This window comes from Haliotis rubra, unplaced genomic scaffold (assembly GCF_003918875.1).
Source record: "Haliotis rubra isolate DU_JTF1 unplaced genomic scaffold, ASM391887v1 Scf636, whole genome shotgun sequence".
Classification (NCBI taxonomy): domain Eukaryota; kingdom Metazoa; phylum Mollusca; class Gastropoda; order Lepetellida; family Haliotidae; genus Haliotis; species Haliotis rubra.
The window spans coordinates 108,967-181,055 of NW_025767342.1; the positions used below are offsets into that span (position 1 = coordinate 108,967).

General features: G+C 42.3%; 4 protein-coding genes and 2 long non-coding RNA genes across 6 annotated transcripts in view; 4 read left to right on the top strand and 2 right to left on the bottom strand.

Moving 5' to 3' along the window:
• Positions 1 to 2,943, top strand: part of LOC124256712 — a 5,677-nt gene extending 2,734 nt beyond the window's left edge. The window contains 6 exon segments of the mRNA XM_046690678.1: positions 8 to 122; positions 438 to 597; positions 639 to 886; positions 1,117 to 1,164; positions 1,167 to 1,273; positions 2,791 to 2,943. Coding sequence (XP_046546634.1) covers positions 8 to 122; positions 438 to 597; positions 639 to 886; positions 1,117 to 1,164; positions 1,167 to 1,273; positions 2,791 to 2,943 — 831 coding nt within the window.
• A 762-nt stretch (positions 2,944 to 3,705) lies between these two features.
• LOC124256713 (ATP-dependent DNA helicase RecQ-like) lies at positions 3,706 to 6,920 on the bottom strand. The gene is made up of 4 exons (XM_046690679.1): positions 6,614 to 6,920; positions 5,463 to 5,748; positions 5,063 to 5,084; positions 3,706 to 4,785 (listed from the first exon to the last, which is right to left on the bottom strand). Exons 1-4 carry the CDS (start codon positions 6,918 to 6,920, stop codon positions 4,144 to 4,146), a joined length of 1,257 nt encoding a protein of 418 aa, XP_046546635.1. The 3' UTR covers positions 3,706 to 4,143.
• A 19,290-nt stretch (positions 6,921 to 26,210) lies between these two features.
• LOC124256701 lies at positions 26,211 to 41,639 on the top strand. The gene is made up of 5 exons (XR_006893047.1): positions 26,211 to 26,335; positions 26,507 to 26,522; positions 27,675 to 27,730; positions 30,025 to 30,069; positions 41,606 to 41,639. It is a non-coding gene; the product is annotated as an uncharacterized LOC124256701 (long non-coding RNA).
• Positions 41,640 to 47,394: 5,755 nt separating this feature from the next.
• LOC124256714 lies at positions 47,395 to 48,249 on the top strand. Its single transcript, XM_046690680.1, has one exon. It carries the CDS (start codon positions 47,395 to 47,397, stop codon positions 48,247 to 48,249), a length of 855 nt encoding a protein of 284 aa, XP_046546636.1.
• Positions 48,250 to 50,731: 2,482 nt separating this feature from the next.
• On the bottom strand, positions 50,732 to 51,895 carry LOC124256704. Its single transcript, XR_006893050.1, has 2 exons — positions 51,831 to 51,895; positions 50,732 to 51,517 (listed from the first exon to the last, which is right to left on the bottom strand). It is a non-coding gene; the product is annotated as an uncharacterized LOC124256704 (long non-coding RNA).
• Positions 51,896 to 59,960: 8,065 nt separating this feature from the next.
• LOC124256715 (cell adhesion molecule 4-like) lies at positions 59,961 to 67,368 on the top strand. Its single transcript, XM_046690681.1, has 8 exons — positions 59,961 to 60,033; positions 60,184 to 60,537; positions 63,413 to 63,712; positions 64,756 to 65,016; positions 65,509 to 65,622; positions 66,189 to 66,204; positions 66,604 to 66,714; positions 67,305 to 67,368. Exons 1-8 carry the CDS (start codon positions 59,991 to 59,993, stop codon positions 67,366 to 67,368), a joined length of 1,263 nt encoding a protein of 420 aa, XP_046546637.1. The 5' UTR covers positions 59,961 to 59,990.
• The last annotated feature ends 4,721 nt before the right edge of the window (positions 67,369 to 72,089 follow it).

Genomic DNA, 72,089 nt, shown 5'->3' on the forward strand with positions numbered 1-72,089 from the left:
ATTTCAGCTTCTCTCAGTTCTGAACAAGATCCATGTGACATTATCGGACAAGACCAAGGACCAGCTGCTGGACAGTTATGCAGCCCACTGTGAAGATAACATCATACAGGCAGTTTCTTCAGGTTATCTTGATATTGACAATTAATTTCAGTGGAGGTACTTGTAGAATCAAGCAGTAAGCCAGTAAATCCTTCCCAAAGGTCTAGATGCCATGGCATAAAGATTTTGTGAAACACATGTTCATGTTCAAATAATCTGTGTAATACAATATGTACATTGTGAATGTATAACTTCTAAGGTGACCAGTTGTGCAACAACTGTTATAAATATCTGTACTGTCATGCGTTATAGGATATAATAATAATCAGGAATGAAAAGTTTGGGTTTGCTTCAAGAAAAATTGTGTGTTTAAACTGATATGTAATTTACTTGTACAGGTTTGGATGGGAAGCTAAATGGTGACAATCTAGATCTGAGAGTAACAACGAACGATGTTCGAATGACAAACAAGAGTAAAGACTATCATTTCTTTGCTTCCGACTTTGTTGCGGACAGGATTGATACTTCACGCAAGCTCCTCAGAAGGAAATGGAATCAGTGGGTGCAGATGATTTCCTGCCAACTTGTGAAGAAATCAGAAACTATAAAGAAAATTTAAAGATCTAACTGGCAAGGAAATTGGTAGAGCATGTTAGTTCATTCAGCTGGATGAAAAGCCTCATTCCAACACATGTACCACATGGTAGACAAGTCGAGATGTCAAAGGCTTCATCCATTTTCTTGTTGCCAATTATTTTGAAAAATGAGGCATCATACTCGGACTGTATCGACATAATGGATGCCTACGTCAAACACATCAACCAGTGGTATGCCAAAGCAGGCAGAGGTCAATGTTTCACGTTTCTTAAAGATTTGGTAAATCATTGCATCTATGCATATATATATATATATATATATAGAACAGTAACATTTGTGGGATTATGTAAATCATTGTCAATACAGCTATGAAATATTACCTAATGTTTGTATTCATTATCATAAGCTTACATATAAGAGTTTGTCGTTGTTGCACGGTTTTCCTTTGATATGTATCTAAACAATAATAATTCATTTTAGGCTCAGATCTTGAAACACTTCGAATTCCGGTTGGTGGCGACCAACTGACCAAGGAGCAAAAGCCTTGAGGGAAGGGACACATACTGTGCAGTCAGGATTTGATCAGCTTGAGCCAGTCATTGTGGAAATGTTCCACACCCTTCAAGATTTCCTTGAGGTATGGCTGATATTGTCAAAAGTATGTAGCCCTTATTCTTAAGTAGCCAAAAGTTATGGGGGTTAGTGGGAATCAAATGCAAAAAAAACTTCCAGATACTTGTGAATTGAGCCTAGAAGGTTCTTGAATGTGCTTAAATTCTAAAGTAACATCTCGAACAATGTCGACTATGCCAAATGAGTGTAAGTGCCTTATATGTATCAAGCCAACTTTTCGATGACTTATGAATACACATTTACAAAGTGATTAAATGGATCATATATTTGGGATTGAATTTGCCTTGTAAAGTACAGATTCTGGTGCTTTTGTTGGCTGACTTTGTGTGCTGGCGATTAGGTGCCTTACTCTGAGGGTCCGGGTTCGAATCCCGGATGGCACTCAGCCACACATTAGTACTACAATCTGTACTTTATTACACAAAGTGTAATAGCAGATATAACATATGTTACAATGACTTTCATGAAAGTTTCTTTGGAAATATTTGCAGAAATTATGAAAGTTTCTCAAGCTGGACAAGGGAATGGACAAGGGCACGCTTGGACATTTGAAATTAGTCATTCAACGATCAAATGTTAATGGGAAAGTCAAAGTGCGGTTTAAAGGTCACATGCAACGTAAAACACAACTTTGCAGATTCTGATACCTTTCGGTATGGACATACCGAAACAAATCGTCAAAAATGCAAATTCAACTTATAAAGTTGAAAAATAACGCGATGAAAAAAACCCCGCGCAAATCGGAGTTCAAACGTTTCACTAATTTTCCCCAGACTTTTCTGGGGAAAACGGGTTTCAACAGCTGGGCTGCGCTCATAGCACGTGCGCAAGTAAATAGGTTCGCGCAGCTTGGAAGCGGGTTGTCGGGTGAATACTCGGTGAAGGCTTTGGTGTGAGCTATTTTCCTAATGTTTTGTTGATATCTCACAGGCGCGAGCTTTTTATATGTTATGACAGTAAATTAACTGTTTATATAATTTCATTTGTCTATTTCACCACACGTTCTCCTTACCGAGACACTTTCTCAGATCGATACTTAAAAGCAATGTCATTATTTAGCGTTGACAGAATTTCTAACTGTGATATAGATATGTCGTTGTCACAGACAAAACTCAATGTCTTGTTTTATTGACACCTGTGTGTCTGCCTGCCTGTCTGCTAATGACAGTATTCAATACACAGCTGCTATCACTGACCACATGCAATTTGAACTTAACACCAATCAGGCTATACACCATAAACAAAATGCATTGATTTATGGCCCGAGTTCCTACTGGCAGACAGGGCCACAACAAAGCAGCGGATATGCAAAAGGAAAATCAGGTCCTGGTGTTAAAAAGTCTGATAAAAGGTCTTGGTGCCAAAAAGACAGAGAGGTCAATTGTTAAGATATCTAAAGTTGCTCCAGTTGTTGAAAGCATCAATGATAACGTCTCAATGACAAAATCTGCTGACTATCACACAAGTCACAGACAGAGATCATCTTCGGATGACATCAAGGAGATACTGTCTGTCCTGCAGGCCAGTAACCCATGGAAAGTTACTCCTGGTAGGCAACTGAAAGGTTTCCAAGGAATTAGCCAGTCCCCATTTTCCTTCAACGTGCAACAGATGAGAAACAGCATCCAGACTAATGTGGACCATCTGAAAAGGGGGAGTTGTCTTTCTGCCTGATGATGATGAAGTGGAGGAAAACTGACTGTAAATAAGGGAATGAAACTTAGACACTATCACAGTTCCCACCATATTCTTAGATTCCCTGTGAACAGGTTTACTCAAACTTGTAGTTTGTGAAAGTAAAGCCACTTAATGATCCAAGTGACTGTGCCAGTGAAATCAAGCTTTACTTTATTTGTGTGTAACATTAGAACCTTAAATATTCTTTGTGCATACAGTTTTTAGTGATATACAGGGCAAGGACTGTACTGTGTTATCACATTGGTCAGGATTAAAGGACAGGTGACAATATTTGTATGATTAACGTTTTCAATGTTGTTATTTCAATGTAAATAGTTATGATAACAGAAAAGCATGACAACCATAATAAGTAACGATAATAAGTATAAAAATTTTAATTCTTGGACTTTGAGACAATCTCCATCATTCATTATGATCATGTGACATGTACATATGTTAAGAGAAAACAATTGATACTACTGTGGGTTGACATGTAATTTGTCATGAAAGTAATTGCAACCCCATATTTATATATATATATATCATAAAACCGGTAAAGTGTAAGGCACAAGATTAGCTTTTTTGCACAGTGTCCTTATATAACCTCACCTAAAAGGATCTTAGATTGGGAAAATTTTCAATGTGATATACAAATCTGGTTGCAATTACTTTCATGCAAAACTATAGTATTGAAATATTCATCGATCGTTTGACAGAGCATTTTGATGGAAATATATATTTTCTAGTCCCTGACATTTGTTGAAACACTTATTTGTAATATGATTGGTTCTGTATATAGTAAGTTTGATAAGCCTATACCACAAAATAATGACAATGATGGGCTGAAGATAACTATATTTAAGTTAGAACAAATTCAGCGATAGTTATTCATGCTGGGTCCTATGGACTTTAAGCCACCGAGTCCTCTATCTCAGATCCTGAGTCACTTCCCATTATGTCTAGGCAATTATTCAGTAAATAAGTGTTCCATTGGATGCCTGACGAAGTATAATAATGCACCCTTCTAAATTTAGTTGCGAACAATACTTGGAACTCACAGGTAGATTCATCACTGTCAGCATGGTTAGTGTAAGCAGCCCCTTTTTACAGAATCCGCAGGTACCTCTACATTACATTTCTGAGGCCATACCCGTTTTGTGTAGTAGAACACCCAGTCAAGTTATATAATAACAAATTTCACATTCCTGTCTTAGTTGTCCTGCAGTTAATGCAGCAATCAGCTGGGTTATCCGAAAACATGACTGAATCGAAACCAAAATATGAAACAAGCTGTAACCTCAAGCAAGTGGTCCTGTTTGTGCAGTACTTGATCATTGCCTCTGACATATCCTCACGATTCTTTGCAATGTCATTCTTGTTGTAAAATAGTAGGGCACTGGACTTTTTGCCGTCTCGTTCTGCCCGACCTATTTCCTGGAAATACTTTACAAGGGTTGTAGGGGGTTGAAAATGGATTACACGTCGTATGCTAGGTGCATTCAGACCCATGCCTAAGGCAACAGTGGCCAGCACCAAGCTAATTTTTGGTTTGTATTTCCTCAGTTCAGACACAATGTGTGTTTTCATTTCATCTGTGTATACCTTGTGGTACTGAGCAAAAATTCGGTTTTCTGGAATTGGTGATTCTTTAGGAATGTATGCCTTTTCCTTTAGATGTCTTGCTACGTACTGATAGCAATATCCCAGTTCCTCATCATTGTTGATGTAAACAACTGTAAAGGGGAACTCAGCCAGCCGATCGCACAGGTCTTCAGCAAGTGGTCGAATTAGGTTGTCTAATTTTTCTTGTTTCCTGATATTTGGCAGACGAGTTTGAATCTGAAAAAATAGGTTCAGATATAACAACTATCACAATCTTACTTGTAATAGTCTAAACTTTGTATAACTTATCTTTCACATAATACGTGGTTGCGAACATTCAGGTGAATCATGTTTCATCAAAGCAAGTAATGTTCAGATAAAAACTAATAATATGGTTGGATATTTCTTCCAAAACATACATTATGTTCATGCTTATATTAAAATGACATACAGAAATAATGCATGTCCTACATACATTGTATTAATGTTGGGACTGGTAAATTTCCTTCTATACATCAACCACTGCCAAGAATTCACTGCCAGTCAAAAGTGCTCATACTGATATAGAATGGATACAAAAGATGTTTAGATAATTCATTTGGAATAACGATGTAGTTAAATCAGTGAGTGAGTTTAATTTTATGCTATGTTTAGCACTATTTCAGCAAAATCACTGCAGGGACACCAGAAATTGGCTTCACACACTGTACCCATGTTGGGAATCGAACCTGGGTGTTCAGCATGAGTAGCGAATGCTTTAACACTAGGCTACCCCACCACCCCAATGTACTTTAGCATGTAAAATATTTTTTACATGCTAACTCAGTATCAAGTGATGGTTTGTATTTCGACCATGCTCAACATACAATTCTTCCTGATCGATACAAGCCTGAATTTTTCCTGTTCATGCTCACCATTCGGATATCATGTGCACTTCATCAACAACAACAGCACAGACTTTTTCTTGGAAAAGTGGAGATCTGAGTAGACGTCCAACTGTCTTGTTGTTAAGAAGAGTCTCTGGATGAGCATAGATGATGTTGAATTGTCCCTGCTGCAGTTCTTTCATCTTGACATAAGTTGGTGCATGAATGTCATTTTCAGTTGCATCAACTTCGTCTTGATCATTGTCCTCCTCTTCTTCTAGCGTCTCCACATCAATCTGGCGTGAGATCATCTTGTATGTCTTGCCAGCAGTATCTGTGAATACAGCATCATCATGTCAATACTTAGGAGTAAAATGGCTTGGTTACTTCATGTTATTACTTGTATATATGTTGAAGTATTTAGCAGACAAACACTAACTACGTACATACAGTTAAAAGCCAGATTTGACTCACATACATGTTATTTATACATTGCATGGTGATTCCAAATTCTTGCTTCATTCTTTTCCAAATTGATATGAAAGCAGCTTCAGTTTCCAGTTCAACAATATATTTTAGATAGTTTTCTAACAAATAAAATTCATTACTCTGAATAGCTGACAGTGCCAAAGTTGACACTGGAAAAGTACATGTTTAAGTATATGTGTTAGATCTTTTAACATGTTTAAGGTCATTCTCACCTTATAAATGCACAAAGAAGCTGATGTGCAAATAGTTCAGATTATTTCCCATATTGGTGCAAGTAATAGTACAAGTTGACTAAAGACTGAGATGATGAAAAGTTGTCATTTTATATTGACTTAACATGGGGTTCTCTTTTTACTAAACCTTTAAAGACATACTGTAGATCAATGTTAACTTAAATGTTAATAAGATTCTTAATGTGTCTAAATATTTGTAGCCATGGCTCATTGTCTTCTACCTCATCTTAAAGGGTAGGAGTACATAATTGTTTGAGAAACTCTAGTAAATTGCATATTACAGATATCATTTTTTTTGGTTTGAGGTCTTATTCATCTGAATTAACAAAACTTCCATGGTGCTAGAATAGATCTATACTCGGTATGGATGAGAAAGTGTTTATTATGAAAACATGCGAAGTCTATGCACAGTCATCAGGTGGAGGTAACAGTCTGAATTGTAATTTACCATCTAAATAAAATAAAAAAAACGCGTACCTTGTGAATTAAGGAAACAGGCTTTGATCCCTCGGTCACACAATGACATGACCTGGTCCTGCATCAAGGAATTAAGTGGACACACAACGATGACCATCCCTGGAACTGACAGGTCCTTTTGCAGCAGCCATGGTAAAAGTTGAAATACAGCACTTTTGCCATATCCCGTAGGCAAAACAGCTATACAGTCATTCCCTTCGTAAAGATGTCTCAATGTTGAAAGCTGCTGATCCTTTAGCTCAAAGTTAATGTTTAATTGGTGCTTTGCATTATTGAGCGAAGTCTCAAAGTTTGGCGGTGTAGCCATGCTTCGAATGCGTTAACAATGTCATACGCTAATTAATTTATATTACATCCCAAAAATCACTGTAAGTAGGTTTCTTATGCCGTTAACAAATATACGTCACTAAATAATTTTATAATCACTGAAATAATAATGAAAACCGATAAGCGCAAAGAAACTTTTTGACGCCTTTTCACATGTTACTACGCGCGATTTGATTGGTTTTCCACGATTCTTGGCAAACATGGCGTACGATAGGGGTACGAGCCTTCTTGTAGGTCACGGAAAGAGGCGAGTAGTTACGAATGGCAACCAGTTTGTGAGAACCCGTCGGACGCGAACCAGCGACCTTCGGATTGTTAGATCGACAGCTAACCGACTGAGCTACGTCCACACTGTTGCACAATGTGCAAATGTATCAAGTCATTCCTGTGACGTCACGGAAGTGAACGGAAAGAATCGAATAGGTCACGGACAATTACGAATGCCACGGGTAGACTTGGTGTCTCGTGATTTTATTCTCCGGACAATTGCCAAATGGATCCGATGCCATTTGGCACACTCGTCCCATTCCGTAATCTACAAATTAACGTGTGGCATGGAATGAGCCGATATGCCTCAAACTGAAAAGGGTTGTTGACGTCGGGCGTCAGACGTAGATTTCACGGTGCATGCTAGCCGAGAGCCGCGATGCGGTCCTATACAGTCAAGACATGACCCTGCATCACGGCCGAGAACACCACCTTCATAAATCCTATTCAGATTCTAGTGGCCGATTTCCCCTCGTATTTTCTTGAGATTTTTTAAATATATTTCCTGTGGGTTTTTGACTGAAAAGTCGATATCGATGTACTCCCAGATAATTTCCCTATACATACACGTAACTGTCATATTTTGGTGATCATACATTTAGATATTAATGGGCCTGAAACCCGTTGAGTTCTTGTTTCAACGATAGCGAGCTGACATTTTATCATGTTCTGCGCATGCGCCAAATTTCTATAGTCCGTATCGGAGGACGTTCTTCATTAGCGGTAGGCAATACTCTCTCTCGCCTCCCGTTTCGCGCGCTCGTGATTTGGGTGAATCACACTTAATGTATATTATATTTATCTGCTTTTTGTCATAATTTACAGATTTTCCTTGCAGAGAGGATTCCATTCATATCTCTACAAAAAGATATGTCCATGGGATCTAGCAGATTTATTAATGTACAACGTATCGCACAGGACACTTAAGGGGACACGATCTTGTCACTTTCACTCTCCGGGACCACGATTTTTCCAGTTCAACGCCTGGCCGAGAATTTCAAGTATTCTCAAAATTTTCGTTTCTGTGTTTTTAAAAAAACGATCCAAGCAGACTTTAGTTTAAGATTAGAATGTTATTAGTTATTACAGTCATAAATTACATTTCGCTGGACAATATGAATGTTTAAAGTTAATCTATTGTAAATTATTGTTAAACATGCGGGGTAGACATAGCTGTACAATATAGTATGGTTATGTAAAACAAGGTCACAAATTTGTCGTATTCACAGACTGTGTATGAGATATATTTTTCTGAATGAAATAGATTTCAGGAGGTGTGTTTTAGCTCGGTAGTATTATGGAGATAATGTTTTGAGTAGACGTAATGTTTGTTGCAAGGTATATCAAATTCAGACGCCATTACATTTTTCTTTAAATCCAAAAATGAGGAGATTCTATTCTACATTTAGTTTAGTACCGGATCTATTTTCTATCTATTTTACAAGGTTGTGGCTCAATAGTTTTACCTGTGTACATTCAAATAACAAATGAATGACATTTTCAGTTTCAGCATTGCAGAAAGAATACAGAGAATATGCTACAATTTTATATTGGAACATGTTTTTATCTGTTTCAGCATTCTATGAACAGTATGTTGTTGGAATTATCTTAACTTTGTCTTATACGTTGTTCTTGACGGTAAATTTCGATATTTCTGTATAAATATCATTTCCCCATTGTTATTGATTATGTTTTCCTTTAAGGCAATATCCTTTACACTGCAGAATAGATTAATCTGCATACTTTTCCCTCCATGTATAAAGTTCTGAGGTTACATGGATCGAATGGTTCTTCCAATATGCTATCCAATGGTACAAGATCTGTATGTTCTCAAAGAAAAATACTTTACAGGATATATTAGAACAACAGAATGTTTCACTTTAGGAAAGTTATTAATATATTTTTAAATGTATATACACAGATATTTATTAGGAATTATCCTGGTTATGAAATTTGTATTATATCTATTTATTGACAAAGGGGTTTAATGATTCACTAGGTGTACGTTTGTCACAAACGTTTAACGATATACTCGTTTTGTTCTTATCCCCGGCATATAATGTGGGGATATAGTCAACGCCGTATTCATTTTGTTTCCGGAGCATAACTCAAGAACCGTTCATTATTTTTCAACAAAACTTGGTAGATATATCAAACAGAACCTTAAGTGGTGCCTTTTGCTATTTGCAGAATTTTGTGATTTATTATTTTCTAGGTTTCTATGGAAACGATTCGTACTTCATTTCATTTCCGGAGCACAACTTGAAAAGCATTCAATATCTTTCAAAAGAACTTGGCAGATATATTAGGCAAATTTTGAAATGGTGCCTTTTGCCATTTACCCTTTTTGTCATTTATGTTACTCATGATTTCCAAGGAAACGATTTGGACTTAGTCTTAAAAAAAAATATAGCTGGACTTTAAGTAACTGTCTAATGATTTGTTCTTTCAAATATGTGGGGGCCGGGGGATATGTCATATTCTGATGACTCTTGCTTATAATATACACGACGTAATCACTATATATATATTGCCAATAATCCCATGACATGATATTAAACTGTTCACTTTATTTCTGCAAGAACTGTACCAAAAAAAACGTAAAAAATACCCATGACATGTCCTCCTTTTGACCAATCGCAAGCATCCCTCTGACAGTTCCGTACCAAAAGGGTATTTTTAAGTTCACCTTTCTTCGTATAATTATGAAGAAAATAGCCACATGATAATGAACAATCAGGAGCCAGATCCGGGCATAATATTCGAGCATAAATATTACATTTGATTTTCGCAAAACAGGTGCTCGCGTTGTACACAGTAAGATACATAGTAAACTATCCAATTGTTTATCTATCCAGGACATTATTCAAATGGTGAGCGAGTGAGTTGAGATTATAGTCACACCGGCAATATTTTAGCCATATCGTGACTAAAACAATTCATTTATCACTCCCTCCATTTCTGGTGTCCCTCGCCGCGATATTGCTGGAATATTGCTAAAAGTGGCGTAAAACAATACACACTCACTTCATCTCCATCAGATTACCTGGAACGGAAATTAGGTGAGATGTATACTAAACAACATACAGATGTCATCTTTCTCCGGCGTTGCCAAATATGTACAACATGCAACTAATGTGGTGTCGTATTTTCAGTAATTTCATTACATTTGAAAATAAGGCTCGATCTCTGTTAATAATGATGAAACGTTAGTCAAAATACATCTCCAAAATCAAGAGAGTTTGGGAATCTAAGAACTAATTTCTAGGTAGATAGCACCATCCATTTAGCTATTACCTCCTTTCTCATGAGCGATATCCTAATTCATTATAATTTGTGATACTACCAAAACGTATCCGGTTACAATGTGGATTTTGTATTGAAACAGATTGGCTCATCGTGTATATGTTTGTGTGTGTGTGCGCGTGCGTGCGCTCTCGTGCGTGCGTGCGTGCGTGTGTCCTCTCTGTTGTCGCTTGACGTCAGAGGAAAATCAACTTTCGTCAACAAGCCATTTTTCACATATAACGTAGAAAGTTATACATAAGCATACAAATCAATTTCATATATTGTTATGTCGTTCAGATATCACGAAGTATTTTATTCTCACAAAGTTTCATTAAAGATTCCAAATAAAGAAATCATTACGTTGTAAACGGAGACATTTACTGCTTTTCAACGCATAATAAAATTGCGGACAACCTTTAACAAAGTCTACTTTCCAAATCTCCTGTGTATTTGTGCTTCAAATTTACATCATCGAAATATCGGATAAGAAATTCAATACTCTACATATCTGTGTTATAGCCGTAGCTAGAAGCAGTGCATCACTAACGCAATTCTCGCTCAACGTTCATTTTTCAGAACTTCAGAGAAAATAAACCTCTGCTTCCAGGGGGTTAAGTCTTCTGTGCACTGCGTTGTATGTTAATAAATCTGCTAGATCCCATGGACATATCTTTTTGTAGAGATATGAATGGAATCCTCTCTGCAAGGAAAATCTGTAAATTATGACAAAAAGCAGATAAATATAATATACATTAAGTGTGATTCACCCAAATCACGAGCGCGCGAAACTGGAGGCGAGAGAGAGTATTGCCTACCGCTAATGAAGAACGTCCTCCGATACGGACTATAGAAATTTGGCGCATGCGCAGAACATGATAAAATGTCAGCTCGCTATCGTTGAAACAAGAACTCAGCGGGTTTCAGGCCCATTAATATCTAAATGTATGGTCACCAAAATATGACAGTTACGTGTATGTATAGGGAAATTATCTGGGAGTACATCGATATCGACTTTTCAGTCAAAAACCCACAGGAAATATATTTAAAAAATCTCAAGAAAATACGAGGGGAAATCGGCCACTAGAATCTGAATAGGATTTATGAAGGTGGTGTTCTCGGCCGTGATGCAGGGTCATGTCTTGACTGTATAGGACCGCATCGCGGCTCTCGGCTAGGTGCATGCATGAATGACGCGCTTTTATATAAATCGGTGATTTTGTGACAGAAAAGTGATGTAGGGAACACTGTAAGGATAATGTGGATCGCACTAAGGAACGAGGGAGACATGAGCATGTGTAGTGACAGCACTCGGGTGAATTAGCCTTCGAATCATACATTACAAAATATATGTTGCGTGTGAAAGAGGCTTGAGTGCAAATTCCAGACCAATTTCCATAAGCCCAAAATTTCTGCATTAACCCATTTCATAATGTACTTTCGACGTTTTTGGTTTCCCGTTTTTGTGTGAAAAAAGTATTAAAATGCAAAAAGGAAAACCAACAAATGGTAGATCTACTCACACCGGACATGTACCTGCTATATTGGATTAGGTCCCTAACCCTAACCCTAAACCCTAAACCCTAAACCCTCAGCCCTAACCCTAACCCCTTGAAATAATCCTAATAAATAGAATGCATTGACCGAACCACCGGACATGTACCTACTATATTGCATTAGGTCCCCAACCCTAACCCTAACCCTAGTCCTAGCCCTAGCCCTAACGTTAACCCTAACCCCAATCTCTTGAATTACTAGTAATCCTAATAAACAGAATGCATTGACCCAAGATTGACCGAACCGGCACAAACACGACTGACGTGTCTAGTGTAATGCATTATTGCCGCTTCGAAAAATAAAATACTAATAAAACACTTTTCTATGTAATGGTGCAAATTACCGACAAAAATATATATGTAAATTAAAAAAATACAAAATACAAAATAAACGAAACATAACACCTCAGCAGCCCGCCATACAAATAAATATGAGCGTATTAGTGAAAAAAGAAAAATATTTCAAACTGGTGCTTGCAAAATATTGCGCATCAGCCGGTATACAACTACTGGAAACTCTCAACATCGTTGGGCTTATGCAATGACATAGCTCGTAGAGATGAAACACCAGTGAGCGGAGCTTATACGCACTCGCTGAGCCAGACAACCGTGTTGCCATGCAGGCGTCATAGGGCATTGTTTCGAGAACGTGCTTTCGAACAAAATCACATTACATTACGAAAAAGGGTATTATGACGTATTTTTAATGTTTGTGGTGCTGTATTCTAAAGGTAGGCCTCAAAATCAATTAAACACACCCCCACCCCATAATTTTAAGCATAATCTTTTTTATGTACAAATTTGCTTACTCCCCTAGTACATGTGTACAAAATTGATGACCTCTACCTTTCCAGAACAAAATAGGTGACTCCCCTTAAATTCATCATCACCTCACACCCTACATCCCCCAAATATATTATGAACGGTCCCTTAGGCCATTATTCAACCCCCTAAATGTACAGTAAATTGGCATAATGACCCCACTCCAATCAGCACCATTTTTAAAGGCTGTCTCTTCTCAACACAAATAACCATTATCTAAATGACAGATCACATTTTGAAAACACAAAAATATTATTTGAAATTGTGTTTCAGGTGTTGTCAAATAATGTAACTAAGCATGGGTTAAATACTGAAATATTATAAACACATTGAACCATTACTGGAGGTCTGAACTATCTGATGCCAGGAGCAAGTGGGTATCGGGTTCATTGTCTTTAAAGGTGGGAGCCTTTTAAATTTGAATACAAATATTTCACATTTGTTATTCCAGCATGTGTGAAGGGTTTGCAAATTACATCAAGGCTCATCAATATTATAATGGACTCACAGTGTCACATAGTGTGTATTTGAAATACTGAAACAAAGAACAATTTAGCTTTTGAATGGTAGTCTAAATGGTAAAATTGAGATTCTACAATACATATGATTATTTTCATGTGTCAATAATCATCAGACAAAAATCATCAAAGTCTGGGTTGTCATTTCAGTTTTTATTGTTCAACATATTATATTCTGCATGTATGGACATTCATAAATATAGACATACATACAGTAAAAAAATGATGATCTCCTTTGAACAACCTTGATTAACACTTACACCCGATGCATGTTGATGTTTTCCACACTGACAATCATACTGTCAATATTGCTGAACAGATAATTTAGGTGACATGCATATGCACCAAAAATGGGAGTACAACAGTGAAGTCTGAATATTTTGACAGTCCTGTGTAAATGAAAATTGCTGCAGCACTTAGCATAATAGTTAGTACTGGAAGCACTGCATATTTGTCTCTCTGTGTTGACATACAGGTACTTTCATATTTGGCCTGTGCCCAGTCTAGAGAGAAAATGTTTGGCTCAATATTCTTGCCATCAAAATCATCATGGGTGATTGATTCCTCCCCAGCGACCTCAAGTCATGTCACATTTAACATCACAAGTATCCACCAGCATTAAGTGGGATACAGTCCAACATATGTTTCTCTCTGTTGCCTCAGAGGTGTTCATCCTGAAATACATCAGTGGAGTATTACTATCCAAACTGATCAAGGGTAATATTATCTCATGACTGCTAGTTATGAGAAAATGTATCATTATCAGATTTAAGTTACTATTGTGGAGAAAGACATGTCACATAATGAACATATTCATTCGGATAGGTCAAAGGTGGAAAACATTCTTAACAAATGTTTCAACTATGGAGAAGCATAATCTAAATATGCTGACATTTTTTCCTTCTCTGAGTGGGATTTAGAAGTTGGTGTGATGAACAACAAGGAGGGTTCTATGGACATACAACTTCTTTTTAATATAATAGAGCGGCATTTCGGTGTATCTACTAACACCGTTATCAAGCAAGTAACTCTCCTCGTTATTTTTTTTTCTGCAGGGAGATATGTCTGATACAAAAAAGTGTGTTCAACAAGTACACCAGACATTATTCAGACAAATTCATACCAAAAGTAAACAAACATTAACTTGTATCATGTGTATTCTGGAATCACCTGGGCCTCATCTTTGTGGACAACAGGCACCTATCATGGAATAATAATTCAAACAAAGTTCATTATTCATTATTACCACTACAAGCAATATATTAGGATTCAGATATTAGGAAAATATAAATACAGAATATTAGTAACAGCTTAGAGAAAGACTCCAGTCAAAAGTTGTAAAACTCATCTCACAGACATATTATTGAAAAAGGTATAAATTAAGGCTACACAATTTCACAGATATTCAAGATAAAATCCTAGCCTAAGGTATTGAGGACTCAAGCTGTTAGCAATCCTTTCAGTAATTCAGAGTTATGACCAGACGATGAAATGCATGTATTGTAATTCCAGCACCTGTAATTGACACATCAGATTAGGCTCGTTAAGATCTAGCCCAGGGTAAGCATCCAAGCATCCAGTAAAAGTGCCATCTAGATGAGTGCCAGTTAAAATAGGATTAACAGGATTAAGAGTAATTGCCCTGTCTGGTCATTGAGGGACACACCCCATTTTGTATATTCTGTATTTGATAGGCTAATGTAGGTTACACCCATTTTTTGTATCAGTCAACCAATCATAATCTCTTTATTGTTTAAATGTAGATAAAAAGTCTCTTACTACATTTGTCCATCAGTAGGGTTTAGACTCCCAACACAGGTCAGCTGTAGCCCTCAGCCGAGAGGGTTGTACCGACTCTCTTTGGCCACCCCATGTTACTCCGTTCTTGTAAATAAAATTGTGATTAGCTTCTTGTGACCTCGGACTCTTTTGCTGAGTTAGTTCCCCCAAGCAGACCAGCACGCCAGTTAGATAAGGTATTTCACCGGAACCATCACATGGACCCAAGACCCTTATCATAATACACCTGTAGGGAGATGTAATATAATGCATTAAAGGGGAAAAGTCAATTGTGTATTAGCATTCTAGGTAAACTTTAATTCCACAATGAACATAATGAAGGGAGCAAAGGTTTTATTGTCAAGCATAAACAACTGTGCAAACATGTATATAATTATGCTAACTTGCTTTTTAAAAGCAAGAACAAAAATAGTATTAATCAGACTTTTCAAAAGTACATCTACATCAATCTCTGGTGAAAGTTGTGATCGACAATTGACTGACAAATACTTTGGTCAAAGGGAGGTTTATATGTGCTGGTATACTAATGATTGTACAGGTGAAGACTTGTGAGGTGCCAACTGCTTTATTCAAAGGTAAAGAGGTTATACAAACATGGTTGTAAATTGTGTACACTTAAATCAAATTAAAAGGCCTAGAGAAGGTATTTCTTCCCAGCTGATGACAGGCGTGCCAAAGTTTCCCTTATGAAAAGAGATTTCCAAGTGTCAGCCTAAAACGACTACATTGTGTCCTTTTCTTATCAATTCATATGCAAATGTCTGTTCAGCGTTTAACCCATTCAACACCGCAGGCCGCTTAAGCCGCCACAACGTTACGAGTCCCCAGTGGGGACTCGTCTGGGGACCCCAGACACCGGAGGCCGATTATGCGGCCAGGCAGTAGTCACGTCAAAATGAGACATAATTTTAGGAACCTACCTGACTTATGATTCATATATTAAATCTATCACATTTCACAATGTCTGAAAACACTAATTAAATTTCAATTTATCATATGTTATCAGCAGAATTAAAATTATAAACTATTTTTCGCAATGTTATTGAAAACAACGATTCATCGGACACATGCTTCGGCAGCGGGTCTACACACAGGCCCCCACTGCGGGTCAGAAAATCGATAAACTAGGCCCCGGTTTAGTATCAACACCCCCTACTATATAAGACATAAAGGTTCATTACAGAAATACGGTGACATGATCGAAAACCGGACAATTACGCACATATCAATGTATATATCGTATTTTAAAGGTCTCACAAGTATCAAAAGCTTTTGTCCATATCTCCGATGTATGTAAGAGGCATATACATGGGCTTTCCATGGGGTGCATTTTTTGGTTTTTATTAAATCGCCAAAGACCGAGTTGCTGTGCCGGAAGTTTTCAATGCTTCATATAATATTAGATTATTGCTGTCACCTTCACAGTTCCACGGGTGTCTCTGTACTACTCCTGAATATTTGCCTACAAAACAGTTTACTAATTGAATTTAGGACTTAAATATTTAATGAGTTCACTAATTAATTAATTTCCACCATTGCGGCCTATGGAGGTGCTGCATAGCGTTCATGTCAGTGAACGCTATGTATCTTTGCTATAAATGCCTCTGGCTGACTGGTGTTGAAAGAGTTAAAGTATACATTTCCATGCATATGACATCTATAAATACCGTGAAAATTCAGCGTGGTGACATGAAGGTGAGATATACATGTAGTTGTACAACGAAAACGAATACTTACGTGGCTGAGTATATCCATGTTTGGCTAGAATGCACTTTACCGGGCGCAGCCCTCACTGCTCCCTTTACGATCCTTAGGGGGTGGGGTAGCCTAAGGGTTAAGGCTGTAAGGTGAATTCGTAGACCAGACTGCTTCGTAGACGTCGAAATCCGGTGGATTCGTAGACGGATTTAGCGGTAGATTCGTAGACGTTAGCAAAATGGGAAGAGTTCAACCTCAATGATGATGAAAATCGAACAGAAAAAAGTTTAGAAAGGTCATACATTATTTATTGACACATATAGCATGGACACATAATATCATCATAACGTTAATAAAATGGTAATGGCATGGTAATAGCCAAGCATGTAGCCAAGTTTACATGTAATGGCAATACATATAGTTCATAATTTACTTAATTAACACAAGTTCACGTAATTAACAAAAAATATATAATGGTAATTTACACAAGTTCATTCGTTCAAGGGGCGGTGGGGTAGCCTAGTGGTTAAAGCGTTGGCTCCTCACGCCGAAGACCCGGGTTCGATTCCCCACATGGGCACAATGTGTTAAGCCCATTTCTGGTGCCCCCCGCCGTGATATTGCTGTAATATTGCTAAAAGCGGCGTAAAACTATACTCAGTTAGTCAGTCAGTCATTCGTTCAATAACAATAACCATTTATTATACCACATCTATATTAAATTCCAAATCTCTATTACTCTTTCCTTATTTATTTTTTTTCCTTACTTTTTTAATTCGGCCTTCCATTTAAATCGGGGCAGTGGGGTAGCCCAGTGGTTAAAGCGTTCGCTCGTCACGCCGAAGGCCCGGGTTCGATTCCCCACATGGGTACAACTTGTGAAGCCCATTGCTGGTGTCCCCCGCCGTGATATTGCTGGAATATTGCTAAAACGGCGTAAAACCATACTCAGCCGTCAGTCCATTTAAATTTCCCTCAATACTCCGTTTCTATTTTGTTTTGGGGCAGTAACACCATTCTCTCAAAATTTATATTTTTTGTTCCCCTTCATTTCTTAATAAGTGTACTACGGTACCCCGTCGCCGAAATAACTTAGTTGTGCGTGCAACGCTAAATAAAGTAAATAACGAAGTAACCAACTGACCACTGTGAAGATCGAGTGACCCATCCACTGTCGCTCCATTTAGTCACAGAGATCAACCATCATCTACTTTACAATAAAAACGTTAGACTCCCATGTTTTAATTAGATTTGGATTAAAAACTTACAACAAGAAAAACAAACATCCCATGTTTTAATTAGATTTGGTTTAAAAACTTACTACAACAACAAACACAAACATCCCATACGGATTAGTCATGACACTGAGTCAGGACACTTCACAATGAAAACATTTGAGTCTCATGTTCAAATTCCATTTAAAAGATCAACAACAAACTAAACACTATTTTACTATGTAATTAAATATTTATTTTTCGGCCCTTTATTCGGCCTTTTTGACTTTTCATTTCGGCCCATTTGACTTTTAGCCTCGGCCCTTTTGACTTTTTTCCGGCCCTTTTGTCCTTCAGCCCTTTTGACTACAACCCTGGCTCTATGCGTTGTATGTGTGAAAGAAGTGCGTCATAGACAACATGCCATCCAGTGCGACAGCTGCGATCAGTGGCAGCATCGCCTTTGCGACACAGGAATCGACATCGCTACCTACCGCCTGATGACGAAAGGGCACCTACAGATGGACTTCACCTGTAAGAGATGCTCACTACACAACCTAAGTAAAAATCAAACTTAATATATACTATTATTCAATTATTAATACACGTCCACAAAATCACCGTCTACGAACCAGTCTGGGCTACGAATCCACCGCGTCTACGAACTGGTTCAGTCTACGAAATCACCGTCTCCCATGGTTAAAGCGTTGGCTCGTCACGCCGAAGACCAGGGTTCGAATCCCCACATGGGTACAACATGTGAAGCCTATTTCTGGTGTCCGCCGCCGTGATGTTGCTGGAATATTGCTAAAAGCGACGTAAAATCAAACTCAGTCAGTCAGTCCTTAGGGTTAGGGTTTACGGTAAGGGTATGCCACCCTTTACGATCCTTAGGTTTAGGGTAAGGGTTTAGGGTAAGGGTATGCCACCCTTTACGATCCTTAGGGTTTAGGGTAAGGGTATGCCACCCTTTGCGATCCTTGGGGTTAGGGTAAGGCACCCTTTACGATCCTTAGGGTTAGGGTTGGTGAAACCCAGCAGCGCTAATTAATCTGAAAAAGTGCGCCCGGTAAAGTGCAGTACTCCCGCCGGACACATAACAGTGAAAACTGAACAACTCACAGCGATACCCATCGATTTGGACTAGACTTATAAGATATGAAGGGAGACAACTGCTGTTTAAAAAGAAATCTACGTAAACTCTGCAAACGCCTTAGTCTGACTGAGATTTATACTACTTGTTTAACGACTGATTCGGTAGTAACCGGACGCTCTCGGCTTTATCCGGACAGTTGTGCGACAGTACCCGGACTGTCGGACACTCAACATTTTTAAAAAAACAAACATGCAATTTACACACAAAAGATCTAGCAATATATTCCAGTCAGTAGTAACTAACGCCAAACACTGTCCCCATCATTTCCTGCATTCTTTAAACTTTCAATAACATCTTGCAAGATACGCCTCTCCGGCAAAATACGAATTAAATAAAAACAATCAAGTTTTGGGCCAGTCTGATTGGGCCACCGTGTGACATTCTACCCATATAAAAGGGTGTTATACTTTATATTTTATTGTCCCTAAACAGTGGACCAAATACTGATGTCAACTGCTGTGGTACGCGCCCGACAAGGGCTCCAGCGATATTGCGTGCAAGCTGTCTATTTGGCCCTGGCCGAACCTCAGCATCTAAGAATATGCTTGGTATCTCATATGCTTCTGGTACAGTGATTTTTATATCATTCCTATCGAACCTGTTGTCAGGTTCGAGATCCATCTTCAAGGCCATAAATGGTTTCACATGAAATATGTGGTACCTATAATAAAGTAGGAGAAAAGTTACTTTTGTGTAGACATGATAAACACGTAACATACATACGTCTCCTTGCTACTAGTACGATATTTCATGTCTATAGCTTTTTTTTTGTCAATAGCTGTAAAATTTACATGTTTGTCTTAAGTGTTAACTATGTTTTGATTTTATATTGAGGATACACAGTGATATTAAACGTGTCATTGATAATGTTTTTCAAATCCAATTACCCGGTTATACATGAAAATACAGCAACTGGTTTTGTACTGATTGTGTATTCAAGGGCATTCGTATTTATTCCCATTCCCGGCGGCCCACTTTGGGCATGAACTTGATTGAACAGCACTTCGAACGGATAGTCCATCTGTTTAAACATAACAAATAATAATCAGTGTGTGTTTAAATGTCTTTCATGTCTCACAAGCTACTAACATTAAATTAGTGAGAACATATGAGTAACATTCAAACAGTGAACACTGTCTAACAACTGTGTTAGGAAATGTGTTAAACACATGTTATAGTCAGCACAATTGACATTTGAAGTCAAGATCGATGATCTGGTCTATGGTCAAGGTGTCAAGATCAATGCAGCTCTGGTGAAACCACCGTGGACAACCAGAGCACCCCACCCACTCATCACCATCAATGTCGCCAAACAAACACGCAGAACAAAGTCCTCATCATCCGCATACACATCACCATCCTCGTCCTCGTCGTCATCGTATGGAATTTCTGAATCAGACATGTCCTCGTCACTGTCTCTGTCAGTTGCATTACGTGTTTGTAGGCGTTCCATAAAACGTTCTGCTTTCTTCTGTTCAGAAATTCGTTTTTTTAATTCTCTTTTGAATCTTTTTCTCATCGCGACTTGCTTGGCGTGCAATTTTTTCAACCTCTCTCTGTTTCTTTTTCTCCTCCCTTTCTTTTTTTCCTTTTTTCTTTCATTTCATTTTCTGCAGTAAGTTTCCTTCGTTTCTCGAGTAGGATTTCTCGTATATCCTCCCCTGACGCAGATTTCGGTGGGACAGTCCTTCCTCTCTTGTTGGGTCGGTTTTGGACCTTTGGGAGAGTGAGATGTTTATCAAAATCAGTTGGGGGAGTGGTATTGCTCTGTGGAGTATCCTGGGGGTTGGGGGTTGTACCAGAGGGGTTGGGGGTTGTATGAGGAGAGACATGGGCTATTCTAGAATGTGAGGGTGAAGAAGCGGTTGTCTGAGTTTGCTCGTTAAAGACATTGCTTGGGGCCAGTTTCAAACTTGAAGTAACCTTCGATTTGTTAAAGGGAAAGAGGCCAGATTCATGAAAACCTTTTATTGCATTTTCGGCAGTTGCTGACAACTCCCACCTCTGAACACTCTCCCACCTCTGAACACTCTCGCACCTCTGAACACTCTCCCACCTCTGAACACTCTCGCACCTCTGAACACTCTCCCACCTCTGAACACTCTCCCACCTCTGAACACTCTCGCACCTCTGAACACTCTCGCACCTCTGAACCCGCTCGCACCTCTGAACACTCTCCCACCTCTGAACACTCTCGCACCTCTGAACACTCTCGCACCTCTGAACACTCTCGCACCTCTGAACCCGCTCGCACCTCTGAACACTCTCCCACCTCTGAACACTCTCCCACCTCTGAACACTCTCGCACCTCTGAACACTCTCGCACCTCTGAACGCTCTCGCACCTCTGAACACTCTCCCACCTCTGAACACTCTCGCACCTCTGAACACTCTCGCACCTCTGAACACTCTCGCAAAGACTGCTTTCGTAACAGTCTCACCAACATGCTCATCCTGATATTGCCTTACAGACTGACGCCATGTGCGCTTCAATGAGGAAAACAGAGACAGGTCTAAGGGCTGGATAACATGTGATGCATGTGAAGGGAGACAATATAAGATGATGTTATTATCTATTCATGAATTACATGCATCCAAAGTGAGGTGAGTGGAGTGACCATCGACAAAAAGAACCTCTGGCTTTTTGACTGCACAGCGATTGATATGTGGTATGAACACAGTGTGCAGCCAAGAAGCAAACAGCTCAGAGTCCATCCAACCACTCTCACTCCTGCCCAAGACGGCAGATTCAAATCCCTCTAGAGGATTATAATGAAACCTACTCCCGGGATATACTATCATAGGAGTAACGTACGTCCGAGCTGCACTAGCGCAGGCCAGAATCGTTACCTGAGATTTGTCTGAGGATGAGAAATTATACACATTTTGGCATCCTTTCTCTGCAAGAACTTTGCCACTTTTTGGACAAAGGGGAAACCCTGACTCATCAGCATTGAAAATGCGTGATGGTTCGCTTAGTAACTGCACATCTGCATTTTGATTTAAATACTCTGAAAGCGAGTCAAACCACTGGTCATTTTTTTCTTTTGTAACCATGGTCCTTTCCTTTGCCAACTGCATAGGTGTTTTGATCGACAAAGATGGGTTGCGTCTCAGAAAGGCAGAAAACCAGTCTTTTCCTGGTCTGTTATTTTTAAAGGGGTTGGGGCGATCAAAGAGCTGCTCCCTAGTCCGCCCGTACCCAATCTGGGACATCTGGATAGCCCAGAGAAAGTTTCTGCTCCTCCTCATGTGACAGGGGGAGGGTCAACTGGGACCTTGTTCATTAGTTTATCGTGAAGAGTACTCCTTTGGATACCATAACTTGTCGCAGCTTTCCTAACGGAAATCCCTCGGGTATTAATGGCTTCTATCGCCCTTCTCACGTTATCAACGCTGTAGGTTGGTTTATTAGCGTTCCTTCCCCTGTTCATTTTGTTGCAGAACCTAAAATCGTTAGAACATAAATAAGGAATAGTGCAAAAGATTTATGTAAAACATATTATTTTCTTCATATAAGATTATATAATGTTATTATGTTTAATGTTAAATTTTATTTTATTTATAAATTAGTTGGTTTGATGTAAATTTATTTGTTTATTGAAATGGGGATGAGATTGTTATTTCAAATGTGTCAGTTTAAATGTGTCCGAGTACTGCCTTCCCACTGTCATGCACTGAGGCAGTAGCCGGACAGGGCACAAAACGGGCCATTTTTAGAATTTGGCGCCATGGTACTTCGAAGCCGGCTGCATGCATTCACTAGAGTTCTTATGTCAGTTACATTTCATCTAAAACAAGTTGTAAGTAGTACATGATCTTAAAACCGGAAACGGTGTTGCTTAGCGGAAATGTAAGACTATCAGGGGGCGTGGCAGTCAAGTAGGAAGGCAGATATTGGACGCTTTGCACATGGGTGTTACCTCTAGCAGACGATTTTTTGTGACGCAGGGCGGAAGAGGAATATTTATGCGCGTATATGTTGCGCATTAACGCTTAACCTAATTAGCTATAAATATATGTTTAACGAGTGTCCGAGTACTGCCCGTGTCCGGACACTGCCGCTACCGCTCTATATTTTAACAATCTCATGTCCAACGGGAAGTAGTCAGTTGTTATAGTAAAATATTTTCGAGCGAAACTACAATTTTGACGCTTTAGAAACTAATAGTGAAGTAAGCTATGTGTCAGTATGCACCCAGCATGCTAGTCGTTATGTTTCTAGCTTACGTTGTGTTTTGGTGCTTATATGTGTGTGGTATGTACCTCTCAGGTGGAAATAACTTAGCAGTATATTGAGATATGCTTAAAGTATATTCTTGAATAATTCTGTCAAATATTAACCTTGTTTTAACGACGAATATTTGTTTTATGTGCAGGTCTTGCCTCCATGACAACTGGATACCCACACACTGTTACACGTGTTGGCGACGATGTTAACATAACCATGAACCCAGCGAATGTCAGCTTCCCATATTCCGTATGGGTGAATGGTTCGGTAGCTGTGAGACTGTTAGTGGTCATTCCTACGTTACACAGTGTAGTGGTACTCAATACCAGTCACACCGGTTACACGACCAGGATGAGATACACCGGGGAGGACTCACTATCGCAAACAGGACAGCTGAGGTTTACCATCGACAATGTTACTGTACAGGACGCTGGTACTTACTACTGTCAAGGGCAGAATAGACAGACAGTTACTGGATGTAGACAGGTCCTCGTTGTACCACGTGAGTACTGACTGGGGTTAAGAGAACAATATCATGTAAATATATGAATGCACCTAAACTAACATGTAATTCATCAAATATACTGAACCGCAAAAGAAACGCAAGTTTATTTAGAAATGTGAATATTTCTGAATCTGTGGAACAAACAATCTTAACACTACGAAAAAACAACAGACAAGTGATTGTTGAAGAAATGAGTCATGGTCTCTGGTGAAAACAAGAGAGAGAGAGAGAGAGAGAGAGAGAGAGAGAGAGAGAGAGAGAGAGAGAGAGAGAGAGAGAGAGAGAGAGAGAGAGAGAGAGAGAGAGAGAGAGAGAGAGAGAGAGAGAGAGAGAGAGAGAGAGAGAGAGAGAGAGAGAGAGAGAGAGAGAGAGAGAGAGAGAGAGAGAGAGAGAGAGTAGCCGCCAAAGACACCATTTGCAGTTTAAGATTGTAAGCCATGAACCCCACAGTTGACCCAGAGCGCCAGGTAGGATAACTGCAACTAGCATCTGTTAACGTCATTTGTTATGACGTACCGGGTCATCAATCTCCGATCCTGGCAAATACTCACTAGACCAAGCAGGCAGTAGTTATTGTGCTTTTTTTAGACAATCGTGCTTCAACTGCATCTTGGGATGTCTTTTGACGACTGATTTAGCAAAATCCTTGAACAATATTGAAAGGGAATACAATTTAAAAGATTTTCATTGGGTAAGTCAGTAACTTAAAATATGTTAGGGGTTGCTTAATTAGGTTCCATGTGTATATATATAGAACCCTTATGTCCTGAATGATTATTATGATAGTACACTGGTGGTTTGCCTCGAAATTAAAAACACTATTACCAAAAATTTGATGAATACTTTTATCTTCAAAGGTTTTACGCTTTTCAGACGTAACGTCGAAAATAAACGACTACAAAAGTGTCACGTCATTGAAGTTCACATGGATATGCTGTTATGCTTTTAAAATATTATCAAAGACAGGCACTGAACATTTTCTCCCCACAAAGGCGAGGAACACTTGATTCTAGCAATATTAAAACTCAACATGATAATAATTCATGGGAACGTTGTTTTCAGAGCGGAACAGGTTTAAGTAGCATTAGTTTTCCTATGATGATTTCATATACTGATAGCTTCCTGGAATACCAGGTGGAAAAGGTGTATATTTTGAGTATCACATGGTGGCTCAGGTGTTTTGATAACTTGTCTTTCTACAGAGGATTATAGTGACACGTTAATCTAGACAAAACATTCTCTCACTGACTTTTCATTTCCTTCTGAGGTTCCTAGGTAATCCATCATAATCCTCCAAAGACGAGACCACAATACGACCTGAAAGAAGCCTTGAACCGTCACTGAACATGAGACGCCAATGACACATACTGGACGCAATGACGCCATGACTTTTGTTTGACGCTTGCAGGGAACTTGGCGGCGCTCAGCGGACACCGACACAATACATTTCAACCTTCAGTTTATTACTCACCGTTAAAATATAGCTTTGGGGTTGTAAACCCAGCGTCGTTGAGTGATATTGATTTGGACGTAATTATTCAACGTTACTATCATGGCATAAGATGGGTTGGCTGTGGTGATCAGGGTCGAAATTGCCAACTGCTTATAACCTCAACATTGAATTTATTTGGTGTTCTTCAGCTAGGATCATGGACGCCAAATGATCACAGAAGTTACATGTGTTTCCCCTGTGAGATGTTCTGCTGACTGTAACCCTGCCTGTACTGTAACCTGGTGGGACATCTCCAGACAGACGGTGATTACAGGACAGGGGGAGGCTGTGTTGTCTATACCAGCTGTGAGATGTTCTGCTGACTGTAACCCTGCCTGTAAAATTTAAGGTTATATTTGGAAGAGACCTATAATGACTGATTAGATTTTTACTTACTTCAAATTTCTCGAAACACACATAGATTCTGAATAATTATTTATTCAAACTCGTAATATAGCTCAGGAGGTCAACCTTGACTCGATGTGACATCAAGCCAGTGTAATTCTTCACTATCAGATTCTCAAAAAACCCAGGTCTGAACTGAGGAGAACAAAACATTATATATTTACTGTATTATATCATTTATATAATTCGACCAAAAAAAACCAGTTCCAATAAATCCAAATAATTTTGGACACTTGCGACATATCAATGTGATCTTATTCCACATGTTGTATATATCTTGAATCCTAGGAAAGCTTCTATTTTATATAGTGAATGATGCAGCACGTGGGGTAACTGAACCTTCTGCCGTTTCCATCGTACCTGTGGCTGATGTCTGTTCTGTCCTCATTGTCGTCATGGCTTTTGCAATCGTCGTCGTCGTTGTCCACAGACACAGGATCAAGAAAGGTATTGTATTTGTAATGATAGAATCGAATACGAGTTGTGCTGCTATCTCAGACGTATTTCCTGTCAAGCATCTCGTCAATCTGTTACTACAATTACATCAAGTACAGCTGAATACATTCTTAATAATGGCTTTGTACGAGTAGTGATTCAATAATGCTTTATGTATTTCAGGAGGTAAAGTGTACAGGTGAGGGCTCTTCTCGATAGCAGATAACTGTTGACAGTAGATCATTTCAAGAATAGTGAGAAGAACTCAGCATTTATATGCACGTTAAATATTCCTGCATTCCCCTAAAAGGTAAGGTACATGATTACCCCTACAAGCTAAGGTACAGGGTTCTCTCTATAAGGTAAGGTACAGGGTTACCACTACAATCTAAGGTACAGGGTTACCCCTAAAATCCAAGGTACAGGGATGTCCCTACATGTTAAGGTACAGAGTTACCACTACAATCTAAGGTGCAGGGTTGTTCCTACAAGGTAAGGTACAGGGTTACTCTAAACATTAAGGTACAGGGTTACCCCTACAATCTAAGGTATAGGGTTGTCTCTATAAGGTAAGGTACAGGGTTACCTCTACAATCTAAGGTACAGGGTTACCTTACCTTCAAAGGTACAGGGTTATCCCTACAATCTAAGGTACAGGGTTACCCCTAAAAATCTAAGGTACAGGGTTGTCCCTACATGTTAAGGTACAGGGTTATCCCTACAATCTAAGGTGCAGGGTTGTCCCTACAAGGTAAGGTACAGGGTTACCCCTACAAGTTAAGGTACAGAGTTACCCCTACATGTTAGGTACAGGGTTACCCCTACATGTTAAGGTACAGGATTACCCCTACAATTTAAGGTACAGTGTTACCCCTACAATCTAAGGTACAGGGTTACCTTACCTTCAAAGGTACAGGGTGGTCCTTACAATCTAAGGTACAGGGTTACCCCTAAAATCTAAGGTACAGGGTTGTCCCTACAAGTTAAGGTACATGGTTACCCCTACAAAGTAAGGTGTATGGTTACCCTTGCAAGTTAAGGTACAGGTTACCCCTATATGACAGTCGTTCAGGGCTATCTCGAAAACATAAAGATACAGCATTAGCATTGACGTTTGCAGTTTCAAGATGAGCCAATTCCGGTTGTAGGTTTAGCTCTTCACGTTACAGTTACTAAGATAATGTCAGAAATTATTGTTACCGGGTATGCTCGGGTAGTTATTATAATAATATTATCATTGACAGCTAATTAAAGGTTGAAATTTTACTGTTTTATCTTTGCAATCTAATGTATGCCGAGTTATGGTATGGTTGCATAATCCTCCACTTCAGTTCAGAGTTGTGTCTTTCAGGGCTGGTGACCGCAGTATGGCTGACAACGAAGCACAATTTCAACAAGATCCCAGTGGTAAGTATCAGGGTACCTATCCACAAAGCGTTCGTAACCTGTCGGCGTATGCCATCAACAGACTTGTTCGTAATCCGTGCAAATTGTTTGTGTGTGATATACACCCTTCATAGTTCGCAGGGGCGGTGGGCTAGCCTAGTGGTTAAAGAGTTTGCTCGTCATGCCGAAGACCCCCAGATGGGTACAATCTGTTAAACCGATTTCAGGTGTCCCCCGTCGTGATATTGCTGGGATATTGCTAAAAGCGGCGTAAAACTAAAATCACTCACTCAAGGTTTAAGCCAATCAGCGTAATTGTATATAGTAGATACATGTCACTTTCATCATACACAGGGGGTAAGTACTAGACGTTAGAGGGATGTACGCTTAAAACACATTCACATCCAGTTTACGTAGATGTTCATGGTGTCAATCACTAGATTGTCTGGTCGAGATTAATATTTCCAGACCGTCGCAATACAGCTTGTATATTCTTAAGTGCAACATGTCACAACAAACAAAAGAATAATTGAAATCTGTGCTTGTGACATCGAGATATGGATATATCTAATAATAATACTTTCAATCGTCGCATATAGCGTGAAGAATGTAATATGTAATATAATATAAAGAATTGTATCGATAGCACACCCAAACTTTAATGTTCACCAAGACGGACAATAATAAGCAGGGGAAGGTGTTATATTTTTCAAAATCAATAGGTTAGGGTCACAGGTATTATGTAAAAGTTTTGTTCATCATTACTCAAGATCAAGTTGTTAAGATGTGTTCAGCAATACCCAGTGTTACCCACCCCACAAATACTCGAACTCCCTCCCAGCCCAGCCACCCCCACCCACCGCAGGCACGTCCTTGTATTTGTTTCAGATTCCTTGTTTCTAATCAATTGGTCATTTGAAAATCATTCATGGACTCTTTATAGCTTCCGGTTTGCCCGGAAAATAGGACCAGTGTTCAAGGAAGATGAATTATGTTCCAATACTAGAAACATGATGAACCCAGAGCATACATCACCTGACCTTGAACTATCTGTTAGGAAAAACACGCGTTCGCAAACAAGCAAGGTATTCAGACAAGACAGCTGACAAGCCGCTATATTTAACCATCCACACATGACCCGAGTAATAACAAGGTTCTTGTGTTGCTTTTCATATATGGCAAGGAGCGGTGGGGTTTCCAAGTTGTTAAAGCGTTCGCTCGTCACGCGAAAGACCGGTTTCGATTTCCACATGAGTACAATGTGTGAAGCCCATTTCTGGTGTCCCCCACCGTGATATTGCTGGAATATTGCTAAAAGCGGCATGAAACCAAATTTATTCATTCATTTATCTACGTCACACGAAATTATTGAAAGCAGGCCGTTTACTACAGAATAAACTATCAGTGGAGTAACATGAATGTAGGTCGGTCAAATGTTTCACAGGTCGAGAAAAAAGGCCGTGCGCAGTCGCATATTATCTGACAAGCCACTCCTTGTGCTAACTATTAAGCAAAATTCCACGTACATGCACACACAAATGCTCCAATGACGTGCAATGTAATACTGATTACAGAATTAACATTGCATTGCAGAATGCTATGGTGACAAGAAGTATTTAGGATTGGGGGTCTTGAATGTTAAGCTGTCACGTAATGGATACGATTTCAAGTAGATCAGGTGGTCACTACCTTAAGAGGTGAGGTGAGGTGAAATTGGGTTTAACGTCGTGCTTGAGAATATTTCGCTCATATGACGACGTGCATGCATGTGTATGTGTTTGTGCGGCTGCTTGTACTAGCCCAGACTTAAGCTGGTTTTATAGTGCTAGCTCACTGAGATACCACGCCACAGTGAAGCATGAATACCCCACTCAGACACAGTATACTGACTCCGAGCCGACCAGTCCTTGTTGTACCCATTAATGCCGAGCGCCAGGCAGGGACCAACAAGTACAATATTTTAACGTCTTTTGGTATGACGGGCGGACGCTCTAACCACTGCACCACGGAGGTGGTCACACTACCTTAAGAATCTACCAGTAATCTACCCCGTGAAAATCTAGATAAGAAATGTTCTTCACCAACCTATTATTGGCGACTAACGGGCGATCAGACTGACTGCTTCAGTTCATGTCCCAGTTGCGGAAATCGATGCTCATGATATTGACCACTGGTTGGTCTGGTCCAGACTCTATGTTAGAAACCGCTGCCATATAGCTGGAGTACTGCTGAGTGTGGTGTACACACGTACAAAACCATTGATATTGCTCCCCTTGTTGTGGTATTTGTTTCTGACTGAACACTTCTACCTACAGACCTGTATGCCAAGGTGAACAAAAAGAGGAGGCGCAGAAGAGAAGGTACAGCCCGTCTTTCTCTCCGTGTGGTCAGTGAGTCTCATTTGAGGTTAGGGGCGGTGGGGTAGCCTAGTGGTTAAAGCGTCTGCTCGTCACGCCGAAGACCCAGGTTCGAATCTCCACATGGGCACAATGTGTGAAGCCATTTCTGGTGTCCCCGCCGTGATATTGCTGGAATATTGCTAAATTTCTTGAGTGACATTTATAGCTGTTGGATATATCTATCAGTATGTAGATATAATTAATGAAACATGTTAAAACTCATTCTTATCAGATGACGAATATTATTCAGGTGATATGATTTGACTATTTAGAATGAAATTTAAATTTGGGGGAGGCGGGTATACGGGCGGAAGTCTTTCCTTTGTTTCTTTGTCAGCATGAGACCGAAAGTGTTTAAAACCTAAAAGCTGTAATTAGTGTCACATAACGCTGACACAACTCGCACAGTCACTCGCTGTTTTTTCTGTAATTATTTTGCCTCCCGTAGGACACATGACCTAACGTTCAAAGGATCGGGACCATCAGTGTTAGACGCTGTGCCAGGCGATTGATGTTGAAAGCGTAGACTGTGATCACTTCCTGGTCTCGGGTAAACATCCGTCTGCGCACGCATCACCGGAAGGTGACGTCAGCCACCTCAGATTATTGCTTTTCGCACGCCTCGCAAGATGTGTGGTTTGCCAGCTAGACTGTTTTGTATCCTATGAATTTGTGTTTATTGATAATAAACTGTCTTTTGGGTACTTTCCTTTGTTCTTCAGAGAGTGTAGGTATTACCTTTCCGTTTCGTTTTTCGTAGTACTGTTGTAGTGATGGTGTTTGTGATAACACGATAGTTTTCATCACTATTATCGGTCACTTCGCCATTCAGAACATGTGGCTTCGATGTATTCGAAGTGGCTTGTTCTTGACTCATGCTCATACTATCATCGTATATTATTATTAAGCCTTAATTCTGGTCTCCAGTTTATGTCAGTATTTTGTTCTCATTTATGCTGTTCTATCCCGTTACTATTATATTGTTTCACCGTGTGTTTCCCATTACTATTGTAATGTTTTTCACCGTGTGTTTGCTGGGGTTTTCTGCTATGTTGCAGTTTCTATAGGGCACACGCTGTATAGTTTGTAAGGCGGGGTATCTCATAAGTGCCCTCATTCACACTGTGTGAATTGCACTTTTCCGTGTTTCCCCCGTTTTTCACACAAGTAATGTGCTACTTAATTAATATAACACCTTTTTATTGAAGCGCCAGGTCCAACACCGACGTTGCCTGTGACTAGCATGTCCTCTAGCTCTGGCGCTTCTGGCGCTCCGTCTCCTTTCTCCAGGTTGTTGTTTCCAACGTGTCCTTGGCAGACGTCTTACTCCTGACGCCTCAGATGCATGCGCCGCGCGCTCAGCAGTCACTGGATGTTTCGATCTCCCATTTGACATGACCTAGTTAGCAGGGCAGTCTGGTACAACAGCGCATCTGCTGTTCATCACTGCAGCGCCTATACGGCTCTTCTACCACATCGACTACGACCTCGGCGTTCTGCAGTCGGTGTTAGCGCCTCAATCGCAACACCAACCTGTTCCAGCGTCGTTCCTGTCTACAGGGAATGTATGATGCATCTACCTGATCCAGCGCCTGTACGGAGCTTGTAAAGCCATACTTACTCCCTCCAGCGCCTATATGGCGTTTCTACCAGATTCAGCGCTTGTATGGCATTTATAACACCATACTCACTTGCTCACTCCAGCGTCTGTCCGGCGTTTTCTACCAGATCTAGCGCTTGTACGGCGCCTATCATACCATGCTTACTCACTCAAAAGCCTGTCAGGTTTTTATACCAGATACAGCGTTCTGCCAGATCCAGTGCCTGTACGGCGGCTCTACTTGATCTAGCGCCTATAACATCATAGTGAGTGGCCTATAAAATCATACTCACTCACTCCAGCGCCTATACCAGATTGAGTATCTATATGAAGTAACATACTGCGTCAGCGCCTCCACATGGAGGCTAATATGGTACCTATACCGGGCGTGGCGTCTACACACTCCCTTGTCTTGAATTCATCAATAGGGCAGCCCAGGTGGATGAGGAAATTGAGCGCGTGACAGTGTTTTTTCTTACAAGGCACGAGGTGCAAGGGATGACGGCCCTTGAATTGGAATCCCCACGGATGCTCCTTCCTATCTCAACTTAGCTTCGGCTATTAACATTGTCTCTCAGGATCGTCACCTTTCTTTTATATGCATGATGGCTTGGCAGTGGATTGTCCTCACTATCCTTGGCGAACACTTACAGGCAGTTCTCGGCAACGCAGGTGTTATTTGAGATGAATTATGTTCCAATACTAGAAACATGATGAACCCAGAGCATACATCACCTGACCTTGAACTATCTGTTAGGAAAAACACGCGTTCGCAAACAAGCAAGGTATTCAGACAAGACAGCTGACAAGCCGCTATATTTAACCATCCACACATGACCCGAGTAATAACAAGGTTCTTGTGTTGCTTTTCATATATGGCAAGGAGCGGTGGGGTTTCCAAGTTGTTAAAGCGTTCGCTCGTCACGCGAAAGACCGGTTTCGATTTCCACATGAGTACAATGTGTGAAGCCCATTTCTGGTGTCCCCCACCGTGATATTGCTGGAATATTGCTAAAAGCGGCATGAAACCAAATTTATTCATTCATTTATCTACGTCACACGAAATTATTGAAAGCAGGCCGTTTACTACAGAATAAACTATCAGTGGAGTAACATGAATGTAGGTCGGTCAAATGTTTCACAGGTCGAGAAAAAGGCCGTGCGCAGTCGCATATTATCTGACAAGCCACTCCTTGTGCTAACTATTAAGCAAAATTCCACGTACATGCACACACAAATGCTCCAATGACGTGCAATGTAATACTGATTACAGAATTAACATTGCATTGCAGAATGCTATGGTGACAAGAAGTATTTAGGATTGGGGGTCTTGAATGTTAAGCTGTCACGTAATGGATACGATTTCAAGTAGATCAGGTGGTCACTACCTTAAGAGGTGAGGTGAGGTGAAATTGGGTTTAACGTCGTGCTTGAGAATATTTCGCTCATATGACGACGTGCATGCATGTGTATGTGTTTGTGCGGCTGCTTGTACTAGCCCAGACTTAAGCTGGTTTTATAGTGCTAGCTCACTGAGATACCACGCCACAGTGAAGCATGAATACCCCACTCAGACACAGTATACTGACTCCGAGCCGACCAGTCCTTGTTGTACCCATTAATGCCGAGCGCCAGGCAGGGACCAACAAGTACAATATTTTAACGTCTTTTGGTATGACGGGCGGACGCTCTAACCACTGCACCACGGAGGTGGTCACACTACCTTAAGAATCTACCAGTAATCTACCCCGTGAAAATCTAGATAAGAAATGTTCTTCACCAACCTATTATTGGCGACTAACGGGCGATCAGACTGACTGCTTCAGTTCATGTCCCAGTTGCGGAAATCGATGCTCATGATATTGACCACTGGTTGGTCTGGTCCAGACTCTATGTTAGAAACCGCTGCCATATAGCTGGAGTACTGCTGAGTGTGGTGTACACACGTACAAAACCATTGATATTGCTCCCCTTGTTGTGGTATTTGTTTCTGACTGAACACTTCTACCTACAGACCTGTATGCCAAGGTGAACAAAAAGAGGAGGCGCAGAAGAGAAGGTACAGCCCGTCTTTCTCTCCGTGTGGTCAGTGAGTCTCATTTGAGGTTAGGGGCGGTGGGGTAGCCTAGTGGTTAAAGCGTCTGCTCGTCACGCCGAAGACCCAGGTTCGAATCTCCACATGGGCACAATGTGTGAAGCCCATTTCTGGTGTCCCCCGCCGTGATATTGCTGGAATATTGCTAAATTTCTTGAGTGACATTTATAGCTGTTGGATATATCTATCAGTATGTAGATATAATTAATGAAACATGTTAAAACTCATTCTTATCAGATGACGAATATTATTCAGGTGATATGATTTGACTATTTAGAATGAAATTTAAGGGGAGGAGGCGGGTATACGGGCGGAAGTCTTTCCTTTGTTTCTTTGTCAGCATGAGACCGAAAGTGTTTAAAACCTAAAAGCTGTAATTAGTGTCACATAACGCTGACACAACTCGCACAGTCACTCGCTGTTTTTTCTGTAATTATTTTGCCTCCCGTAGGACACATGACCTAACGTTCAAAGGATCGGGACCATCAGTGTTAGACGCTGTGCCAGGCGATTGATGTTGAAAGCGTAGACTGTGATCACTTCCTGGTCTCGGGTAAACATCCGTCTGCGCACGCATCACCGGAAGGTGACGTCAGCCACCTCAGATTATTGCTTTTCGCACGCCTCGCAAGATGTGTGGTTTGCCAGCTAGACTGTTTTGTATCCTATGAATTTGTGTTTATTGATAATAAACTGTCTTTTGGGTACTTTCCTTTGTTCTTCAGAGAGTGTAGGTATTACCTTCCGTTTCGTTTTTCGTAGTACTGTTGTAGTGATGGTGTTTGTGATAACACGATAGTTTTCATCACTATTATCGGTCACTTCGCCATTCAGAACATGTGGCTTCGATGTATTCGAAGTGGCTTGTTCTTGACTCATGCTCATACTATCATCGTATATTATTATTAAGCCTTAATTCTGGTCTCCAGTTTATGTCAGTATTTTGTTCTCATTTATGCTGTTCTATCCCGTTACTATTATATTGTTTCACCGTGTGTTTCCCATTACTATTGTAATGTTTTTCACCGTGTGTTTGCTGGGGTTTTCTGCTATGTTGCAGTTTCTATAGGGCACACGCTGTATAGTTTTTGTAAGGCGGGGTATCTCATAAGTGCCCTCATTCACACTGTGTGAATTGCACTTTTCCGTGTTTCCCCGTTTTCACACAAGTAATGTGCTACTTAATTAATATAACACCTTTTTATTGAAGCGCCAGGTCCAACACCGACGTTGCCTGTGACTAGCATGTCCTCTAGCTCTGGCGCTTCTGGCGCTCCGTCTCCTTTCTCCAGGTTGTTGTTTCCAACGTGTCCTTGGCAGACGTCTTACTCCTGACGCCTCAGATGCATGCGCCGCGCGCTCAGCAGTCACTGGATGTTTCGATCTCCCATTTGACATGACCTAGTTAGCAGGGCAGTCTGGTACAACAGCGCATCTGCTGTTCATCACTGCAGCGCCTATACGGCTCTTCTACCACATCGACTACGACCTCGGCGTTCTGCAGTCGGTGTTAGCGCCTCAATCGCAACACCAACCTGTTCCAGCGTCGTTCCTGTCTACAGGGAATGTATGATGCATCTACCTGATCCAGCGCCTGTACGGAGCTTGTAAAGCCATACTTACTCCCTCCAGCGCCTATATGGCGTTTCTACCAGATTCAGCGCTTGTATGGCATTTATAACACCATACTCACTTGCTCACTCCAGCGTCTGTCCGGCGTTTTCTACCAGATCTAGCGCTTGTACGGCGCCTATCATACCATGCTTACTCACTCAAAAGCCTGTCAGGTTTTTATACCAGATACAGCGTTCTGCCAGATCCAGTGCCTGTACGGCGGCTCTACTTGATCTAGCGCCTATAACATCATAGTGAGTGGCCTATAAAATCATACTCACTCACTCCAGCGCCTATACCAGATTGAGTATCTATATGAAGTAACATACTGCGTCAGCGCCTCCACATGGAGGCTAATATGGTACCTATACCGGGCGTGGCGTCTACACACTCCCTTGTCTTGAATTCATCAATAGGGCAGCCCAGGTGGATGAGGAAATTGAGCGCGTGACAGTGTTTTTTCTTACAAGGCACGAGGTGCAAGGGATGACGGCCCTTGAATTGGAATCCCCACGGATGCTCCTTCCTATCTCAACTTAGCTTCGGCTATTAACATTGTCTCTCAGGATCGTCACCTTTCTTTTATATGCATGATGGCTTGGCAGTGGATTGTCCTCACTATCCTTGGCGAACACTTACAGGCAGTTCTCGGCAACGCAGGTGTTATTTGAGGTCAAGGATTTTCCGGTTAGGATCTATTTCACCAATCCTACTGCCATCTTTAATAACGAGTTCAAGGACGTCTATCGAACAGTGTGTGACTTTACTCACAGGGAGATAGCGTTGACGGCCTTCAAGCAAGTCAAACATCCCTCATCACAAGAATCCATGCCAGTACCTTACTATAGCCTCAACGCCACACTGTTAGGTGGGCTTGGAATCAGGTGCCGGTGCGTGGTAGGAGACGTTGTGACAAGTCTCACATCAACAAGAGGATATGAACGTAGCTGCGTCCCCTTCAAGGGTGACGGAAGCTGTGGCAAAAAAAACAACAACAAAAGTTCAAGATCCACATGACTGGACACTCGCTCATCCACTAGGCCCTTGTATTATCCAAACACTTGTACATTGATGACGAGTGCGTTCTGACGTAATTGGTTATTTCTTGGGTGTCCATACGTCACAACATATGGACACATGGGTTCCGGCTCTTCATAGTTCTGCCTCAACGATGTGCCGGGTTCCAAGGATTACCTTCGACCGGGAGTACCTGTTTAGCGCAGCAACAGTGATAATTTACTGAGTTCACGTGGGCTGTCCGCCATATTGCGTACTTTGCATGTGTCCACCCAGGAATGACAGGCGGACGTTCGTCAACGTGTCGGCCTCCTGCCTCACTTACCTCAGTTTTTTTCTTCCTTTTAGTGGACTCGCCCTTAGATGTCATAGGTGGAGTCACCTTGACTGAGCGAGTTCCGAACTACATACGTTTTTTGTCGGCGCCTCCATGCAGAATAACCTGATAACCTCAGGTTTTCGGCCGTGAGATCAATAAGCAGTTTGGAGCTCAAGGCAGTGTTCCTCGCCATCCGTCACTGGGCGTTATAGCACACGGGCAACACGATTGTTGTGGAGCTTAACGAGAGTTTGACCGGGTTACTGTTTCCAGACGTTCCGTCTGTTTCCAGTAATAGCTGACACCCATATCCATCTGAGCACTCAGCATATTCCTGGGTGCGGGTACATCTTAGCGGACACTATATTGGGATCTGACAGAGTCGCTTTCATAGAATAAATGCTACACAAAGAGCTACCTGTTTATGTGTCTCCGTCTCCGAATGGTCAGCCTGGGCAGTGGGTGGCTTCAGTCTTTCCTGGGGGGCGCTATATAAAAATTCGTTTCCTCCGGCCTTGCTTCCAAATGTTTTAGTCACAATCAAGACTTAAAAACTTGACTTCGACTAAATTTAGCTGGTCCCAGATGACCAACCAGAGGTTGGTTTCAAGCCTCTTCAACTAGCCAGATGTGGAAACATCCCAGTGCATCCTCATCCCACGCCAGAACGGTTCAATTAACACACTGCATCTTCAGGCGGCATTCTGCGCCAATTGCTATTCAGCCAGAGCATTGTTACTGCTTCGCTAATGAACATTGGACTTCCATTAGGCACATGTATAACGAGGGGCAGTCGTTCGAGCAGTTGTGTTGCCGCGAAGCAGGATCCGCTGAATGTATCCCCCCTGTTTTAGCAGTCTCCCTGCTGTATTTGTACAGGGAAGGCGTTTCAAGAGGGGCATTGTTGCCACTTCTGTTAGTGGCAATTCCCTTCCTTTTGGCAGTCCCCATTGACAGGAGCTACCGTCCATGCTTCGCTTGTTTAACGCTTGTGTACCCAGGCTGCAGTTTTGACCTCCCGCCAGGAATCTCAACACGGTCTTGGACCGCCTACACGTTGTGTCCTGCAAGCCACTCACGAACACTTCCCTTGCAGACTTGCACAGCAATAGCGACAAGGGTCATGCGCTTGGTGTTAATTGGGTAAAGTTTGAACGACACCGTCATGGTTCTTTGCCTCTGGGTATTTGATTGGGATTACATCTCTATAACCCATGGCAGTTGCCAGCGCGAAATGATCGATAGTTCTCTCTTTCGCCTTTATCGTCTGTTGTCGGCGTTGACGACGTTCCTGTGTTACTTTTGTGTTCAGCTGATGTACTCAGTTTGTACATTAAGAGAACCCAAGCCATCAGAGACATGTAAGCAAAACCATGAGTGTTTTGTGGATACGGACTACCATTTATTCATGCGTATAATGTGGCTGGTCTGGTTTCCCCTCATCTACGCCATCCTAATGTACACTCTCTCAAAAAAGAAACGCAACCCCTATCTAAATATCTGACATCATTTCTAGAATAAAGATGGTGAATGTAAATTAGAATTTTCTTCAAAATACTGTTAATACGTTCCAATCTGATCAGTATAAGCTCCCAAACGGAACCATTTTCACACATGATGACCTTTGTATCCGTGTTATTTGAGAAAGTGCGAAATTGTCATGTACAAAATGCTAAAAGCCTGTTGCACGTGCAAATCGTTGAAAACACAGTTCATGTAGAGGGTTTTAAAAGCATGCGTAGTTTGTAATTTTTCTCTCATAATTTGCTCTGTAAATCAAGTTCGAAAATGCCCCGTTTGAGTACAGCAAATCGAAATATTGCCATTGGTCGCATTGAGGCCGGGGAAAGCTTTGGAACAGTTGCCCGTCATCTAAACGTACACAAAACAACAATCTCCCGACTTTGGAATCGTTACACACAGTTCCATGCAATTGAAGATCGTCCCAGGAGCGGTAGACCTAGGATCACCACACCGGCTCAGGATCGCTTTATTCGACTCAGCCACCTACGTAATCGGCATGCCACACCCACCATCACTGCAACACAGGTGCCAGGTTTGAGGAGAGTATCGGCCCAAACCATCAGGAACCGTTTACATGAGGCAAATTTACGTGCAAGAAGACCAGTTGTTGGGCCCGTCTTGAAACGCCAACATCGACGCCAACGTCTCAGGTGGTGTACTAACGTAAGGAGATGGACCCTAAGAAACTGGAGAAGAGTCTGGTTTAGTGACGAGTCTCGTTTTCTTCTTCAACGACGTGACGGTAGACAACGTGTCTATAGACGAGCAAATGAACGTTTTGCACCGAACTGCGTTCGACAGGTCGACAGATTTGGAGGAGGAAGCATCATGGTATGGGGAGCCATGTCTTACAACCAACGGTCAGACTTGGTCATCATTCGTGGCAATTTGACGGCACAACGGTACATTGATGACGTCTTACAGCCACATCTTCTGCCGATAATCGACCAACAGAGGGAGTCTTTTCAACATGACAATGCCCGCCCTCATACAGCTCGTGCAACAGTGGCATTCCTACAGAATTCAAACGTCAACGTGATGCCGTGGCCCTCCAGATCGCCAGACATCAATCCTATCGAACATCTGTGGGACCAGCTGGATCGTCGTGTTCGTGCACGTACACCACAACCGCACACGTTGGTTGAACTGGCCGCAGCACTCCAGGAAGAGTGGAGAGCAATCCCCCAGGAAAACATCCGCCGTCTGATTCGTTCTGTTCCGAGGAGGTGCACTGCTGTGATTAGAGCTCGTGGTTCTACAACGAGATACTGAAGACAACGCCCCCTAGCGTAAATTGAGAGTTCGATACTGACCTGCATTAACTGTTACCTTATACCGTGCTGACCTAAGGTTCACCATGTCAAATTTCATGGCATTATCTTTAAAAATACAAATGTAATAACCAGTTAAAATTGATATAAACATTACCCAAAAAAACAGGGGTTGCGTTTCTTTTTTGAGAGAGTGTACTTCGTACACTTGCCTGGACTATGGCACTTCACAGTAACTGTACAGTGGCATTGATCATGCATGAGTGTTTCTAGACGTCGGACACAGTATTCGCCAATCAGTATCCACACCACATGTGTCCAACGCTTGGGACCATTGGTGCCAGACAAGCACCTCACCAATCCTCGACCTCATTGTTGTTCGCCTCGAAGCACAATGATGTCATGTGGGGAATGAGTTGTTTTGAGAAAACAACTGGGTATGTCAGTTAAGGAGTCACACTTGAATAGAATCAAGTCCATGCTTTTTACTGCATTCCCTAAAGCTAATAGCGCTTTAAAACCGTGTGGTCTCTTTTCCATTTAAGCGTACATGGCTTACATGCGAATTGCCACTGAGATATAATCCCTCTGCCCACCATTCTTCCAGATTCCACGAAGGTGCCTTCCTTCAAGATATTTCTTCCCACGAAGCACGATGACGCCATGTGGGAAAAGAGTTGTTCCGAGGGAAACAACTGGGTGTGTCAGTTAAGGAGTAACACTTGGAAAAACTCAAGTCAATACTTTTTACTGCATTTCCCTAAAGCTAATAACGCTTTAAAAATCGTGTGGCCTTTTCCGTTTAAGCGTACATGGCTTATATGCGAATGACCACTGAGATGTAATCCCTCTCTGTCGACCAGTCTTCCAGATTCCACGATCGAAGGTGTCTTCGTTCATGATATTCTTCCCACGAGGCATGATGTCGCCGTGTGGGAAAAGAGTTGTTCCGAGGGAAACAACTGGGTGTGTCGGTTAAGGATCAATACTTCGAAAACTCAAGTCACTGCTTTTTACTGCATTTCCCTAAAGCTAATCTCGCTCTAAAAATCGCGTGGTCTTTTTCATTTAAGCCTACATGTCTTCTATGTGAATAACCACTAAGAGATAGTCACTGTCTGTTGACTATTCTGCCAGGTTCAACGAAGATACCTTCCACCATGCTTTTTCTTCCCATGAAGCACGCCGACGACGTATGGGAAAAGAGTTGTTCCAGGAGAACAACTGGGTGTGTCAGTTAAGGAGTAACGCTTGGGTTAATCCGAGTCACTGCTTTTTACTACATTTCCCTAAAGCTAATAACGCTTTAAAATCGTCTGGTATATTCCATTTAAGACTACGTGTCTTATGTGCGCATTACTACTGCCTGATCGTCACTCGCCGTCCGATCTAGGTGCGACGACGGTTTTCCACCACCGAGGCGCACTTGATAACATTGACCGAGCTGTCTTTGTTTACCTTGCGAGGCGATCCCCTCAGATGACACGCCCTCCATCCTGCCTGTCATATAAATGTGCAGGAAGTAAGTAGTGCAGGATTAGTTAAAAATTTAGTAAAATCTAAATATTTTTTATATTTGTATATTTATCCTGCACTACTTATGATAAGGGCACACCCTGCGCTTTCAGCTACCTACCCTCTTTGTTTTCATCTGTGGGATTTACGGCAATAATCAGAGGTGGCTGACGTCACCTTCCGGTGATGCGTGCGCAGACGGATGTTTACCCGAGACCAGGAAGTGATCACAGTCTACGCTTTTAACATCAATCGTCTGGCACAGCCACGTTTCGAGTCGTAAGCAATAAGTGCAGGAAGTAAGTAGTGCAGGATAAGTATATAAATATAAAAAATATTTAGATTTTACTAATATTTTCCATTCGTTTTCTTTAAATTTCAAAATGATATGTTGAAATGATAAGTTACGATGTTGAAATTTCAAGATAATAAGTTGATATTTTCATGAAAAATAACAGAAAGAAACGAATGACCCAAAAGGCTGCCGTACCAATCTTACACAACTCTTTAATAATCTATACTCCTTGTTCTCTCTTCTACAGTGTCTGATGTTTATGCCACGGTCCAGAAGGTTCAATGCAAACAGTTTGTGAACAGGGCTTATGCAGGTGCAGGACCATCGGTAAGTTATGGAACTGTTTTCCTTAAAAAATAATAATACGAGATAGGGGGTGGAGGCAGGCAACGTGGAGTAACGAATGCATGAATTAAACTTTCACATTGCACCAATAATACTAAGGTTTTTGGTTCCATAAGAACTGGCCATCAGCAGCCTATGCTTGTCGTTAGAGGCGACTAACGGGATTGGGTGGTCAGACTTGTTTGACACATATAACATCGTATCAGCGGGATTGGGTGGCACATCTTACATCTTGTTTGACACATATAACATCGTATCAGCGGGATTGGGTGGCACATATAACATCTTGTTTGACACATATAACATCGTATCAGCGGGATTGGGTGACACATATAACATCTTGTTTGACACATATAACATCGTATCAGAATTGTGAATATCGATGCTCATGACGTCGACCACCTGATTTTTCTCATCCCAAATCGATCGTTCACTGACGTCTACTGCTGAGTGTGGCGTAAAGCAAGCAGATAAACGTTCAAATTGATTCTATTTCTAAAATAAGCTTAACATATTTTAAAACATCTGTCAACACAGGACAGTCAAACAACATCACAACATCTTTGTTTTCTGCATGATTCCCCAGCAAGATTTATGCCATCACTTTGGTCACCATTTTTGGCTGTAGGTTAAAGAGAAGAATAAAGAAACTCGCAGCTATACCAAGACGAGGCCAATGTCGAAGTTCTAAAACACTAGTCAATGTTATTTTTATCAAGAACAGACTTACGTACAACTAGTGGGACAATACTTTCACATTACGTCCATCAATAATTTCAGTTGATGATATTATTACATTATTTCAATATTCATTAAAGTAATTCAGTTAAGTTTAATTCTTCATAAAAATCAAGAATTAAATGAGCATTAACATTATCAAAAGAAAGTCCTTTCAAGAACTTGAATATGATGGAATGAATGAGATGTGTGAAAATGTCACGTGTTTAGTACATTGCCATTAGATCGTACATGTGTTTGTTATTTCCAGTCTGAAAATGCAGTTCTAATCGACTGTGCAGGACCAGTTGCAGACGAATACAACAACTGTGGAGAAACGGTAGGCTTTTTGTTAATATCCTGCCACGTTCCGGGGAAGAAACGTCTCTGATTGGCTGACACAATGCCGACGCGAAATTGTAGCTCACTCAAAGAGATAGCATAATCTGCTGTAGAGAACTGGTTGGTTCGGTAAATGTATCAGGTGAAATTCCCCTGAAAGATAATATATTGTAACTCACTGCACTCAAAGAGATAGCATAATCTACTGTAAAGAACTGGTTGGTTCAGTAAATGTATCAGGTGAAATTCCCCTGGAAGAAATGTTCGACAGTTGTAAGTGCAGTTGTGTTTAACTTTCAGAATGATGACGGTCTGACCTACGTCGATCTTGCCCTTCAGCCCCATCATACACAGAAAGGAGGAGCCCATGGTATATGAGGAGACAGACTTCGCCCTCACCCCCGGGCCGCAGCTGCCGGACAAGATCTGGGAGGTTGAGGAGGAGGAGAGAAGGCAGTGCTTCTGGGAATGATGATGAACAAACCTTGACAATCCCTAGCTGCCGGACAAGATCTGGGAGGTTGAATGGGAGTACAGGAGAATCTCGAGGTTACATTGAGTGAGTGAGTGAGTGGGGTATGTGAAATTGGGTTTAACGTCGTGCTTGAGAATATTTCGCTCATATGACGACGTGCATGCATGTGTATGTGTATGTGCGGCTACTTGTACTAGCCCAGACTGAAGCTGGTTTTATAGTGCTAGCTCACTGAGATACCATGCCGCAGTGAAGCATGAATACCCCACTCAGACACATTACACTGACTCCGAGCCGACCAGTCCTTGTTGTACCCATTAATGCCGAGCGCCAGGCAAGTAAGTGAGTGAGTGAGGTGGGCGGGCGGGCGGGCGGGCGAGCGAGCGTGCGTGCGTGCGTGCGTGCGTGCATGCGCTCGTGGAACTGTTATATTCTATATAATGATCCACGGTTATAACGAACCGAAACCAGAGGTCCCTTTACAAATTACGTATATTACAAGTGTTTATAACTAAGGAATAATGTAAGCATATATTCCCTAACTGTATGTACTTTTTGAAGCCTAGATTTACAATTTTTAAACTTATCCTATCTCACGACTTGCACCTCTCTCTCTTCATTCGACCGACCCGTGAAGATCCGGGGTAGAATAGGTCTTCAGCAACCCATGTGCTTGCCATAAAAAGGCGACTATCTTGTCGTAAGAGGCGACTAACGGGATCGGGTGGTCAGTTTCGCTGACTTGGTTGACACATGTCATCGGTTCCCAATTGCGCAGATCGATGCTCATGCTTATGATCACTGGATTGTCTGGTCCAGACTCGATTATTTACAGACCGCCGCCATATAGCTGGAATATTGCTGAGTGCGGCGTAAAACTAAACTCACTCACTCACTCACTCACTCTTCGTTCAGCCATGAGTGGAAACGAATTAAAACTTTGCTCCAGGCCTACCTTGTCCCTGTCCCCGTGCTGTGCCTGCCTTCCTGCCTCAGCCATTCTCACTAGTCCGTGACAGCACGAGGCATGCGCAGTCCTCACCCACGTGATCACCTCACATACTCATTCTCTTTCTTGTCGCTCCACAGAGTGGACGTGAAAAAGTTTTCATCTGAGAATTGCTCAAAATGGATAAGCCTGTTCAGGCCAGTAAACGAAAGTTTTGCGCCCGTTGTAATAAAGTCTTTTCAGCTTGGGACCCCACACACGTCGTGTGTTGATTGTGTGGGTTGTTGTGATTGGGACACACGTTGTCCTAAGTGTTCAGGACTGTCTAATGAGGCTTTTAAATCTTACAAACGTGTTTGTGCCAGACGTTTGGCAGATAGGGCCAGGAATGCTTCTGCGGGGTTTGGTCCATCTCCCGCTGAGAAACAATGTTTAGATCGCCCCACCCTCCCTGCTCACCGTTCTAAATCGCCCGTCTCTCTTGACGAGGATTTTATGGACGCGTCGTCGGATTCCTATTTGTCTGAGAACGTTAAAAGGCTTTTTGGGGCGCTTCCCTCACCTAGTTTAAATTCTCATGGGCATGCCAGGGTGGTAATGACTGATATTTCCTCTACGCAAGACCTGCGATCTACCTTATCTCGTAGATCCGTTTCTTCGGAACGTTCACAGACTTCGAGAACTTCTAAGTCCAAGCATTCATCATCGAAAAGCGGGGATCGGCGCAGTTGGAACGTAACCGTTCTCCTATTCCTACGGTTTCATCCCATCGAAACAATTCACCCACACGAGTTGAGTCACCATCTGGTGCGAAGGTTCGAATACGTTCTTCTACTGCTGGGAGGAGTCGTTCTAGATCTCATTCACGCTCGAGCTCTTGTCGTCGTTCCAATGTACCAGTCCCAACAGATTCACCACCCGGATTCGTTTCACCACCTAGCCGTGCAGCCAAAGGTAGAACGAGTTCACTCAGCCGAACAGGCTCACCTGACCTGACTGATTCACGTAATCGAATGGGTTCACCAGGACAATCCGGTTCACATTCCCGAGCCTGCTCACTCTGCCGAGCCAGTTCACCCTGCCAAGCCGGCTCACCAGACCGTAATCGAATGGGCTCACCAGACCGTAATCGAATGGGTTCACCTGACCGAACTGATTCACGTAATCGAATGGGTTCACCTAACCGAACTGATTCACGTAATCGAATGGGTTCACCTGACCGAACTGATTCACGTACTCGAATGGGTTCACCTGACCAAACTGATTCACGTACTCGCATGGGTTCACCTGACCGAACTGTTTCACGTACTCGAATGGGTTCACCTGACCGAACAGATTCACATAATCGAATGGGTTCACCTGACCGAACTGATTCAGGTAATCGAATGGGTTCACCATGCTGAACCGGTTCACAATCCCAACTCAATTCACCTCAACATGTGTTTCAGTTCGACTCACCATCTCATAGTGGACTCAATTCACCACAGCGTTTTGATTCCCGTAGTCGTTCAGTCTCACCTAGTCAAAGTGGTTCGCCTTTTCGATCCGGTTCACCTAGCCGTATGGTGTCTTTTCGTCAGAGGGATTCTAGAAGTCAGTCTCATTCACCTCAGGTGAATCAGAATATCCCGTCTAGTCAGTCTAGGGCTAGTGAGCACTTGCGGTCAGTGCCTTTACATGATAGTACCCCTCATCAACGTCGTTCTGTGCTGGTGGTTTCACCTGCTAGGCAGCGTTATGCTTCAGTGGATCAGCGTTCACCTTCACGCCATACCACTTCTACGATACCACTTCTACATGTTCGACAATCGTCTGCCATACCTAGCAATAATCGTTCTGTGGATTCGAAGGATCGGACTCGGTCTCAGACTCCTTTACCTTCACCTGGGCAGTCGGACATCTCCACTCCTGATGGCAGTTTTGATGTTGTTGAACCGGCTCACGTGGTAGCCTGGATAGTTGAAAATCTTCAGCTACCTCTAAGTAAATCTCCAGATGATTTGGCCACGTCTTATGCCGTGACTAATAGAGATATTTCCAGTATCACACTTCCTTTGCGTCCATGTCTTCAACAATTATCTTCTTCTCTTGATGTGGCTTTCAACAAGCTTAGAAGGAGGAAGGATGGTTTGTCTGCTCCTAGGTTCCGACCATCGACGGCACATACTCATGGTGTTCAACTTTGGTCAGCGGTACTTTCAGTTGATGATGACATTTCCATGGTCTGTGGCAAGTGTTCCAGTTCGCCATTTTTTGTGGAAGACAGGGAATTGGCTCACTTGGATACTATGCTTTGGCATTCTATCCCTTCCATTTGTTGCATCATTTCGGCTGTTGACGCTGTGGCGGCGGCTGTCAATCATCCCTATACGGACCAGGACGCGTACATTAGGGCAAGTATGGCTCTGATTTTAGACCAATTCCAGGTGGTCTTGGGGCAACTGTCTCATTTCTTTGGCAATCTACTTGACATACGACGTCGGGGCCCTTTGAAGTTATCCTCATGGGAAGATAGATTCAAGGCTGAATTGTTTCGTCAACCATGGTCGGGGGATACTGTCTTCAGTGGGTTTATTGCAGAAGTCGCATCCAAGGTGGACCGTCTTAACCAATTTCAAGTATCTGTAGCTTTGTTGGAGTTGCAAAAAATTCAACTTCAAGACTCTATGCGGCATCGTCAAACCCCACACTTTACCCCTTCCAACCCAGACCTTCGTGACTGTATGAAAGGCAAGGCGCCTTCTCAAGCACGAGGCAGGGGCAGGAAGGCTTTTCATGGTTCCGCATCGCGTTGCCTCTTTCGACCCGACGCTGGAACTGGAAATAAATATTCCAAACAGTGACACACGGAAATCAGAGCTCGGATTGGTTCTGCCGGTTCCTGCGGTTCTGGTGTTCGATTCCCCTGTAGGCGGGAGGTTAGGTCTGTTTGCTCCCAACTGGGAGTTTCTAGGAGATCCATTTGTCACAATGACTCTCATTCACTGCTATCGAATGCCTGTTGTCGGGGAACCACCCCTCACCATTCAACCTTTGCAGCGAATGTATCCTCAGGATCAAGCTGCAGTTCTTTCGCCCACAATCTCAACTCTACTGGAGAAACTTGCGGTAGAATGCCTCGATCCGGTGTGCATAACTCCAGGGTTTTACTCCCCGATTTTTTCTTGTGCCAAAGAAAAACTCCAGCAAGTTGCGTCTCATCTTCAATATGAAGACATTCAACTCTCGTTTCCTTCAACAGCCGCCTCACTTTCGAATGGTATCAGTCAGTCTTCCACACTCAATTCTGAAGAAAGGGGATTTCATCATATCCCTCGATCTTCAAGACGCATACCTTCACATTCCGATTCACCCAGATCATCGGAAGTATCTGAGGTTCACCTTCAAGGGCCATCACTTCCAATGGAAAGTCCTTCGATTTGGAATCTCTATGGCCCCGTGGCTTCTTACTCGGGTGACCAAATCCATCAGCAGTTTACTTCACTCTCGGGGAGTGACCTCCGAAAGCTATATCGACAATGATATCCAGGCACAACAGGATCCAATCGTTCTTGAAATCCATCGGGAGTTCACCATCAAGCCGCTCAAACAGTTAGGGTGGCTCCTCAATTACGAGAAGTCGGAGTTAACACCGACTCGCAGACTTCAGTTCATAGGAGCAGTCTTCGATACAGAACAAGCCATGTTGTTTGTTCCCCAGGACAGGTGGACCAAAATTCAGCGTCTGGTTCCGCTAGCCTTGGATCACCCCAGAACTCTACGCCAGTGGCAGGAGTTGCTGGGCGTCTTAACGTCAGCTCAGGCTCTGACTTACAGAGGTCAGCTGCAGCTTCGCCCGCTTCAGTTATTTCTGCGACCTCATCTTCAAACCAACAACCCTCAGGAGTTGATTCGGTTACCCAGGGAACTACGTCCAATTCTGCGTTGGTGGCTCAACGTACAGAATGTTTGCGCCAGCGTCTCTTTGGTGCCCTTCAGTCCAACCCATCAGTTGTCTGTGGATGCTTCTCTCGAAGGTTGGGGCGCCCACTTCCTTCAGCATCAAGTTGCAGGGCAGTGGTAGTCCGAAGACAAGTCACTCCACATAAACATTCTGGAGTTCAAGGCAGTATTACTGGCAATTCAGCACTGGGCGGCTCTACTCAAGATGTCTCACCTGCTGATACAGTCCGACAACTCAACGGTAGTGTGGTACATCAATCACCTAGCGTCGACGGGTTCAGCAGCACTTCTACAGTGGACGTTTCGATTCTATCTTCTGATAGATTCTCTCAACATCGTAGCAAGAGCCAGGCAAATCCCCGGAACAAAGAACGTGATTGCCAACGCTCTGTCTCGTTCCAGTCGCCCGTCGCCCACAGAGTGGCAACTCCTGCCCAAGATTTTTCGGACGATAATTTACCCGCTCTCTCGACTGAGTGTCGACCTTGTCCAGCAGTTGTCAGCGGTCCAACATCGCAGATAATGAACTTCCTTGTGCTACGATGCTATATGGATCCCATTTGTGCAGTTGATCCCAAGTCGCGATCGTTTCTGCTTGTGTACAATCTGAATAAATCTGAAACTTATTTCTGATTTGCGTCTTTGTTTCTTGCGGGATTTAGATTTCTCCTCTCATTTGTTTTGAGACTCTGGAGAGTCGCCACCTCACTTACTGTCCTCTGCTCCGTGGAGTAATTAAGTCAGTGAAGTACCTATACACATCTATGTGATCTTACTGTGGTAAGTAGTGGAAGTCATAAGATGATGTTGTGGTACTGAACGTTAAAATTGTGAGTTTTCAATTACCCTTTCACCCTCCTCGGGACGGTGTCTGTGGGGGTTGTTTCAAAGCAGGGGCTGGCCCGATACTAGTCGTTAGACTTTTATTACGGGGGTACCTTGGAAATCGTGGCGATGCGACTGATTACACTCGCTAAGCTGCGTCCTTTCACTTTGTGAAGGTAGTGACTGAACACCAAATTGCTTGGGAATCCCGGTCCCTGGGAGCACTTGTGCTTAGTAAGTCAATGGGTTCGAACTAACCCTCACACGAAGTAACTTTGGTAGTTATTGGCCTGCCTTGTAGTTGCTTCCTACGGTTGTTTTAGCATAACGCCTAGCTGTTATCACTTGAACTTCGGGTAATCTATGACCCACCTTCCTACCGTGGGATAAGTGCAAGTCGTGAGGCAGGATAAGTTTAAAAATTTGTAAATTTTAACTATAAATTGTATATTTATATACTTATCCTATCTCACGCGATAAAGTCCCACCCTACCTCCCCACTACCTAGATTACCACCGTTCCGGTTTTGTCCTTTTATGGCTCCAAGATCGAGAATGAGTATGTGAGGTGATCACGTGGGTGAGGACTGCGCATATCTCGTGCTGTAACGGACTAGTGAGCATGGCTGAGGCAGGAAGGCAGGCACAGCACGGGGACAGGGACAAGGTAGGCCAAAGTTTTAATTCGTTTCCACTCATGGTCGAATGAAGAGAGAGAGGTGCAAGTTGTGAGATAGGATAAGTATATAAATATACAATTTATAGTTAAAATTTACAATTTTCATAATCTGTATCAAACTAGTGTCTACCACTGAGGGGATACCCCATCGAGAGTGTACGTCTGTGTGTGTGTGTGTGTGTGTGTGTGTGTGTGTGTGTGTGTGTGTGTGTGTGTGTGTGTGTGTGTGTGTGTGTGTGTGTGTGCGCGCGCGTGTGTGTGTGCTCACCCTTATATAAAAATTTATATTTGCATTTACAAGGTTGTGCCCTGGCTTTAGGGAGAGAAATAATGGCTTTATGATTCACTTTGAATCGAAATTACAGGGTTTTGAAGCATTAAGCTTATCTGCCCTCATACATAGTGGTGAATCTACCTCCTTTTTTTGTCGAATTACCCAAATGTTGTGAGAGTATTTTGTCAATCGATTTTTTTTTAAACTCGTATAATGCTTGACATCTTATTGTTCATATAACGTTAGCATCTAGTCTTTATAGAGGCTAGGCACGTTGTTTTTATAAAGCATTAGGATTTCGGAGTTCAAATAACGTTTCTCATCTTACTGTTCATATAAGCTAGGCATCTTGTTGTTCATAAAAGGCTAGTCATCTTGCTGTTCATAGAGGCTTGGCATCTTGGTATTTGATTAGGCATGACGTATTGGTTGGTCAAGAGTCAGAGAGTTGTTTCCTTTCATCTGAGTTGTTCAAATATGTTAATATGTGATTTGATATCGTTTTACTGCAAACAGCATTACATCATTTCGTTATTTTTGTGTTTAGTTATACATGTTAGACTCGACGGGTATTCTTTTGAATAGCTTAGTGAGTTTAGCTATACGCCGCACTCAGCAATATTCCAGCTATATGGCGGCGTTCTGTAAATAATCGAGTCTGGACCAGACAATCCAGTTGTTCTTCCTGGATGTAAGACCAGTGTGTCGTGAGGTAGATATGTTCCGTTGACTTCGTTGCTTTCAGAGGAATTTCAGGATTACCAGTACTTGTATATAGATCTTTACATATTTACTCTATAAGTCACATCCCTTAATCTTTTTTAATTTTTCATTACATTCCCTATTTGTTCAAAACAATTTCATTAACAGCAGATCTTAGTATTCACTAAGATTATTGTTTATGGTCATGCATACGATAGAGACAATTGTATTTCAGTTTTACGAAATATGTATTCGTAAGGTGTATATGTTTTGTGTTTGATCTTCAGTTACTTTTTAATATATACAAAAGAATATGTGTACATATAATTCACGACTGAGTCTTTGCAAGGACAGCAAGACAGCTTTACAAACTGGCTAGCCGTGCCCATGGAGACGGTGTACGTGTAACTGTTGTTCATAATGACGTTGTCATGTCGTCATCTCAAAATCAGGGATGTATAAACAAATCAAAAGTGAGCAGTATTATGCATGGACGTTTGTTATGTTATGTGTGTGTATGGATATATATACACGTGGGCGTTATTGAAGCATCTCGAAATTTTTCGAAATTTCGTATTGAAGAATAACTGGTGTGATTCATTCGTAGAAACCCGACCTGAGAGTAGTGAGCTGACCAACATAAAGTCTAGCACTACTATCACACACGATGTGAAGCTGACACTAGCAGTAAGTGCCGAGGTATTTGCCTTGTGGTCATTTCAACAACGCTGAAAATCACTCAGCTATCACCTCCAAGTAGATTGTTTACATGCAGTGTAAAGCCTGGGAGCCGTGGTAAAAGGCAATCTCAGAGGTACAATCGGCATAAGTCTATGTTGTTATGTGAGTTACGATCCCTTTGGCGCTGACATTGTCGTAAGTCTACATTAAGGTGTGGGAGTTCAAGCACCTTAGTACTAAGACTGTCGTAAGTCTATGTAAGGGATAAAAGTTACGATCGCCTTAGCGCTGAGATTGTCGTACGTCTATGTTAAGGCGTAGGAGTTACGATCACCGTAGCATTGAGATTGTCGTAAGTCTATGTTAAGGTATGGGAGTTATCATCACATTAGAGCTAAGACTGTCGAAAGTCTATGTTCCGGTATGGAAGTTACGATAGCCTTTGCGCTGAAATTGTCGTTAGTCTATGTTAAGGTGTGGGAGTTCCGATTATCTTATATTTGACTGTTGTAAGTCTGTTAAGGTATGGGAGTTACGATCACCTTAGCTCTAAGACTGTCGTACGTCAATGTTAAGGTGTGGGAGTTACGATCACCTTAGAGCTTAGATTGTCGTAAGTCTATGTTAACGTATGGGACCTTGAAAATTATGTGAAGGTCACCAAAATCGACTGGGCCCTCCGCCTTCCCTAGTAGAAGTTTGGTGTCAAATATGAAGACAGACCAGTGAATGGTTCTTTAGATATCTTGCTGACAATCTTTACATGCAGTTTAACATGCTGAAATCTTCAGGGAGTCGCCGTGACCTTGAAAATTATGTCAAGGTCCCTAAAATCGATTGGGCCCTCCGCCTTCCCTGGATAAAGCGTGCGGATGAATATGAAGGAAATCCAGAGACCGGTTCTTGAGATATCTTGCTGACAAAAGTTAAACGTTAAAGTCCCCTTGTGACCTTGAAATGAAGGTCAAGGTCACCAATCCTTACTGGGGCCTTTCTTATACTGTGATGAACCTTGGTACCAAATATGAAAAGAATCTAGTCAACGGTTCTTAACATATTCCAATTCGTACGGACGGTCGGACGGACGGAGAACCCTCAGGAGTCCTCAGGAGTCAAGCTGCGAAACACGGTCAACCATCTAAGGACTGTCCGAGCTCGGCGTTGCTTAATTTGCGTAACTGATTCATGACCTGACCTCTACGCACAGGACCACACACCGCCATGATACCATGTTGCGGTCCAAGTGGCGACCTCGGGAGCTCGACCGACTCGACCTCGCAAACTACTCGACCTGTCTCAACCTGGGGTGTATCTCGACCTCACAACGACCTCACAAAGACCTCTTAAGGAGCTTTATGACCTTAGTTCGATTTTAGTTCGACTTTAGTCGACCTATCTCGACACAGGTCGGCCAAGTTGAAAAGACCTATACTCGACCAGCTAGACCTGTATATCGACCTAATTCCGAATTTATTTTGTCCTAAGTCGACCGGCCCGACCTCTACGGTGCATTTTCACCAGGTATCCATTTAATTAGAGGACTGCAAAGTAGTAACATCACCATCAGGAACCTTGACGTAAACCTGGTGAGCCCTGAGAAGCGAAGACTGCTCACCATTTGGGTGCAGATAGCCTGGCACCTGCTTGAACTGGTGGATGACCTGGAGAATGCCAACCCTCCTCCAAAGCCAAAGCCTCAGCCGTAAACACATCAATCCCATCCTTGATGCCTTCAAAGCTGAGTATCGGTCAGATGAGTGGGATCAGAGCAGATGGAATACTGTAGCCCATGCTTTCAAGGAAAGGTTGCAATTTCCATATTGCACCGGTGCGTTTGATGGCAAGCACATACGCATCAAGAAGCCTCCCAAAAGCGGGTCCCTCTTCTACTAGTACGAGAACCTCTTCTCTATTGTCTTGCTGGCACTCGCGGATGCCGACTACAAGTTCCCGTGGGTCATTTTCGGGGCCAAGGGATCAGCATCAGACCCTTTTGGTCTTCAACCATTCACGAGATCGGATGGAGGGCGATGACTTTGTATTCCCCGTATGTTGTACCATACTTCATCATCGGCGACGATGCCTTTCCACTCTGCCCCTGGATGATGAAGTCGTTTTCCATGCGTCAGATGGACCCCGATCAGCAGATCTTCAACTGCAGGTAATTATTCTTTTCCATAAATACCTAAATCAAATTATAACTTACTATCTTTGGGTGTATGCAATATTATGTCAAAGGTTTTGAATTGTGAATGCATTTGACTTTAAAATGTTAAATTTGTGACTTTTGCAGACTGTCTCGGGCCAGACGAGTGGTGGAGAATACCTTCGGGATTCTTGCTATGAGGTTCCAGATCCTCCTGTTTGTTTTTTTCTTTACGGTAAATGCGAAAAAAGAACACAATGAAAACTAACTATATACATGATGAACAAAACAAACTTTATTGCAATCATACAAGATGTATTTACATTTACACTTAGCAATGGATGGAAACTACAAAAAAATACCAGATGAAAAAAAGCTTTTAAATCTTTTACTGGAAACTCATTTAAATAGTCTGAAGGTAACATTTCACATCATTATAAAGTGCTTATGACAATATATGAGTATCAAGTTCTACTTCTCAGTTTCACTGTCCTTGCCGAGAGTCCTGAACATGTGACTGATCCTCTGAGATGTATGTAGGGTCCAAGAGACCGCTGGCAGGTACAGAGATATACCTGCTGCAGCACTGGACTCAAAGCTGGAGAAGATACCAGCCTGTTCCGCTGCTTTGCGACGTGTTGGAGAGGGTGGTGTGCTCAGGGTGGACCTCTGGGTGGCAGCAGGTTGGCGTTGAGATGATGTGCTACCACTGGCTGCCGTTTGGCTTTTATAAAGCAATTAGGAAGATGGCGACCATTTATGAGGTCAGCGCGGACTCGATTAGGTCGAGTTGAGGTCGAGATAGGTTGACTTCAGGTCGAGTTGGTCGACTCCAGGTTAAGTCCAAAGTTGAGTCCAGTTCCAGCTGGTTGCCTCAAGGACGATTCGAGGCCGAGTACAGATCGACTCTAAGACGAACACAAATCGGCATGTCAGGCCAGCTCGCCCTTCAGCTCGACCAGCTCGACCGAATGTCGACCTAACCTCGACCTTTCAAAAAAATTTCAAAAACTTGGTAGACCTGATTCGATCTGACTCGACCTGACTTGACGTGACTCGTTCTGAAAGTCGACTCCAAACTCGACCTTAAGGTCGAGAAGGTCGAGTAGCGTAAGGTCGGGACTTGGAACAACACTCTTGGTCCTAAGACAGCTTTGTAGGAACCAGGCTGGATTTCAGAAAGCACATTCGTGTAGTAATTAATTCAGAGAAACAAAGAAATCGCATGGTTATCCCTTGCAAGACCCTTTTGAGTACGTCAGCCAATATTCCGCAAAAACTGGATAATTACCATGTCAGCAGAGTAGTATGGAAAATAATGATCGGATTGTGACCATTTATAGCTCTTTTGTAGGGAAATCATCTCGCTTTCGATCCGTAGGCCTCGACAGGGCCTTAAAAATAGTTTACGTGGTGAACTCTAACTTTGATTGAGGAGGGGGTGGTTCCGTCGTTACATCCCTTTCCTATTATATAGTACTAGGATAGGGTCTATGTACCTATATGTCTTTCTAACGCTGTTTCTAACCGTGACACGCCCCTGTGCTCTGCCTGGCCCTGAGCGAGCCGCTGTAGTGCCTCCTCCACCCCGCGGGCCTCGCCCATGGGAAGTTTCCCTTCAGCTCGGTGCCAGCGCCATTTTGGCCGTGGCCGTTTTGGTCAAACAAAAACTGGGATAACAAGTTCAGTCACCTCAGAATCCCGGTATAGACGTCCCCAACCTCGAACGTCACTCCAATAGCAGCACTTGTCAACCTCCGTTTCTCGAAAGGACATGAAACTTGCAAAAAGAGCGCAAATTAACTTGGCTTGTGAACAAACTAATTAGACCAACTCAATTAACAACTCAAGCGTACTGATGACACAGCGCATGCGCACATCCCACGGAATTCCGAAAGTACGGAATAGGGAAGTGGAATTCAGCTTGACGGGCTATTTGGAGACAGAGACAAGTACAGACACCGGATCTCTCATGATACTGTAAAGTCCACACACGTTCTGTATAATTTGATTCCTGTTTATCCTTATTTAAGACAACCCCTGCAAAAGTGTCAAAAGAATGTAACCACTGTACTCGACATTGCTATGACTATGATTGCCATATTATCTTGCATTGTGATTCTGTTGTATCTGACCGTAGTTTTTTTCCTGCCTGATGGATAAACTTCATGTTGATATATATGAAAGCAGATATGCTTGACGACGATGATATGCTGTCATTGTTTCTCGGCGCAGCTATACATGATTTAACTGAACAAATTGATTGTGATACAGAACAGAACCGTTCACAGAATATTGCCAATCAGACATTTCCTCTACAAAATTAACTAACAGTACCTTTTGCAACGATTATGACGAAACAATTTATCATATGATATGGGAGTGTGACAGGGTGGAAAGCATATGGCGTGAAATGAAAATATGGCACAGGGCTCAATTAGCGCTACAATGATTGTAACTCCCATTCTCCAACATAGGCTTAAGATAGTCGTAGCGCTAAGATCGCTTGAAGCAAGTTGGCCCTGAACTGTATACGTAGAACTGAATTTTACAAATTCCCAGGTAATGTTCGGGATTAAAAGAAAGAATAACTATGCATTAAATGCGAAGATTATTAAAGTCAAGAATATCATATACAACTTTAGTAAGAAAGGTTTCATTCCAAATATTTCATACATCAAAAGACAAGTCATACAATATGTATACATTAATCTTGACCAGGAACCCTACTTCCTAAAACTTTGGTCCAGTTTACACATGCTACTTAGAACCGTTGAGAACGTAAATTATTTCTGTGTAACAATGTCATTGACTCTGTACATTTATACTGAAGTATTATCGGCCTTACATGTATGTATTGAACTGTATACTTTTACATATGTCAACCTGTATGTATACCTGAAAGAAAAGCGAAAAAAAATTTGATTGTGATCCATGCGAATACATAATACTGACATTTTGTCACTTCGTATGGAATCTAAAGAAAAATCTTATGTACACTTACTAAACAAAATCTCCCTACTGCGCAAACAATGTACATTGTAAAGTATTTATTAGAGTAGTGCAGCATATCACATGCTTTCATTTTTGATACTGAAGTAATGCAAGTGATGTATTGTAAATAATGCATTTGCCTTTGTATGATCCATCCATCCATCCATCCAGACCTACCCACCTTCCCATCCATTCATCCAGACCTTCCAATCCATCCATCCATCCATCCAGACCTACCCACCTTCTCATCCATCCAACCAGACCTACCCATCTATCCATCCAGACCTACCCATCCATCCATCCAGACCTACCCACCTTCCATCCATCCATCCAGACCTACCCATCCATCCATCCATCCATCAAACCTACCCACCTTCCCATCCATTCAGACCTACCCACCTTCCCATCCATCCATCCAGACCTACCCATCCATCCATCCAGACCTACCCATCCATCCATCCAGACCTACCCATCCATCCATCCATCCAGACCTACCCATCCATCCGTCAATCCAGACCTACCCCACCTTCCCATCCATCCATCCAGACCCATCCATCCATCCGTCAATCCAGACCTACCCACCTTCGCATCCATCCATCCAGACCTACCCATCCATCCATCCATCCATCCAGACCTACACACCTTCCCATCCATCCATCCAGACCTACCCATCCATCCATCCATCCAGACCTACCCACCATCCCATCCATCCATCCAGACCTACCCATCCATCCATCCGTCAATCCAGACCTACCCATCTTCCCATCCATCCATCAGACCTACCCATCCATCCATCCAAACCTACCCATCCATCCATCCATCCAGACCTACCCACCTTCCAATCCATCCAGACAAACCTACCCATCCATCCATCCATCAAACCTACCCACCTTCCCATCCATTCAGACCTACCCACCTTCCCATCCATCCATCCAGACCTACCCATCCATCCATCCAGACCTACCCATCCATCCATCCAGACCTACCCATCCATCCATCCAGACCTACCCATCCATCCATCCATCCAGACCTACCCATCCATCCGTCAATCCAGACCTACCCCACCTTCCCATCCATCCATCCAGACCCATCCATACATCCGTCAATCCAGACCTACCCACCTTCGCATCCATCCATCCAGACCTACCCATCCATCCATCCATCCATCCAGACCTACACACCTTCCCATCCATCCATCCAGACCTACCCATCCATCCATCCATCCATCCATCCAGACCTACCCACCATCCCATCCATCCATCCAGACCTACCCATCCATCCATCCGTCAATCCAGACCTACCCACCTTCCCATCCATCCATCCAGACCTACCCATCCATCCATCCAAACCTACCCATCCATCCATCCAGACCTACCCACCTTCCAATCCATCCAGACAAACCTACCCATCCATCCATCCGTCAATCCAAACCTACCCACCTTCCCATCCATCCATTTAGACCTACCCATCCATCCATCCAAACCTACCCATCCATCCATCCGTCCATCCAGACCTACCCACCTTCCCATCCATCCATCCAGACCTACCCATCCATCCATCCAGACCTACCCATCCACCCGTCAATCCAGACCTACCCACCTTCCCATCCATCCATCCAGACCCATGCATCCATCCGTCCATCCAGACCTACCCATCCATCCATCCATCCATCCAGACCTACCCACCTTCCCATCCATCCATCCAGATAAACCCATCCATCCATCCATCCATCCAGACCTACCCACCTTCCCATCCATCCATCCAGACCTACCCATCCATCCATCCAGACCTACCCATCCATCCATCCAGACCTACTCACCTTCCCATCCATCCAGACAAACCTACCCATCCATCCATCCGTCAATCCAAACCTACCCACCTCCCCATCCATCCATCCAGACCTACCCATCCATCCATCCAGACCTACCCATCCATCCGTCAATCCAGATCTACCCACCTTCCCATCCATCCATCCAGACCCATCCATCCATCCGTCAATCCAGACTTACCCACCTTCCCATCCATCCATCCAGACCTACCCATCCATCCATCCATCCATCCATCCAGACCTACCCACCTTCCCATCCATCCATCCAGACCTACCCATCCATCCATCCGTCAATCCAGACCTACCCACCTTCCCATCCATCCATCCAGACCTACCCATCCATCCATCCAAACCTACCCATCCATCCATCCAGACCTACCCACCTTCCCATCCATCCAGACAAACCTACCCATCCATCCATCCGTCAGTCCAAACCTACCCACCTTCCCATCCATCCATCCAGACCTAGCCATCCATCCATCCAAACCTACCCATCCATCCATCCGTCCACCCAGACCTTCCCACCTTCCCATCCATCCATCCAGACCTACCCATCCATCCATCCATCCGTCCATCCAGACCTACCCATCCATCCATCCATCCACCCTGACCTGCCCACCTACCCACCTACCAATCCATCAATCCATCACGTGGTATACTTTAGTTTATCTGACAGAACCAGGGTCATTCTACCACCCGTCTAGGTGAAGTCAGGGCCGAAGTGGTGTGTTGAGCAAAAGGAACACTGTTCCTGGTTCCTTTGCAGTCAACCACCCGCCATCCACCGATAAAAAGAGTCTTTCGACCAGCAATGGGGTGCTGAGGACCAATTCTGAACTGGGTCCACACGGAGAAAAAGCGATTTGAGTTACCACTTACATGAGAAGGATGCTCCTTATGAGTGCGAACCATTGTAGAAGTTTGCTTAACATGAATGTCATTAGTAGACCTCAAGCAGTGTTGCTGCGGAGGAAGTGAAAATATGTTTTTGTAGGCACTGTGAATTTACCTTTAAATACTCATTTCTTAATTTGCGAAATTGACTTCAGCGTAAGCAAGTCATGTCAGAGATGTAGACAGAATATCTATATGTTAGAAAGGTATCCGTTGTGGTATATGACCTCCCACAATTGCAGCATTAGCATTTAAAAGTAATTTATATGTGCCTCACTGGAAGGTGTGGTGGAGGTGATAATCATTACTAAACTGTTATTCTTTGAAGACCATGCCGATAAACATATGTTACGTAGATGATATGTTGATGGCGCGATACAGAGACTAATTTCATGACTTCATTGTACGTCGAACTTGCTCATTATCAACACACGCAACACTGCAATTCATGGTCAACTAAGGCATTCTTCTATCAGTGTTGTTATATAATTACATGTTTCGTATATACATTTAGGCTGCATTTAACGCGCAAACGAAAATAGCCAAGCCTCTGAGTCTGACCACCTAATTCAATACCATTACCTCTCAGCACAGGCGATAACAGGGATAGGCGAGGTTGAATGTGAGTGAGGGAGGGAGGCTCACACATTGTATCAATATAGGCCTTCGCGGAGGACATGTCCACAAAAAGTAAATATTATTCATAGATCAATGTCGCACCACAACGTAAGGTTCACCGGAAGGTTTTTATAGGGAAATATTACCTAGTGAAACTACATTTTGTGACGTATTACAAACAACTCAGAAACTGCATCAGTTTTACTCACCACACTGGAGACTATGTTTGTGTTTTTCATTGTGACCGTAGGACTATATGAGTTTGGTTTGTATCGGGTTTGGTTTGTCTTTAAAAACTCTAATTTATATTGAATCTGTGGATAAGCTGCTGTTCGTTTTAATCTTTCGCACTATTCAGTATTTGTATCAACTTCTATGACGTATCGAACGAATATAATTACTTTTGTGTATCCAGGTCTTGCCCCTATGACAACTGGATACCCACACACTGTTACACGTGTCGGCGACGATGTTAACATAACCATGAACCCAGCGATTGTCAGCTTCCCATATACCGTATGGGTGAATGGTTCGGTAGCTGTGAGACTGTTAGTGGTCATTCCTACGTTACACAGTGTAGTGGTACTCAACACCAGTCACACCGGTTACACGACCAGGATGAGATACACCGGGGAGGACTCACTATCGCAAACAGGACAGCTGAGGTTTACCATCGACAATGTTACTGTACAGGACGCTGGTACTTACTACTGTCAAGGGCAGAATAGACAGACAGTTACTGGATGTAGACAGGTCCTCGTTGTACCACGTGAGTACTGACTGGGGTTAAGAGAACAATATCATGTAAATATATGAATGCACCTAAACTAACATGTAATTCATCAAATATACTGAACCGCAAAAGAAACGCAAGTTTATTTAGAAATGTGAATATTTCTGAATCTGTGGAACAAACAATCTTAACACTACGAAAAAACAACAGACAAGTGATTGTTGAAGAAATGAGTCATGGTCTCTGGTGAAAACAACACTCAAGTTTACTGTAAAAGCATATGTTATCACTCCACCCTCACACACCAAAAATGTCACGAAACAGTGTGTCAATCAGTAGCACGTGTGACCACCATTGGCTGCAATGCAGGCAGCACAAGGACGTCTCATCGAGGCAACAAGTGTCTGAAAGAAGGCTTGGGGAATTTGATTCCATTCCCTGGCCAATCTGGCTTCCAAATCTCTAAGGTTTTGAGGTTGAGCAGCTGTCTGTATCCGTCTACCAATTTCATCCCACACATGCTCGATTGGTGCCATATCCGAGGACAGAGTGGGCCAGGGCAGTACAGCAATGTTGTTCCCTCTGGGGAAGTCCATAGAGACCCGTGCAGTGTGATGACGAGCATTGTCCTGCTGGAACGTCTGGAGCTGAGGTTGGGCCTGGAAGAGCGGTACAACGTGGTGTTGAAAGACCTGGTCTCTGTAGACTAGAGCAGCCACACGTTGACGAAACTCGTGTAAACATGTTCTGTGGTGGTAGCTGAAGCCACCCCATACCATGAGTCTTCCACCTCCCCAGAGGTCAGCTTCCACAACACAACAGTTGGCGTAACGCTCATTACGTCGTGTCCATACACGTTATCGGCCGTCGGCGTGGGACAAGTTGAATCTGGACTCATCAGAAAACAACACTTGTTGCCATTGTTGACGTCGCCAACGGTGGTGTTGTCGCCCCCACTGTAAACGATTTTGGCGGTGACGTTGCGTCAGAATCGGTCCGACGTAAGGACGGCGACATGTCATCCCTGCTGCCCTCAGACGACGACGAACAGTGTGTGCAGAGATGGGACGTTGTGGCCCTTGAATGGTTGCAGCTGTCTGTGTTGCTAGTTGCTGTCGGTTATGCGGATGAGTAACCCGGATGTGACGATCTTGCGCTGGCGTTGTTACCCTGGGACGTCCTGAACGTGGTCGGTCTGGAACATTACCGGTTTGACGATACCATGCGGATAGTCTTGTGATTGTTGTCACGTGACATCTGAAGTGCCTGGCCACTTTAGTTGGTGTGGATCCGGTCTGCAACATTCCAACGGCGATTCATCGTTGCTGTTCAGTTAGACGTGGCATGTTTTCTCCGCGTTGTCTCAGTCAATTTTGTGTTCTATGGTGTTTTTTGAATGACCTGCCTTATAAAGCTTCAAACTGGAGTGAAATGCTCGCATTTTTGTGTGAAACACAAAAACTTCATGCAAAAAAACACGAAAAACATGAAAATGATTGCGTTTTGGCGATATGGTCAAGAATCAGCGGCAACAAAGGCAAAACCATCTTCGAATGCTTAGTTCTATAATGGTATACTTTGTTGTCCTAAAAGGAATGCATTTGGAACGTATGTTTTGAAAATAGTAACTTGCGTTTCTTTTGCGGTTCAGTATATATCCTTTCAAAGCCGATTAGTACATGGGGTATAACGTTGTGATAACGCTGTGTGTGTGAGCGTGTGTGTGTGTGAGAGAGAGAGAGCGAGTTGGGAGGGAAGGATAGAGAGAGAATGAGGGTGAGGTGAGGTGAAATTGGGTTTTACGTCGTGCTTGAGAATATTTCGCTCATATGACGACGCGCATGTGTGTGTATGTGCATGTGCAGATGCTTGTGCTAGCCCAGACTTAAGCTGGTTTTTTATAGTCCTAGCCCACTGAGATACCATGCCGCAGTGAAGCATGAATACCCCACTTAGACACATTATACTGGCTCCGAGCCGACCAGTCCTTGTTGTACCTGTTAATGCCGAGCGCCAGACAGGGACCAACAAGTACCATATTTTAACGTCTTTTGGTATGACGCGGTCGGGGATCGAACCCGCGACCTACCACTCTCCGGGCGAACGCTCTAACCACTATACCACGGAGGCGGTAGAATGAGGGAGAGAGAAGGGGAGAGGGAGATAGAGAGAGGGGGAGGGGGAGGGAGTGAGGAGATAGAGGGGAGGAGAGAGGGAAATGAGGAGATAGAGAGGGGCAGGGAGAGAGGGAAGTGAGGAGATAGAGGGGAGGAGAGAGAGGGGGAGAGGGAGATAGAGAGGGGGGAAGGGTAGAAGGAACGAGAATGAATGAGAAAGAATGTTTGTGTACTAGCCGCAAAAGCCACCATTTTACAGTTTAACATGGATCGCCATGAACCCCACAGTTTGTCACAGTTTAACCTGAGCGCCAGGCAGGGCAACAACAAGTAGCATCATGTAACGTCATTTGTTGTGACGCACCCGGCGATCAAACCTCCGATCTTCCTCTCTGCGGGCAAATACTCGGTTCACTAGACCAAGGAGGCAGTAGTTGTGCAGTTACTATAATATTTAATCAACAAAACGATTAGGGGTATTATTGTGGCCCCGGCCTTCAGCTTATTGACACTAACGATGAGTACTTCATTAATAAAAGTGTCGAAGATATTAGTGAAATCGTGTTCATAGACACCCACTGCTGTGTATTCACATGGTATAAGGTTGGTTGGGGTAGTCTAGTGGTGAAAGTCCCGGGTTCGATTCCCTACCGATTAGTAGTATTAGCCTGTCGCTGTCCTCTGTTTTATTGGTAATAATGATGAATACTTCATTGGTATAAGTGTGAAAACATTTAGTTTATTTAGTTTTTCATGGTCTCACTCGATTCAAATGTTAAAATATTTGTTCACAGAGGAGCCAACCACACCTACCATCACCGTACCTGCCTCACCTGTATCAGGTGAGAATGTCACCCTGACATGCTCCTCCTCGTCCCAGAGTCTACCCCCGGACCATCCTCCACTGACCATGACCTACATCTGGAGGAGGAACAGGACCCGGGTAGAATCTGGTGATGAATCTCCTACAGGTGGAGATGGCCTGACAATAACCCACATCAGCAGAGAGAACCAGGGAGACATCTACAGCTGCCAGACTGTGGAGGAGGGGCTGAAGTCTAACTGGAGTCACGGACATGTGCTGGATGTTCTCTGTGAGTAAGAACTTAGGCCTCATATATTTTATCTTTGCAACTTTGGGACTCAGCGACAGTTTTTCACAGCTGCGTTTACTGAAATATTATCCATTGTCTGTATGGAACCCTTATGTCATGAATCATTAAAATAATACACTGGCGGTTTGGATCGGAACATTTTCCCTCTACAAAGGTGGGGAACACATTAGTAATAGATTCTAGCAATTTTAAAACTCAACATGATAATAAGTCATGGGAACGTTGTTTTTAGAGCTGAACTGGTTGAAATAGCATTAGTATCCCTCTGATGATTTCATATAATGATAGCTTCCTGGGTTATAAATGGCACTTGTTGATATTCCAGGTGGAAATGCTGTATATTTTGAGTATCACATGGTGGCTCAGGTGCTTTGATACCTTGTCTTTCTACAGAGGATTGTAGTGACACGTTAAAACTAGAGTAAACATTCTCTCACTGACTTTTCATTTACCTTCTGATGTTTCTAGGTTATCCATTATACACCTCCCCAGACACGATCACAATACGACCTTGAACCGTCAGTGAACATGTGACGCCAATGACACATACCGGACGCCATGACCTTTGTTTGACGCTTGCATATAACTTGGCGGCGCTCAGCGGGCACTGACACAGTACATTTCAACGTTCAGTTTATTACTCACGGTTAAAATATAGCTTTGGGGTTGTAAACCCAGCGTCGTTGAGTGATATTGATTTGGACGTCTTACCTGTCTTTATGTTACTTAACCGTAATTATTCAAAGTTGTTATTCTGGCGTAAAATGGGTTGACTGTGATGATCAAGGTCGCAGTTGATGCCGTTATCATGCCAAGTGCGTATAACTTCAGTGTTGTATTATATGGTGTTCCTTAACTAGGATCATTGACGCCAAATCAGCAGGGAAGTGACATGTGTTTCCCCCTCACTAACCACCCCGCCTTCCCCCCACCCCCACCACTTTGTACAGTACAGTACATTTTCCGTTGTTTGCTTGTGATACAACGTGGAGGTACTGACCATAGCTCTTTGTGCCTTCCAGATGGGCCTGACCAGATACAGTTTGACGACACAAGTGACAAGCTGGAGGTAGAAGAAGGGGGACCTGCTGCTGTGAGATGTTCTGCTGACTGTAACCCTGCCTGTACTGTAACCTGGTGGAACATCTCCAGACAGATTACAGGACAGAGGGAGGCTGTGTTGTCTATACCAGCTGTAGATGTATCTGTGTCTGGACTGTACACGTGTCACGTCAACAACAACCATGGGAGTGCATCACGGAACCTGACGCTGGGCATACAATGTAAGTTCATATTACATGCTCACATTGGGGGCGGTGGGGTAACACAGTGGTTAAAACGTTCACTCGAGACGTCGAAGACCCCGGTTCGATTCCCCACATGGATACACTGTGTCAAGCCCATTTCTGGTACGCCCCATGATGTTGCTGGAATATTGCTAAAAGCGGCGTAAAACCCAACTCACTACACCCTCGCCATGAACACTGCACTTCAACAACAGAGTGAAAGCCTTATGAGTAAATGAGTCACGGGCATCCTTAATGCAGTACAAAAATAATTATATTTTTCCATACAACATTAAAGATTATAAAGCTGCTTACAAATAATGGCAGTTCAACACATCGTTGTAAAACTTTGATGTACTGAACGTACAGTTGTCTCCGTTTAATTTTCATTCATTGTGTCGAACCTCAGATAACTCGAAGTATTTACGTAGATTCCTTCAAATACAACGATGTTTGACTGTATATCTGATACCGTGTACCCATCACTAGTTCCAGATGACGGACCCCAAGTATCCCTCGTCATGTATGCAGCGCCCTCTGCTCTCCTGGTCCTGGCTGTGTCTCTCCTTGTCTGTGTGATACGTAGATGCCGAAGACGGAGAGGTAAGCTGGTTGTACTGGAGGATGCTGCAAAGTTACGGCGCATCGTCGTATCCAGGAATTTTGAAAGGAGGCTCCGCCAAAGCAAAAAAAAAATCTTCGATGTGATCTTTAGTTATTTTCAAAAGGGGGGTCGAACACCACCCCACCCCCACCCCACCTGGATCCGCCAGTGCAGCGTACGGTTGATTCGTTGGTTGGTTGGTTGGTTGTTTAACGCCGCACTCAGCGACATATTCCAGCCATATGGCGGCGGTCTGTAAATAATCGAGTCTGGACCAGACAATCCAGGGATCAACAAAATGAGCATCGATCTCCGCAATTGGGAACCAATGACATGTGTCAACCAATACAGCGAGCCTGACCACCCGATCCCGTCAGTTGCCTTTTTACGACAAACATGGGTTGCTGAAGATCAGTTCTAAGCCGGATCTTCACAGGTGTGTACGTTTGAGGATGACGTTATCATAGAAATGCGTGAATAGAAGTCATACTTGATGACTGTACATATTGGACTTTGTATCACTCTGTAACAATCGGTAATGGTCTCGTTTCTTTTGCCTTTTCAGAACTTCGGAAATTAAGGTAAATATACACACATTAAAACAGAGTAAACCAAGGGAATTCTTTTTAGGGTCATCTGTTCATTCTTAAAAACATACGTCTAGACAATGTGTATTTCTAATTGGTTAAGCTTGTTTCATAACTATAAAGCATATTGATGGATATTCGGCTTAGAATGTTTTAAAACGCACCGACATTTACTGAAACTATTCTCTGGATGAGGAAGTGCTTCTTTCCGGAAGTTGGTTCTGAATAACCATTGAACTCGCAAAATACAACTGTATTTTAAAACAAGGAAGCATTTGCGTATATACAGTGTCAGTGTGGCGCAGCACACCTCGTTATAGCGCGAGTAAAAATAATCCGACGATATTACTTCTACTTAATATTTCTATTTACTTATGCATTTGTCATCTCCAGGTATGCTGCCTACCTGACCGTACTGAACAACAGAGTGTCGTTTGTCAGCAGTGAGTCCCCCTACGCTACAGTCCATGACGAGGGTGTCAGCTTGTCCCACTCCGGCATGAGGTATCGTGGATCTATTCCTACCGTGACACTTGATTATTTACCTGCACTAAACATGAGAAAGTCTCGTTTTCATCTTTCGCAAAATCGATAATAAAGCTAAAACGGGGTTTGAATAACATAACCATTGACCCTTGCCATTCAAAGAAACCGAAGTATTGCTACGAAAAAAAACACATCAGAGCAATTATTCAAGAAAAAGTACCATGCTAAAGTTAGTTCACATAGATAAGACTGATCGTTACAATGTCAACACTTCGAGTTTGGTATGAGCGTGGTAGGCGCCAGTTTTGTTGTTGTTTTTGTGTTTGCTTGTTGTTGTTGGGGTTGTTTTTTGTTTTTGTTTTTGTTTGTTTTGTTTGTTTGGATTTTGTTTTTTTGTTTTTTTGTTTGTTTGTTTTTGTTTTGTTTTTTTTTGGGGGGGGGGTTGTGGGAGGGGGTCCATATTTTACGGAGGTATATAAGTTGATACTTTAATGTTAACCCCATTTCAAAATGGTTTTGGAAATAACTTAGATATAGAGAATTCCCTATGTCTTGAATGATTCATATTCTATTACCAATACTTGGCATTTCTTTTATTAAAACAAAAGGCATGCCACCTACCTTCCCCGGAGTGGCCAACAGAGAATCTGCCACCACCGAACGCCACTATGACACTACCGAACGCCACTTTGACACCACCGAGCACCACTATTACACCGCCTTATGCAACTATGACACCAACGGACGCCACTATGCTGCAATCAATGACGAAGATGTCCTCTAGTCTAAGTCAGTCCACGGGTCTAAATTCTATTGTTGACTACGAAGCTGTCCAGTAGGATTTACACTTCCACAGTTCTGTATCCTGTAGGCCTACATATGTCATCGCTCACCACTGATGTTGATTTCTTTCAGATTTTTTATTCATTTTCGCTCAATGTTTTTTCTCCGATATTTTTCGATAATAGATCGATAATTAGTTAACGATGATCGATCTCCGTGATCAAAATCGATAGCCGGCCCTAGTGGATGCAGTGGACAGATGACTACGAGCCAGATGAACACCTCCTTTCTACACTTCTGCTCACAGATGAAACATTGTACATAACTATTTCTTCAACTGTTTGTTGTTTGCAATGCCTGATCTATGGCTGCGAGTTCTGCTGTGAAGACATTGGAGTTTGCTGGGAGATTATAGGATTGTTTTAGGCTTTTTTGGGGTATGTAGATACCAAAACCAGCATTACCATTTCGGTTCATGAATCCGTCAGTATAGATGTGAAGATTATCTTGTGGATTGAAATTTTGTTGTATGGATTCTTGCACTGTGAATTTATGAAGTATATTGTGTTCAGTAAGTTTTGTGTTGGCCTGGATGTTTGGCAGTAAAACTGGAGGAAGAGATTTGTAATATGGGTTTGTATTATATTGTGTAGTATATACATCAAGTTGTTGTTTACTTTCCTGTATTTTTGTCAAAAAGCTTTTGGGTATTTGCCTTTATCGATAATGATTTTATTTTTATTTTTAAGAGATGTAGTGTTTAGCGGTTTTCAGTTTTGTTTGTAATGGGGTTGTTAAGGGATCGAGTTACATATTTCATGGTACATCTTTCCCATTCGAGAGTGAGGTCTCGTTCCCCGCTTTCTACCAATAGTGCTTGGAGGGATGTTCCTGGGAAGGCTCCAGTTATACATTTGAGTGCTTGGAATTGGATGGAACTAAGTTTTTTTTTATGTGTTTGTGCCATATCTTAAAATATTTCGTAGCCACTGAGTAATGTAGGTTTGATGAGTGCTTTATATAGTGGTATAATATATATATAGAAATGTTCGTTTGTTGCTACCCCATTTACTCAGTGATATGTATTAAATAATGTTGAGATCGGACTTGCATTTTTCTTGCATGAATTGAATGTGTTTGTTCCATGCTAAGTGCTGGTCAAGGATTAGACCTAGAAATTTTACTGTATCTGATTGCGGTAATGTTTGTTTGTTAATATAAAGATGTACGTTCTGTTTTCTTCGAATTTGTGCTTTGAATACTACAGTTGTTGTTTTAGTGGTAGATAGTTGGATAGTTGCAGTTTTCAATATGGTTAAGTGCAGCTTGAATCTGTTTTTGTGCTTTGTGTATTTTTTTTTCCATTAACCCATATTGCTCCAACATCGGCAAACTGGGATTTGTTTATGTTTTTACTGAGTTTGTTGGATATATCATCAACCATAACACTGAAGAGAGCTGGTGAGATGATACTTCCCTGGGGTGTGCCATTTTCTGGTGTTTAGTATTCGGAGATTTGATGGGGTATGGAGACCTTAAAGTCTCTGTCTGTTAGAAAGGCTGATACAAAATTTAGAAATGCCCCTTTTAAACCCTTTTTTTTTGGTTTTAAATGTTTGAATGACACCCGGTCTCAAGAGCATATCAAAAACCTTGGAGAAATCCAAAAAAGACTGCAAGTTCTGATATTTTTGTTATTTTGTGCAATTCTGATTGAGTTATGGATTTGTGCCAGATGATCTATGGTGGGGCGATTTTTGTGAAAGCCTGATTGAGCTGTATTATATAGATTTTGTGTTTGAAGATATTGTGTGAGGCGGTTGTTAACCATACGCTCTGTGGTTTTGCATATGTTAGATGTTAGAGATATTGGCCGATATGATTCGGCTTTGTTTACGTCTTGGCCTTGTTTGTGTAGGGGAATGATAAGGGAATGTTTCCAGGCTTTTGGTATTTGACTGTTTATCCCAGCTGTATTATAAAGGTTTAGTAGTTGGTTTGTTAATGGTTTAGGGGCGTTTTTTAGCATGATATAACTGGCATTGTCTTGACCTGGGGCAGTACCTTTTTAATGGTTGATAACGCAAAGTTCCATTTCAGTAAAAGGTTTACTGGGGTTTTTGTATGTTGTAGGCGGCTGCGTTTAGAGATTTGATCTAAATCGATAGCCAGTCCTAGAGGATGCAGTGGACAGATGACTATAAGCCAGATGAACACTTCTGCTCACAGATGAAAGGGGCGGTGGGGTAGCCTAGTGTTTAAGCGTTGGTTCGTCACGCCGAAGACCCGGGTTCGAATCCCCACATGGGTACAATGTGTGAAGCCCATTTCTGGTGTCCCCCCGCCGTGATGTTGCTGGAATATTGCTAAAAGCGGCGTAAAACCAAACTCAGTCAGACAGTCAGTCACAGATGAAACATTGTACATTACTATTTCTTCAACTGTTTGTGTAGCAGAATGTTTGTGTATAGATGAAGGAGTGAATACTTCAGCTGCAGTTAGAATGCTAACTACATTTCAGGACTTTCATCACGTCTCTTGTTATTGCGGTCACTGCTGTGAAGCCGTCTATACACGAGCATGGCTTGGGTCTCTTTCTCATACACACAGACACAGGGGGATCTCCTCACTTTGCCGCCACCTATTGTTCACAATGTGTGATGCAGTCAAGCGTGATGATTGGCATAGCAATAGACGTCACCAGGGGTCATCTCAAAATGTTATTCAAATATCCACAACATCAAACATCAAACTGAATCACAAAATATCAATTTACATGCCTTTTCATTCAGCATCAATAAATGTTCAATACATAGACACAGGTATACTATTATTGTTTAAGATTTTATTGACAGGTCTGCAGTCCACCTTAACCTTGCCTTTTACTAAATGTGTCGAAAGCGATCTTGGTGGGGTCAGGTTCATAATTGTGGATGTTGTTGACTGTTGTTATGAGGTCGTTGGCAGTGTTGATCGTGGCTGGACAAGTAGCCAAACAGCATTTCCAGTGTTTGCTGGCGCTTCTAGTTCTCTTCACTATGTACTTGAAACCCTGATACAGAAACCTTATGTCACCACGACTGTTTGGAATTCTTTATATAGGTACAGAGAGAAAAACACAGTTAGGTACATATAAGAGAACCACACACACACACACACACACACACACACACACACACACACACACACACACACACACACACACACACACACACACACACACAGAGAGAGAGAGAGAGAGAGACAGACACACACAGAGACACACAGACACACACACACACACTGTCGGTCTGTGCACATGTTTAACCGTAAGCAAATAATCTTGTTTATATTTCTATCGTTGCTTTATTTATCGCAATAAGTATAACTATGCAATATGTTGCCTGTAAATAGTGTCATATTTTGTTCCGATGGAACCGATAAAGACGTATTCTCTTTCACATTGTAATTTTATGAACAAATATCAACTTTTGTTATCGATGTTGTTCCTTTAATTATTATTAAGCCATACAAAAAATGAAACAATTCATGGAAACGTTTATGGTTGATATTGACTTAATCATATCACTGTGTTAATGGAGGAGAATTGAAATGTTTCTTTCTTACACGAAAGCATGAATGGTTTGTAGCCTCAATAAATATTTTTAAAACCCTGGAATATGATCGAATTTCATTTTCTCGTTGTCGTGAAATCTTTGGGGGTTTACTTATACGATCAATAATCGAATACAAATTCATTTCGAATTATTGTGTGTGTATTCGTAAGGCACAATTACAAACACAATGCTCTACTTCCTTTCTTTTTGTATGCGATCCCTGAAGATCCGGGTTAGAATTGATCTTCCGAAACCAATGCTTGTCGTAAGTGGCGTTAAACGCCAACACATAATACAATACAATCTGTTTGGATGCTTACAGAACAATCCCAAACACGAATAGAGAATAACTTAACTGAAATGTGAAAATACCACAAGGGCATATCGCCGTCCTTTGCAATACTACACTTTTGGATGTAGAATGTGAGTGTGCTTTGCAAACTATATTCAATGGATACTCCAACAGTTAACAATTCTGGATGAAGGACGTCAGTGTACTTCCAATCTACACACAATGGATACTCCAACAGTTAACAATACTGGATGTAGGACGTGAGTGTACTTCCAATCTACAGACAATGGATACTCCAATAGTTAACAATACTGGATGAAGGACGTCAGTGTACTTCCAATCTACACACAATGGATTCTCCAACAGTTAACAATACTGGATGAAGGACGTCAGTGTACTTCCAATCTACAGACAATGGATTCTCCAACAGTTAACAATACTGGATGAAGGACGTCAGTGTACTTCCAATCTACAGACAATGGATTCTCCAACAGTTAACAATACTGGATGAAGGACGTCAGTGTACTTCCAATCTACAGACAATGGATTCTCCAACAGTTCCAAACTATATCCAATGGATTCTCCAACAGTTAACAGTACTGGATGTAGGAAGTGAGTGTACTTCCAATCTACAGACAATGGATACTCCAACAGTTAACAATACTGGATGTAGGACGTCAGTGTACTTCCAAACTATATCCAATGGATTCTCCAACAGTTAA

Bases quoted from the DNA above. Each gene is read 5' to 3' on its own strand.
- LOC124256714 (XM_046690680.1), top strand. From the start codon at position 47,395: ATGAAGACATTCAACTCTCGTTTCCTTCAACAGCCGCCTCACTTTCGA.
- LOC124256715 (XM_046690681.1), top strand. From the start codon at position 59,991: ATGTTTGTGTTTTTCATTGTGACCGTAGGACTATATGAGTTTG. The intron at 60,034-60,183 runs GTTTGTATCGGG...TTGTGTATCCAG, and splicing joins CGTAGGACTATATGAGTTTG to GTCTTGCCCCTATGACAACT. The intron at 65,017-65,508 runs GTAAGTTCATAT...ACCCATCACTAG, and splicing joins CCTGACGCTGGGCATACAAT to TTCCAGATGACGGACCCCAA.
- LOC124256713 (XM_046690679.1), bottom strand. From the start codon at position 6,920: ATGGCTACACCGCCAAACTTTGAGACTTCGCTCAATAATGCAAAGCAC. The intron at 5,749-6,613 runs GTACGCGTTTTT...CTGTATTCACAG, and splicing joins CTGTTTCCTTAATTCACAAG to ATACTGCTGGCAAGACATAC. The intron at 4,786-5,062 runs GTATAGAAGGAA...CTATTTTTTCAG, and splicing joins AATTCTTGGCAGTGGTTGAT to ATTCAAACTCGTCTGCCAAA.